We start from the raw sequence: 72,089 nt of genomic DNA, 5'->3' as shown, positions 1-72,089 counted from the left end.
TGTCATTTTTAAGGCTGGTAAAGGGTTTGTTAAATGTACAATTTAGTTAAAACTATTCCTTAAAAAAAAAAATTACAATACATTTCAACAATGTGATGATTCATTTCTGAGAGTCCCAAAAATTACTAGAAAGGCTGAGAGCAAAGAGGCGTGGGCTCTCAAGAGCCAACTAGAAAAGCAAACCAATGGGGCAAGTGTGAAAAAACAGAGTGTGGCTTTTGAGTTGAAGACGGGTGGAGCTGTGGGAGAGAGATACATTTAAGACTGAGATCCCTGAGAATTGAGTCTCCGGATGCAGAGCAGATATGATAAGAGGATGCTCCAGGCGAATTTCACAGAGCTGACTTTTGTGGAGGTCGTGAGGCTTATATTATGTCTCAGAAAGACTGGTTACTCCTTACATTTGCATTTTTAAACTTACACCACCCTGTGCACACAGTTGCCATGGAGCCGCATGATGCTGTTGTTGTATTGGTATTGGTAACCAGGCATGAAGGGAGAGCAGGGCACAAGCTAAATGACTCATACAGAGAGTGACACGCCCATCCTTCTCTTCTACAGCATGAGCTTGTGGCGAGAATCTGCAGATTCTCACCACAAGCTCATGAAATGAGGCTTTCTTCATATTGATAGTCTAACTTCTACTATGTCCCCCAGCTATAGTAACCATAGTGACTGTATCGAGACTTTGTGGTTTCTTTAAAGTATGATGCCTCATGACTTATTTACATAAGGAATTAATTTCGCAATGAATAATCTTGCCGAAAACATTCTAATGTACATCTACCGTACAGGTGACCAAATCACTGGCAAATAACAAATAATCTAAAGGGATTAAAACAATAAATACAACCTAATCACAATCACACAGAAGGCGACTATTATGAAAGACGGACAAAACATAACACACTTGTCGATGTCAGCCGCCACCGCTGAACAGAGTAAACAGAGCCAGATGGCACTGACAACACACTGCATGGGCAGAGACCAGCATGGAGAACACTTAAAAAAAATGGGACGTGACGAGGAAACAGGCACTTAAACACAGAGGTCAACTTGTCACACTGTGTTACTTCTGCTGCAAAGCTGCGTCCGCAAGGCTTCAACACATATCGCTGAGCTCTGCCAGGATGGGTCCACTGTTCCCCCGGGAGTCCGCTCCCTGACAGTGTTCACTAAGGACTAGTCGAAGTGCCACTGGAGGTGAAGGCCATATGGCGCACACACAGATACTCTCTCCTTCACGAGTTTTGTTTTAAGGTCGTGGTGTGCTGAGCCGCAATGTAGGGCAATGTGCTAGGTTACATAAACAGCTCTATGGTGAAAAAAGAAATCTTGTGTCTTCTAGTAAATCACACAGAGAAGGAAATATTTGTTTTGTCTTGCGAAAGGCAGCAGAAATCATTTTCTATGATTACTGACTTTCCTCAAGTATTTACTTGTCGGGGTACTTACACAACTTTGTATCTGCTGCATGTTTGTTTGCAGTTGAATGTCCTATTCCATTTACATCTCTGGAGTAGTTGATTATGTTCTGGCATGGAGAGCCTAGCATGAGATAATATGGGAGGGAGCGTTCTCTGCCCCATTATAGGTACTTTCAAGAAACTGCTGGTTTTGTAAGACCTAGGGAAAATTCAGCATAAGTACACAAAACAAAAAAGTCAAGAGACAAAAGCACAAAGAAAGTCTTCTGTTTGTTGACAGTGCAAGGAGACATGCACGTGATCTACCTCAGTCACTACCGGCTATGGGGTTAGCTGCCTCTGTGCTTGAGTCATTTACTTATTACCCGTCTATTCCTCTGTTCCTAAAAGGAGTAAAACTGCAAGCTCTCTTCCAACCCCTGTGTTTTTCTCAAGCAGACCACAGTAATCCTGTAGTGTGTTTAGTGCTAGACGTTACTCTTGTGTGTTTAAATGCCCATCTGTTCGCAGTCAGACATGCCACACAAAGGCAAAGCCTTGCTCAAGGCCATGCACTTTGACAAGTGTGTCTGTTGCATAACTAATGGTTTCCCAAGAAGCAGTCGCACATTCTTGCTCGTCCTGCTGGAGCAGGTGCATTCCGTTCAGAAAACATCTTTCTGCATAATTGGTAGTTTGTCTGTTCGCTTACCACAAATATAAGGTTGTGTGACAACATGAGCTAATGCACGAAGGAAGAACACAATGTACAGTTGTTTACAATCGCTGAGTGTTTCTTGTCAGGACCATAAACACAATGCAAGTTGGCAACATGAAGGTCAACTGATAAAAACTGAGCCATATCTTCAAAAAGACCTCACCTGACTAACCTTTAATTATGTACTTGTTTTTTTTTTTTAAATGTCAGTTATGATTAGTTAATCAAAAGCACACTTTTTCATGTTGATTCCATGTGTTACCAAAACATGAGCCAAGGGTCAACTGTCAGGTCACTGTGGCCTCACAAATAATGGTTTGGTTTTTCTTGAACATGATATTTTAAGATTTGCTTGAGGGAATGTCCTCAAATTCGGTACAAACATTCACTTGGATTTAGAGATGAACTTGTTAGATTTTGGTGCCTGGAGGTCAAAGGTCAAGGTCACTGTGATCTCACAAACACAATTGTTTGCCTTGTGAATGCAATGTCTCAGGAACTTCTTATGGCAAGAAGACATGCATTTGTATAAATATATCTGTGTGTGTTTTCATATCCCTGTGATCATCCTTGAATTAGATTTCATTGTGTCTTTGTGCGTAACAACAGGCTCAGTATGTGTTCAACTCAGGCAAAATAATCTTTATCTCGTCTTACAGATCTGAGAAGCTTTCAATGTGAGCTGGTTTGACATCATACATTGAATGTAACTATTTTTGTGTTTTGTTTCTGTGTACAGATAATATTGGACTTTCACATCTCAGACAAGTCGGATTGTAAAATGTCAGGCGGTGGGATGAGTCAGGGTAGCGTACAGTACATGTGCGTAAAGGAAGTGTGCTGGAGTCACCCCTAAGCTTGACTCCACATTTGACTTTGCACCTCCATTGAAAAGCGGTGATGTGAAACAGAGCCCAGCTGCTGATGACACACACCCAGGGGAAATAGAAATCATCCTCTGACGACCAGCACTATCAAGTTTCCCAGTGTTTGGATCCACACCTCACTACAGTGTGTGACTGTAAAACGTAACTCATTGTGGGGTTGGGCTATTTTAAGACCAATGACTGAGACAGTGATGAGTCCCTATTTCCTCTAATTTCTCAGCCCTCTTTTAAGCCAACTGTGTTTGTGTTACTCAGCGCCGCGCTTATCTCCATGGTAGCGGTGGTAGAGGAAAACCCATAATTAACGGACAAAATCTGAGTAAGAAATTCCTCCACAGCTCACGACAGTGAAGCAGCAGTATCCAAGAATAGCCGTTACTGAGGCCCCAAGGCTTCGTTTTACTGTTCTCTCATGTAGTGAATTATGAGTGTGAAGAGAGAAAATGGAAGTGTTTAGTTGTCGTATTAACAGCAACAGTTGGCGTGATTCTGTCAAAGCTTTCCCCCCCTTCTCCTAGCCCTTGAACAGAGAGATAAAAAAGAGAGGGAAGTGGGTCACGCCCTGGTCAGTTGTGGAAATCTAACTCGGCACAGATGTGTGTCACCAGGAGTTCTGGCACGGCTTCTTTCAGCAGAAAAGCTGCACAAAGCTCATACACACTCAGTGCCTGGTGGCTATTGTTCAATGTTTGTCTGTTATAAGATCTGAAACCTAATTCTAATTAAGCTCCCTGAAACAAGCAAGATGCATTATCTCTATTACTGTAAAGAAGATATGAGAAATATAACCTGGCTAGCTGGATAAATGCTCAGGTGTCTGTTACGCAAAATAACATGAAAATACAGTGGATTTGTTTAATCTGCATTAACTCTAGACTACAGTAAGAGGCCAGGCTGATGTGTCCAGCTGTCCAAATAGCCAGTGCGGCCCTGAGGCAGTCACAGAGGCCAGTCTCCCTCTGTGTACCACTCCAGGCTAATCCACAAAGCTGCAGTTTGCATGGGAAAGTGAAATGTAACAGTACACAGTGCTGTACATAAACACATCATTTTTTTCCTGCAGAAACTTTCATGGATTATTTGTGCATGAGCCATGAAATCCACTATTAACAATTTACAGGTAATGTGACCTCTTTTGGTTTAATATACAGGACTACTATTCAATCACCTGATCTCAGTGTATGAAATCTAAAAAATAAAATCGCCTTGGGTGTGCAATTGAGATTCACTTTAGTGTCACACAAGTGTCTATCTTAAAAAAAGTAATTACTGTTTTCCTTTACAGTTAACAGTAGAAAGAGATTTGACGTGTCAGTATAAACAAAAACAGTTGTTGCCAGGTATGGGCGTTTATTTTTAGATTAAAATGGCAATCAGTTGAGCACATATATGCACCAGGGTCACCACTGAGTCCCCTTAAATTCTTTCCATTAATCAAGATGTACCAAATTTCCAACACTCTAGCCCCAGAGTGTTTCAGGGGAAGCTAGAGCCAATCCCACCTGATAATGGACGAAAGCCGGGGTACACTCTGGACTAGTTGCCAGCATATTTGTCAACATACAGAGACAACTAACCATTCCCACTCACACCAATGGTCAGTTTAGAGTTTCCAAAGGAAAGGGGTGCAAACATAACCACGAGATAAATATGTGAGAAAAAAGTTTGATTCAAAAGCAGTGAGAGCTACATGAAGTCCAGAGAAAGCTGGATTGGACTGGATGAGGATCACAGACCATCAGGTTTCTACACATGACTGTGCAGTGTGTAATTTACTGTGCTGGTGTCACACTACATGATTTTGGGGTTTAAAGGCCTTACATTTCAAACTCTTAACCTGTCTCTCTTGTTTTGGGCCACCAGCACACAAAGAAACAGCCAGGTCTAAATTTAACCCACAGCGTTTTTCTAAATTACAGATTGCTGCCTTTCTTAAGAGAACATTGATGCCTGTTAGATCAACAAACCAAAGCCTGGGAGGAAGCACAGAGTGCTCACTTCTGCAGGGAATTATGGGATTTCCCTCAGTTTTAGTCCCACAGATGTAACAACAGTGTGGCAGACCTGTGTTGCCTGCTGTGGCACACAGAGCAGAAGTGTTTCGAAAAAGGACTTTTGTTGTGAAAAATATGAACCAAAAATAACACGTCGTCCTGCTGGCGTGTACGTATGAAAAGATCATACAGAGACTGTGTTTCTTCTCTCTTTGTTTAAAGTTGCTGATTGTCTCTCTGCACTCTGACTCTTGAAACCCCAGAGGAGAGACCAGCAAGATCTCTGAATTGTATACTGTGTTTGTTTAGGTTTCACTCATAATAGTTTGAGTATCTCTTACCTTGTAAATGTGAACCTCAAGATGAAATGTTACCGGCAGTCAAATGCTGAGGAAGGTTGTAGTGATGCGATTTAGTTATATTAAGACAGTATTCTAAATAATTTTTGTATGCTTTCAATTCACTTTTTAAGTTTGACATAATTTAGTAACACAAACACAGCAAAATGCAATTACATTGACTAAAACCTGGATTAGATTAGCGATGTAATCTTTACACAAGTCCTGATCAGTATAGCTCTGGCAGTCGTCCCTGTGCCAGGCAGGTTAAGCTCATCCACAGCTGGCAGTTGTGGGGCAAGTTGTTCCTTCAGTGGACAAAGGGTGAACACTAAAGCCCCAACACCACCAGCCTCTGACAGGTACCCCACCAGTGTGGAAACAGCTGGTCGAAAAGACTAATCCTAAATGCTTCAGGAGTAGAAAAAGAGGCCTTGTATAATGGCTAATCAAGGTCATACAAAGTTGTGCAGCCACATTTATAAAGAAAATATTCCTGCCTAAACTGTGAAGAACTATAATATCAGCAAACACAATTGTTTTACACCTGCATTGCTAATAATAATAATCATTGTTAAAATGACTGTTAGTGCTTTAGTCTGTCATCAGCAGTTTCGGCAACAGGCGCTCTTGGCTGCTGACAACTGTTTGTTTTTCTCTCACTCGTTCTGACCAGAATGCCGACAGCATTCCTACAACAGAATCTTATTTGTGGACATTGTGACCAAAGCCAATGCTTTACTTGTTCAATTTCTGGCCTGTTTGTTTGTTTATTTGTTTGTTAAGACAAAGCTGTATTTCACAAATAGTCAGCCACTGACTCATCCTCGCTCACGCAATGGCAGTCTTTAGCCAACATTTGACATTATCAGACAACTTAGCAGTGTGTCCCGATGATGCAGTCGCGAACAAGAGCCTCCACTGTTGTATTGTGAAGGCGCTCCTGCACTGGCAGGGTTCAATAACATGCAAAGTAATTTCCAACAAGGATGACATTCTCTGTCTGTGCGAACTGTGAACACATTTGGTCTGTAGCGTGACAACCTTGCCACAAATACCATCAGCATCTTCGATGTAGGTCACAGGAGAGCAGCTTTTTAATGGGGATTTTTTTTCAACACAGCACTCTCAGTGTAGGATTCCGCATCCCAATTTAGATTTGGCAATTACTTATATGGTGGATAGTAAAAGAGCTGTAAAGTTGATGAGAAATTACACTTTCACTACTGGTTAGATTGAGGCGGCACACAAATCCTTTGCTGTGCATGTGTTGAATTCAAGACCCAGTAAAAAACGCTTTCTGCCAGTTCAGCAGTTGCTTTCATTGACTGGCTTTATAGGTAAATAAATGGGATGCATGTCAGTGTGTTTAAAACTTTAAATCTTTGAAGTTGTTTGACTTAAATCCAGAAGGCATGGCATCATTTTTTAACATCTGTTGTGTTACTCTCTACAACCAACAAAATTATAAATTGAGGCGTAAAACTCCCAAAGCCCTGTATGCCTATTTAAACTATAATGTCCCTCCTTTTCATTATGACATTTGTAAGGCATATTACAAGTCAATTAACTTAAGCAGCCTTCAGGACATTTCATTTACAACAGAACTGCCATCAGGAAATTATTTTAACCTTCTTATTTAACCTTCTTAAACCAAAACGAACAGAATAATAATGTGCAAGGACAAATAATAAACCATATTCATCTGTGTATACATTTATGCTGCAGTGTGCTCCTACTTGGTAACGTTGGAATGTATTAACTCTTGGTGTTAGTGCTGCACAGGACTGGTCCTTCAGCACCATGGGAAAGTATCACAGTTATTTACAAATGAACCTTTTAAAGCTATAAGCACATTACACACAGTCTTAGAAGAAGCAAACTTCACTGTGATCCGCTTTCAAGTTTGGGATCAGATTATTCTGAGAAATACTGTGTGTTGGTAACAAACTCTTACATGACAGCATGTACAACTCATATGAACATATTACTTTGAAGTGATTTGTCTTAAATCCTTATCTAGATCAATGAAAGTCAATATACAAAGTAATGTATTGTAGCAATACAATTTTTATCTTCCATATGTCTGTTGTAGAATGAGTCGTTTGATATAAAGAAACTTCAACCGTGTAATACCCAGGAGATCTGATGCCACGTAGACATGATGTATTCATAGCTGTCTATCATCTGCTTTGACTAAAGAGTGAGAAAACTGTCCAGACATAATACAGTGTTCACATAAAAAGGGATAAGACGAGAAAAGCTGTGTTTCCACTGCAGGAACTAGGAACTTTTGCAGGAACTCCACTAGTTTCCACTGCGGGAACCAGGGTCAAAATTAAATGTTGAGAGAAAATGTTTTCCTTCCCAAAAATCCCTGCTCAGGGCTGGTAGGATTTTACACAATTGCAGGATTCTTTTGGGGTGACGCTTGCAGCGGTGAAGAAGCCTGATTGTTCGAGAATGCCAGCATTTTATTTCAGCTGATCATCCTCTGCAATAACTTGTCAAATCTGTTTCCTAACTTTTGTGTTTTTAATGTGCTTTCACAGTTATTAATGCTTAAACGGCATAGATTCAATAATCACATTTGAAAAACAGTGTTTACTGTTGTTGTAGTGTAGCTCATTACATTTCTTTTAAAGTTGTCTGCATTTTCATTGTCAGATGGACTGAAGTAATTTATTTACATAATAAATTACAGATTATCCATGTTTTAAATTGGCTGGTCTCCACTCTGGAGATATTTCTGAATCAATTCAGCTAAGTAGGAAGCTCTCTAAGTAGCATTTAACTAAACAAATCATTCAACTAATCTACAGAGTCTTTTAAATCTAAAAGTAAATAATAACAGAATGTTGTGTAACTAGATGTAGTTATCAATATTTTATGTAAACACATGAGGCCTAACAATGTATGTGGGCAAGCACCAAATCCAACACTGTTTACTTTTCTACTAAGTTTGACCCGAGCAACGGGATAAAGAACTTGTGCTCGGACACTGGAGCAAGACAAAAAAGTGCAAGTAACACCACCACGACCTTAATCTGTCCATTGTATTCGTGCTGTACAGAAGAAATATACATACCCACACCACCATGCACTGGCGCCCCTCAAACAAGTTTAACCTAATGATGGCCAGCAGGAATGTTCTCTCATCTGTGATCCACATGACTCAAAAACAAACTGAGCCAGAGATTAGTCTGTAGGGTAACATGGAGTACGTGGGTGGATGTAGGTCAGTCGATCCAACACTACAAGACGTCACATGCAGTAACTTTGAGTGGAAGGGTAAAAGTTTATCCCTGGCTCCTGTCTGGCTTCATTGTTTACAGATCTGACACATGTAGTAGCTCACATGTGTCAAGTCACTGCAGCTACAGGAAAACAACAAATCAAACTGGACATTAACCCATACACAAACACTCACATTTTGGGGTTCAGTATCAGGACAGAGAAAAGAACAACGTCTACAGAAAAGTATAAATAGAGCTTCAATGCAACTGTGGTTTTATAATAAATTGGGAAAGCTTGTGGCCTAATTATTAAGGTGGAAGTACAGCACTGAAACATTCACGGTCTGATTCCTGGTAAGGGGCCCACTGGTGAATGTCAAACCAAGCTCCCCCTCCTCCCAATTGTCTAAACCTCTATTGCATGAATGTAGACAGAAATAATAAACCAATTGAAACTAAGGAAGGAAAATAATTGGACAAATAGTTGGAATTGTTGTCATTATTCAATGCTCCATTAATGATACATCTGAAAAACATTAATGTGTACAATAAATTAATAATTCAACATTTAGGCGTTTCAATGAGATCCTGAGGTTATCTAGATGAAACTCAAGCAGCTAAGTCAGTCCTTCCAGAGAAGAGACAGTCCAGCACGCAGCCGCTCATAAAACCTCAACTTTGGTTTCGGGGCAGATTAAACACACAAGATATAGCATGTTAATTGGTGGGCTTAAGAAGTGCTGGTAGGTCAACAGAGCCAGAGGAGCTGTTTCATTCCATTCCAAAGCAAAGCTAAATATCTGCTATCAGTGGTGTGGATCTTTTCATGTATCTCATAGAAAGGAAGTAATGATGGTAAGTAATGATAGTAACAAAAGTCTGTACTGTTCCTTTTAAGGCTATATTAAGAAATGTGAGAGACTCAAAATGAAATGTGAAAAGACCACAAGCTAAAACTTCATGATCCCATGCTGCCTAACAATTCTGGAAAAAGATGAATTCATTGACAAACAATATGTTTCAAACTGGAAATGCATATGGGAAAAGATGTGCTGCACGTGTAGATATTGATCAAAGTATTAATAAGCTCTCACGTGGAATATACAGAATTGGTTATTTCTGAGGTGATGAGTGTGGAAACTGTGCCAACATGAGGGCTTAGCAAAATAAAAGATACCTCTAACAACGCTGCACAACAATATTTGACATTTTGTTTAATATCATTTCTAATGTGATCCTGGCTTATTTTGTTTTTCGACCATGAACTATGAAAGGAAATAGGAATTGGTTTGTTTGAATACAATTGCTGTCACAGAGACTCTATGTTATCTGAGGGGAGATGGTATCACGGTCAGAGACTTGAACAGATACAGGAAATAACTGGGCCCTGAGCCCGACCAGCCCCACCTCCACACTGCACGGGTAGTTAACCCACTCTTCAGTGGCCGGAGCGTTGCTTTGACAGCTGAGAGGAAATGATTCTGAAGTTGGCCAGTGATCCCTTCTGTCCAACTTACAGCCCCACAAACCCCGTGAGAGGAAAGCAGAGAGAGAGAGAAGGCGAGCATGTTTGTGTTGTCGGTGAGCCAGAGCAGCTTTCCCTGAGGAAACTCCTTGAAAACGCACAGTCAAACCTGAACAGTGCTTTGTGAGTCCCACGCTGCCGCTGACGCAGCAGCAGGAAAAGCCAGAAGGATTTCAAATCTTTCCTCAGTTTATTTTCCTCTCCGTAACACATTGAGAGCCTATTGTTAATGGAAAGCTCAGATAGCAGGAAATAACAGGACTACAAAGCAACTAGCTGAAAAGTTGTGGCACACAACGTGTACAGTTTCCCTTTGACTGCAATAAGCCTGCTGATGGAGCTGTTCTATCCAACCCTCTGTAAAGTGCAATAAGACCAAGTCATGCAAAAACCCTTTCCCCCGACCTGTGTGGGCCGCTGAGACAAAGAAGTCAGAAGATTAACATTTCCTTGACCTTGTTTGACTCTGAGCAGACGAACCATGTTCCTTGGAGAACATTAACAGCCATTGTTTTTTTCCATACAACTTTTTTTTTTGCAGCACAGAAAACAACTTCCTCTGTTATTCCTCCCTGACAAACATCAAGAGACCGGTTCTTCTTATTTCTGTTTTCTATGTGAGTCGCTACCTGCGAGTACAGGGATATTATGTTCATGTCCAATCTTTTCACCTATCTCACAATTATTGTAAATGATAAAGAAAAGATACCTCATACTCTGCGGAGGAGTCGTGTCATTGGTTCCTGAAATAGTGGGAATATTCTAAATCGAATTAATATATATAATATATATAGATAAAGATATAATTCTATATCCTAAAGTAAAAATCGTTCTTGTGACCATTGTCATTTGTCATTATTTCCTCTTCATCCAGGTCTCCCATCTTATTTTTCAGCGTAACAATATGTCCAATTTATTTATTTATTCAAACTCTTTATCTGCTTATTCTTTTTACTGACGTCGAGCTGGATCTCATCCCATAGTTCCCTGGGGGAAGCGTTTGAGTTTCAGTATAAATAATGAATTACAAATGTGCAGAATCGAACGGCTTTGCATTCTGTAAGGCGGAAAATGGGTGAGATACCTCTGTTTCATTTCTTACTATACTTATGATCTATGTCACATGCATTAAACTGAAAAAATCAGTTAGAAACACATCGCTGCACAGTTCCCAGGGAATATTCCTAGAATTTGGTCCTATTACCAAGGATAAACTTAGTGCTTTTTGCAAGTTCTCGAGCAAATAAGAGAATTTAGAAAGGAAACACATCTATTATATGTCATATATTCTGTGATTATAATGAGGATATGTAAGATTGTTCTACCTACTTTTTTAGTCTTTTGTAGCTTTTGTGATTTGTGTGATCTTGTTGAGATAAAGTGTGCACAGATCATTAAAATATTTTCCTTCAGAACTGAGAAGAATATTGACATCATTTGCAGGACACCTGCATGTAGAATAACAAAACAAGTGTAAGACAAAACTAGTACATTCCAGAGATATTATTACATCTGCATGCACAGGCCCAGTTCAGTCTGGGAATCATAGCAAACACAGCAGAGTAAGCAGGACTTAATATATACACACTTGGTTGGGGAGTGTTGCGTGTGAAGGTTGTTGAGTCTGCAGAGCGAGACAGTCTCTGCTCAGGCCTCCGTCTGCCTCGGTTATGCAACTCACGCTTGGCCACAACACGCGCTGGCTTCTGATTGGCTTCACGGGACTCGCTGATTTGAATGCCCTCCCCCCACCTCTCAAAACAGTCTCTCTCTCAGAGTTCAGCTGACTAAGAGCAGGAGGGTTTTGAATGAATGACTCCACTTGGGTTTTAGTCAACTTTAGAACATCTATAACTCTGATGGGGAAAAAAAAGAATCTGGGGACATAAAAGACTTAACTCAGTTTTAACTCTGCAGGTAGGGAGTGAACTGTGTGAACTAAAAAACTCAAAAGGAAAAGATAGTTGATGCTAAATCAACAAATGTTATGTCCTCTGGGGAATGGTTTTAGTGGTGTTGTCGAACATGGGAGGGTTCCGCACGTCCAATGCATGACAAGTCGAAAATGAAAATACGGCTTTGCGCAAGAATATGAATTCCACTCATGCCTGCTATGAGACACATGGGGAAGATATTGTTTCTGCTTTTGTTTACGTAAGGTAAGCTTGAGCCCCTAATCCAAAACCTAATATTGAGTGTCAGGACTCTATGTCTTGAGCCTCAGCAAAGTCCTCAAGCACGTAACCTCTCATGTCTTCATGGACAAACAATATGGTTTTAATCAAAAAAGGTTAGACTCATGCACACAGCAAGTGTGTCAGTGGATCCCTTCACCGTGCAGCTCCAGGTGAGTCCACGCTGCTTCTGCTGACCCTCTGTGCCCCTGATGGTCCACATAGCAGCATCAAACTATTACATTAAACAGCCTTGCACGTCATCGGAGGGAGAGGAGGACAATGAATCAGACCAAAACGCTGTCACTTTCCCTTGCCTCTCTGAGGTTCAGAGGTGAAACGCCATCTCAGGCGAACACACCAGATACCGTCGGGGCATCCACCTTCTGCCAAAGAGAACACAGACAGCTGCGGCCTGCCTGGCGTCACTCCCGGTTCAGGTTGACTGCGATAGCGAGGCTACGTTCTAGGAAAAGCTGAAAACTTGCATCATATATTGATTTTTAATGCTAAATGTTCTGGGGTCAGCCAATGTGTTCTGCTCTATTTGATTTAGTTGGTATATCTGTAAATCTGTTTGCTATGTGCAAACATATCCTGGAATGAACTGGGTTATAAATAGGTCATATTGTTGCCTGTCCTTTTAGTTGCATATGAGAGAAAGAGAGAGAGAGAGAGAATTTACAATTATCAGCTGATATATTAAGAAAAATCTAATAAAATCCATACAGAGGGAATTTGTTTCAAAGTACTGGTGATAATGTGTGTGTGTACATTTTATGTTTCTAATTACGGTATTTAGCTATTTCAAAGCTTCACTAGAAATAAATGCATTTCTGTGTACATTTACATTTATTGTGACTTTTCAGCCTTTAAACCTGCTGAATCAGCACCTTCTTAGTCAAAATGTTAGATGATCATGCAGAGAAGCCACTCGTAAACACAAAAGGTCTATGTCCAACTTCTTTGGAACATACAGTGAGTGCTGGAACACGCACACACTCTCGGGCAGTATATGTCAAATCTTATATAGTGTTCTCATACTCAGCTGTCACTTGTTACCCCCGGCCTGAACGGTCTAAGTCATAACTGGGGCCCTCGGTTTTTGCTGTGGTTGTGTTTTTTAAGTGACAAGACAAAGTCACAATCGATCACAACATGTTGTTAAAGAATGCTTGAGTTGACCTGAGGGGACAGGCAGACAGCTAATAGAATCGTCTTGCATGTGTGTTTGTCTGTGTGTGCAGGTTTTTTTTCCCACATTGTGAATGTCTTTACTCAATGTGTTTGCTCAAAATCCGTCTATGTACACATCTCTCTGTGTGTGAATGTGTTTGTATATTATAAGTTTGGTTTGCTCTGAGCAGAGTCTTTCCCCTGGGAAAATAACAAGCTAAATATAGGGAGTGAGGGCAGCCCTGTTTGTCGTCTGTACATTATCACCAACACAATAATGGACATGGCAAGAATTACGGTCGACTGTAACCGACCAGCTGGTTACAACTACAGTAGCTCTGAATGAAAGCAGTCGTGATAATGTACTAATAATATATTTGCATCATTATGTCTGATTCTCTATTAACCTACAGACGTTCTGAGCTTCAGCTCAAGTCAGTTACATAAAGTCAATATTTGACACATTGAGTATGAACTTTAGTTCACGATCTATTTGAAGTCAAAGTCGTGACAACTTGTACTTTAAACAAAGTCTGATGCTTGTATATCACTGTATAAATTGCAATAGATATATTATTATTATTAATAGAATTATGAATAAACAATTAATGATTTGTTATTAATTACAAGGCAGTCTTAAAGAAGGATTTTTTTGTGAATTAAGTTTTGTATAAAATATGTTTCTTTCTGTAGTTTTTACACATGTGAATCGAGTGTACAAGCATTAATTCAGTTTATTATTATTATTATTATTATTATTATCTTTTGTAATATTGATACCCTTGGAGATTGTAAAACCTCTTTCCAATGGCAGATGTGTAACGACTTGACATGTAGATCCTGAGGCTCATATCTTATCAGTTGAAGTGATCTGTCTCTGGAGAAGCAAGCACATGAAGTGCAAGGTGAATATGGAGGTGTTGTTATTCTAGGTTACTGATAACCAATATATCCAACTTACTTAGGAAAAATTACACATACTGTAAAAAATGTAATGAAAAGATCGAAATGACACCGATGTTTGACGCAGCGACGGATAGGAAACAGGAAACCCATTATTATCGACTTAAGCTCCCACCAGCACTTGAGAGCAGATTGACAACAGGTTGCAGCTCCCAGGTGCCTGACATGATGAATGGTTGGTGCGACTGCTTTCTAGCGTGCAAGGCGTGACCGCCACTTGATACATGCGAAACTGTCTGTACTGAATGTGCTGTGACAGACACTATAGAACATACTAGTCGTGGAGTCATCTACCTTCTCGAGGGCAATTTATATTTTTATGTGATCTAAAGATCACATAAATTCTTCGAAGATGAGAAGAATGTGCTGCAGGGAAAATTCACACTCTTTTATGTAGCCCTCACTTCAAGCGTAAATCATCCATATGTGTCAATGTGTGTCTGTCTCTGTCAGCGTGTGTGTGTGTGTGTGTGTGTGTGTGTATGTGTGGGTGCTTGTCGTGTAAGTGAACAGACGGAACCTTTGTTTTTTCCTCTTTTTATTGCAGACTGTACATTAGCTCAAGTTTCAGAAGTGTCTTCCCTGCACTACATCCTGCCACACCTCACCAACGGATGGTGGCTGATGATTACTTCAAGTTTTTTTCTGTACTAGAGGTTACTGGAGGCACATTTAATTTCCTTTGAACTGAACAGGTAGATCCAGCCAATTACCCAGAATCTTTTTTTTGCAAGCTTTGAGTTGAGCGAGTCCCTTTCTGGGGATCTAAATTAAAGGTCAGAAGGTGAAGGCCGCTCAAATGCACTACATGTTGGTGACCTTCCTGCACAAATAACCGCTGCATTCGTCTCAGTGTGTGTGCACAAGAGAATGTGCACCAGCAGAGCTGTGTTTGTTTGTTGGCTCAGCCGTGTTTCATTTCATGTGTGCACTCGAAGAGCTCATGGCAGGACATTTGTGTTGGGGTTGAATGCATGAAGGACAAGAATTTGCAGTTTATTTTGAATGTGTGAATGTGTGAATGGCTGTTACCCGGTTTCATAGAGGTCATGGCACCTTTACCATGTACAGTATTTACAGTGCAAAAGCAGCAGGGTGCCGTCCTAATCCAGGCCGGGATATGTTTCTACTTCTAACCTTGTCGTCTGTAACTGTGACTCTGAGAATGACAAGAATGAGATCGCAATGTTCAGGACCTCTAGAAACTAAGGTTGGACGGTATGGGGTGACCACCACACTGCCTGATTAAGCAATGATAGAAAATAAGGTGAGGGGATGAAACCCGCTGACATTAGTGCTGAAACAGGGATATATCTTGCTGAATCACATACAAACATTCTTCACATAGTCTTCTGGCTGCAAAGAACATTCTGTCTTTAAAATGGCACACTTCCACTTCCACTCCAGCGTGGAGGGATAGCTCAGTGTGAATGAGTTTTTTCGTTTTGCTATGCAGTGATTTGTGCTTTAATTTTTGGAGCGTGTTCAAAGTGTGCTTCTCGCTTGAAGATGAATGTGTTCGACTCAGAAACCTGTCAAACCCATCCTATCCAGTCTATAGGCGGAGCATCTCCAACTCCGGCCAAAACAGTTTGTCTTGCCCTAGTTTGGTTTGTTTCTTCCTCTTCACAATGTCAGTCACCTGAACCCGAGCAGCTGGGAATGCTGTGTTGCTGATGCGCCTCTCCTGCATATCGACACCTTGCAGACTCAAAGCTCACCGACAGCGCCAGGGGACAAATGATTTACTCGTCAAAGAGGCTGTGGACATGCACATTTATGAATGATGAATTACACTTGCTTAAATTACTCAATATGCACTCGGCACATGTTGTGTGCGGCAGCAAAATGTCAGTGTCGTTACACGCAGGTACAGAGTGAATACAGAGTCAAAGTGTTACAAGTGTGTTAACACTTTGCGTTGCCGTTCTGAATGTGTACAAATGTGTCGATTTTTTTAAAACTGGCAATAAAACATGTTATGTAATAAACATGATGTGTGAACTGCTCTGCTAAAACATATTCATCTTACCTGAGCATTTACCAAATCTATGGTGAATTCCTTGTATTGCATGCTCATACTTTAATGTCTTTCCATTTATCAGTAATGGGGCTGTTAATTGATGTGTGTTTATCACTATGACTGAATAAAATTCCAATACAGAATAATCAGAAATAAAGCAACGACACTAACCTCAAGTCATGCATTCATTTGATGCTTATTCCAGTTTATACACATTTTTTGCATTTATATAAACTACAAACAGAGACACAATTCTACTAAAATACACATTATCTATAATGAATTGAATTTTATATGCACACACAATTACTAACATAAACACATAATCACAAATCCCTCATCTCATGCTGCACATATTGAATTTCATATTGTATCACTAAAAGAAGTTTGGTTCAGTTCATTGATTATGAACAGTCAATGTCAATTTATGAGTATGAATGCAAAAGCGCAAATCCTAAAAACAAAAACATTTTAATGAATACAATGTGCAAGCGCAATTTTCATTTAATTAAAGTTTATGAATCATAATTTACTTCTGAGGGCATAAGTGACTTATTCTCCTACTGTACAAGTTATTATGTTTAGTTCTATAAATGTTTTGTGGCAAACATAAACATTTTAAAGATAATATAGTAACCTGAATCAAGCCGATAAAACCTATTCTCTATTTTACAAATAGCAGTAACAAGATAAATCAGCATTAAGTTATGAATTGGTACATTTGCACATGTCAATTACACATTTATTGTGATTGAAGTGTAAACTCCACTCAAATTGAAGATCATCACTGGCCCTGAAATAAAACAAAAAAAACAGAACAATATATTTTGATACTATTTTATGTGAGGGTATGAAAACTTGTGAGCTGCAGCTGAAGACACAGCATCTGTGGTGAATAATGCTGGAATGCAACAGCAGTGTTAAGCACAAGAAGAATAAAAAAAGCAGAAGTCGCCCAACTTGTAATTTAAAAAAAACATAACCATCAACCGCCGGTATGGGAACAAAACAGAGCTGGCCCACTATCAATCTTCTCTGATCCACAATAGCTCAACACAGCTGGGGACAGGTTGAGCGGCTGTAAAGCTGATCTCAAAGTTCACAACCCTGGAAAACCGCGGTGAGGCTACGAAGCATCAGAGCACAGGCTGTTCTACCATCCAAGAGGAAGGACAGTCTCGGAGGAGGCGCCCCTGCAACATGCCAGTAGGACAGGACAGGTGTGAAATGCTGTCCAAAAAATTTTGAAAGCTATAATAGTCCTTCAGAATAATTATATACAAAATAAATAGACGGGAAATGTAAACAAAAGAGGATAAAGTCATATAAAAACGAGACTGGCAATCAGAAGACCATACCTCTTGGCCAACACCCAATAGTTCTCTTAAAAAGTGAATAAACGGGTTTTTAATGGTTTCCTGCCTGACCCACACAACATGTTACAACCAAGGTTTGTGGTAATCAATCCAGTAGCTTTTCCTGTGAAACTAACAATCAAACAAATGCAGATGAAAACGTTAACTTCTTGGTGGGGTAGTAATAATAGCGGTACTCATGACCTGAAACCAGTTCAAACTGGAGGATTATGTAAAGTCAGTTTAATCCATAATGAAAAGGTGTCTGACTCAACATTGTGCAACATGTTTGGCTCTGGCTCACTTTTGGGACGTCAACCTGTCAGACACACCTGAGGGAAGACTGGAACGAAGAAAGTGACAATTATTTTTTACATAAGGAATGACATGGTTATCGGTTAAAGGTCATTTTGACATTCTTATTTGAGCATCATGAGTTAAGAAGTTGAAAAGCACTGTTTCTTCTTACTTCTACATTTTCCGTGTGCATTTCTTAGAAATCGATGTGGAAACTGTAAACACTCACAGGACTGTAATCTGACAGGACTCTCGCCAACACAATGTGGCCGTGAGAAAGAGGGAGTCTACAGCTGGTCAGATGACACACTGGGTACGTCTCTCAAAGCTGTTTTCTTATTAACGTAAGAAAAAAATATCACTGTCTTAGACACACAGTGTTTTGTTTTCCTCATGCCGTGTGAATTCCACAAATGTTTTTACAGCCAACAAGGATAGTGTGACTGTGACAAAGACTAATAACAATAATACTCCTACTCCGACCTGTGTCAAATCGCACAATGGTTTATTGTGTTTCTGAAAAACACAGGGCCTGAGATAAACTATTTTTCCAGACGTTGAGTAAACATATATAAGACCTAATCAAACTGAAACTAATTCTGTTTAACTATGAAGCAACACGGTTTTTTATTTCTTATTCTGGTCATTATTGTTCTGTATGTAAGGAAGAGCCATTTTTTAAATGTCAGACCTCCCTTGTAATTAAGTTTCCTTCTTTTTTACAGACGATATTTGACGTGCCATAACAGGTGTAATTAAGAACATCACAAAGGACTTGGTTACTTTCGGTGATCCGGTTTCATGGGCCCTGGTGTTTGTGCATAGTTCACTGACACTTTCATGGACAGGAGCCACTGTTGGTGTTCTTGCTGACGCCTGTTGTTTTCCTGCTATAACACGTCAAACAATTAGTGTTGACTGTTCCAGTGTTTTAGAAGGATCCTGAGCATCTATTCTCCATCCTTTTATTTAGAAAAGCTAGTGCTCTGTAGGCCTGCATGTTTCCCAATTTGTAGCTTTCTAACATTGTTACAAGAAACAAGCACTATTTTGTATAAACACCTGTTTCCTTGGCAAGCTAACGGCACTTAAGTGCACTTTTATGAAGATTGTGTAGGGGGGGATGAAATTGGTCCACAACAACAACAAAAATATTGTCTTTATCGCTCTCTTTAATTGAACATTTCTAAGAAGTGTTTTTGCAAGCAATAATTTGCAAAAGAGAAACATATCCCCACCTGAAATATGTTTGAGCAAATGAACCAGTTGCAAGACTGCAGGTGATAAACTACAGTTGACCTACATAACAGCATCATCTGCTCTGCTGACTAGTTTTACATTGTCTGTGTTTCCTTCCTTGTATCGGCCCTGCTTGGCATCTCAGAACAAAGGCAGCTTTAATGTCTTCCTGACGGCACCAGACGGTGAACAGAGGCTTTTTGTTTTCAGGTTGTTTGTCCATACGTAAGTCTCAACTCAAAGATGACCTGATTCGATTTTGGTGCCTTGAGGTCAAAGGTCAAGCTCACATTGACCTTATCCTCCTGTAAATGTGGTTTATCAGGATGGCCCCTTGGGATGTCATTACATCACAGGTCACTGTGGCCTCAAAAAATATGTTTTTGGCCTCTTGACTGATATCTCAAGTCTGCCTTTAATGAATTCCTTCAACTTTCGATCAGTTGTCACTTGGGCTCAAAGATGAAGTAAATTACATTTCAGTTTTTAAAGGTAATGGTCACCTTATATGGATCTGGAAAAATAAAAAATATTCAGATAGAAACTGCAGTGATTGGTGGAGAAATATGATCGCAGTGTGGTAGTTTCTGCTCTATATTTTCATAAATATGAATAATTTGTTTTCATGTTGGATAGAGATGCCTTGTTCCTGACACGACTTGCTGCTGCAGCTGCTCAGCCCAACTCACTGCACTCAATGAAAAGAGACTAAACCTCAATGTGGAAACCGTGTGATGATGTCAACAAGTTCCAAAGGCTCGAACATGAGGGAAGAGATCCCACTTTATTCTGGTCTGGTATCAAATTACTTAATTGATGCCTTCATATTTTTATAACTCCAAATATCATGTTTGTGTTTTCAACCTCTTCACATGCAACACATATTATTCAAAGTTTTTTCACATGTTGCCAATGAACTAAACAGTTGTTGATTATTTTGTGTACGATGGGGCCTATAAGGAATATAAACACAGACCTGTTCCCAAGGTTGTGTGGAGTTCTGTTTACATTGAACCTGACTTCCTGCAGCTTGCTGTACAGCACAGAACAGAGGTTAGAGAATGTGCACCACACAAAAGACGCACACACATTTATGTAATGCAGGAGGGAAAATTGCATATCCTTCACAAACTCTACCAGATAATTCTTAAACTCGCTTTTGTGGTAGAAAGAAATTTGACCATAAATTGTTGCTTAAACTGAACAGTGTAAAGTTCCTTTCTGCCTTTCTACAAATTTAATTTAGTTTCATGAACCGCCCTTGTTTTTTATGTGTTGCCACAAAAAACCTCAAGATCCATGCTCAGTGACATTCTTATAGCTAGTGTCAGATATACAAGAGGTTGAATACAGATTAAAGACTGAATTCTGAATTACAGCTGCATTGCACATTACGACAAAGCTCTTCTGTAATTTTTTAATTAACTTTTCTTGAATCTAGTGAATCTCTTGAAGAATGTGTGTACATAGTGTTTCACTCCGTACCCATGAAATAAAACTTGCTTGAAATTCTATTGGTTTTCAGTTTAGCTGCCCTGATATCTAACATTTGTATGTTTACATGTTTTTAAAAGTAGAAAATCCTGTTGTGATTTGTTTAATGTTTTTGATCATTGTGGATAGATTTTCTTTACATCTTAAGTTCATGTATCACAACCGTCTTGTGATCATCGATCACTGCAGGCTACATTTTCTGCATTGTGCAGGTTATGCAACCAACTCCCTTTTGACCCAACATGTGTCACATGTTAGGATGGGGGTCTGCGGGGGCTTTAAATTATGTGAGGGCTCTTGCTGTGCAGTGGTGCCATGAGGGGTATGAGACCGTAAATCCGAAACCAGTGGCTGACCTGACCTTTTGTCCTTATGAATAAGATGTCCTGAGTTGGCCACATTCCCAAAGAGGCTTTGATCCGTTGGGCTACAAACACAGCTGACACCTCCTCGAATCAAAACAAGAGCTTTTCCACTGATCCACTCACAACAGCCATGAAATGTAAGCCACCAAAATGCAAAATGTATTTTTTTTGATTTTGTTGTCTTTTTTATATATGCTTTACCTGAAAAAGAAAACCCCTGTATATATTTATACTTAGATAAAGTTTGAGGCCGCTGGTGAACTTTATATATTTTAGAGCTTCTTCCTACAATCAGGACAAACCCAGAGACTCCCTTGTGTACGCTTAAAATACATCGGTGTCATCTTCAAAAATAGCATTAGTAATGCTGCTTATAATAAAGTTCTGCACTAATGACCTTTCAAACCCAAAACAAATATTTTGACTGACGTTTTAGCATGCAAGTTCAATAACGCTATCTACAACCTATCGCAGGGAGACTGTTGTGTCACAGGTGGATTTTGCAAACCCCCTTTTTCAACCAGTGTGACAGAAAAGAGTCACAACCTTTGGTGAGAGCAACACTACCTACATGTCAACTGTCTGACCTCATTTCTAATGTCAAAGATAAGTAAAATATTGTTTGTCCATCATGTCAAATGTAGGCAAAAATAGAATCTGGTGTGTATGAGGACAAACATGGCCGCAGCAGATATACAAAAGCTTAGTGGAGGATTAACTTGATTATGTGTGATTCAAGGCAGTACCAGTCACCGGGATCCGACTGTGGTGCAACATCTCAGTGTGTGTGTGACTCAACTTTAAACATTGACAAAGATCCAAAGGCAACAACTGTGTCCACTCAGCGTCTTGTGAGTGACAAAAAAACCTCATAACCAATTACCAGAAATCATTAAATCTGACCAGGTAACATGTGGGCTAACCATGCACATACAAATAAACACTCATAAAATAAGTAAAACACAAGTTGTAAGACAGCAGACATTAACAAAGTCGTATTTTAAATTGTGCAATGTCTTTGTGTCCCTGGAGCTATAATGGTAATGCTTATGTATAATAATGGCCTATTTACATTGCATAACTGTTTGTCAGCAACTCTTTGGATTCTCTTTTTTTGGGGAAGAAAAAAGATAACAGTGTCTCCTTGTCCGTGCTACACGAGACATGCCGTGCATGATGCTGCATAACCGTGTGCCATAAAGATAAAACCTTTTTCTTTGTTGACATGATGAATGTGCTGAGGTACAGACGACACACGTTGTTTTGTCTGCATGAGAAGCAGGCAGACAGAATCCCTGCCCCTGCATGCGAAACCAAACCGCACCGTGGCTGCAGCGCCGGCTTATTCCAGCTCCATCCGTGAATTTCCATCTGAAACAGATGTTCTTTTTTTTTTTTTACAATGCATAACACCAGTAATCCAACACAAACTCTTCTTCTGCTCTTCCTGGATTCAAGCAATCCTCATAATAAAGTTTTTAATTCCACCACCCAAGGCCCCTCCCGCACCTGTAATAATTAACTGTACTTTTACGGAAAAAGGACGATGAGTCACCGATGCTTTGACTCAAGTCTTTACTCATTAACGAATAAAGGAATGTGAACACGTCATGAACATAGTGATCTTTTTAACCGGAGGTGAGATCAATGTTTGACAGATGATGTCCACAAAGAGAACATGCTGAAAATCAAGTTGTGTATTCTTGAACTTCCCGTTTAGAAGAATGTTTTACATTCACTCATGTCACATTGATTTAAGAATCACATCTGCAATGGAGCATCTTCACATTTTAGTTTAGGGGCAGATAAGACTAGAACAATATAAATACAGTCCATTTATCATTTCCCTGTCTTCAGTGTTACCTGGAGGGAACAAATAAACAAAAAGGCCAATGAAGAAGCCTCCACAGAAAACACGAGGCTGGCAAAGACACATAAATGTCCACAGAAGTATTTTCCTCATGTGGCTTCTGTTGTGAACTGGAGATTTATAGCAAATCAGTTCCTAATTAAAAAAGCCACATGCACTAACCCTAACCCTTTCTATAACTATTCTTAAAATAGAAAGATACTTTTAAAAGAAATTGTAAATACTGAATCAAGCCAGATTCCTTATTGTTTTCAGGCTTTTTGTGACTTTCTGGAGTCCTTGGTTTGCTGCTGCCAGATGGATTTTCCACAGTTTGAGGCCGCATTAGCACAGATATGATTAAACTGCAGCAGCTGACCCGGCGGCCTGTTTCCATCGACATGCAAGAGGTAGTACAAGGTATGTGGACAGGAAGCATAAAGACCGTCTCTAATTATCTTGTGCAAAAAGAGCCAATAAACACCTGTCCCTCTGCTCTCTGCCACATTAAACAGACGTCCTCTTCAGTCGATGCACTGCGCATCCTGCCTTCGGGCTAATTGAATGCACAGAGCATTTCAGAGAAGCCGCATCGATCGGGTTTCACACACAGAATCGGCTGCTTTGACACAGAAACCACCAGGGGAGTGAGGCCGCAGTGTCATGTGTGAAAGAGAGTAATGGGGGAGACGCTGTGTTTACTCTGGTGCCATTTGATCTGTGATGGTTGTTCTGAGCTGGAGCTGAGTCTCTCTCTCTCTCCCTCTCTTTCCCTCTCTCCTCTCTGAGAGATTCATGTGAGGCTGCTCTCCGCACCGGGGAAGCCAGCACATATCTGGTTACACACAAGCTGCACTGACTGGCTGCCAATCCGTCTGAGGGGAAACGTTCCGAGGACAAACAGTTTTTTCCCCTCTGGTAGATTCCAGTCCACTTGCAAGCAGCTATTATTACCTCACTATCATTAGTGGTCACCCTGTTTTTGACTTAGAGGGAAAAAGTTGTTTACCTGCTAATAAACATTTATTTTTCTCTTAGAAGACAATAAGATTCTTCTTTCTGAGGAGCCATCGTGCTAAATTGAAAATACCTCTCTCTGACTTTCGGGGCCTTGTGGTTCGCTGCGGCTGTCTGCCGAGATTCACAGATCACATGCTCGTCATGCTGACTTTGTAAACACAAACAAAGGCTCACAGAAGTAAGAGGAATCAGCATGCAGGCAAACAAGTCGTGGTGGAGTTGAATAAACTTGTAACAGCAAGGAGGTTACTTCAAGGAACGCATTATATGTTTTCTCTGAGAATAAAAAGAAGCAGTAAATGAAATCATCCTGGGTGTAGTCGCAGACGCCTCATCGGTCTTCCCTGCCTGGGTTTCCACTGAATACATGTCTCCATTGCATAGTATATAACCTTTAATAAGACTTGCATCAGAGGGAAAAAACCAGTCTGATGTGCTCTCGTGACTCTGGTTCGCCCATTTGACTGCAGTGTGTAGACATCAGACATCACATGAGTTTGTTAAGGAGAACTCAAAAGCTTAAAACAGTCCTAAAAATAAATATAAATCCAATCCCATTATCTGTTGTTGAACTGAATCAAACTGTGGATTCATTGTTTACTTCAGCTCTTATCATACCCAGACACTTTAGTTTCAAGTTACTGTAAAAATGACATGTTTGTTTTCTTTCCTGTTCTGTTTCTCTGAAGGATAACCCATCAGTGTCATACTTTCAATTCTGAACCTCTTGTTTGGATCAAAGTCCTGATCCAGTATTGGTTTGTGTCATGCATGCTGTGAACAAAACAAAGTATGTCAAAGTATTGCGTCATGTAAACACAAGGTTTATTGCAAAATGTGCAGCTGTATCCAAACACGTCAGTGAGCAACCATTTCTCCAGGATACTGTACAGCAACAACACCATTATCTTTACAAAACACATAGACACTTTAGCACTAGCTACGAACACAACTTCTCCCTGTGAAGTTTCACACGTGGTCCTGGTTTTTCTGTTGTTCAGAAACAAACAAACAGGCAAAAGTCTTTGGTAGCTAGTAAAACAACGACAGCAGAGTTCGAATCCTCCCTCACTACAGACAGGCACTGTTGTGATGCCATCGTTTTCAAGTCGGCATCTGAGCAAAGTTTTAAAAATGGACCAGATACTGGACGATGCTAAAAAACAAAAACAAAAAAATGCAGGAGTGCATCTTCAGCGAGGAAAGCTGTGGTTCGCTTCCTCGCCTTCTCCACTACGTTTAAACCTCATGAGGTTTCGACCTTATGTACAATGTAGTTTTCCTTTTACTTTTAAGAGCGAGGCAAACAGGGCGAGCAGATATGCCTGTCGCGCCCTACTTTATACATCTATTTATATATATATATATATTTATTTATTTATATATAACATCTTTTTAAGACCACTGTACAATGCTCCTATTTTACAACAACTGAGTTTTGTTTCGAATCACAAACAAAAACAGCAGAGATAGCAGGATTAACTTCCCCCATAAGCAGCAAGCCCCAACTGCAGACAGTACGAGATTACACGTTGTGAATCATGACAGCACACGGAGCAGTCCACGGCAGCTCCGACCGGCAGCTCCGACCGGCAGCTCCGACCGGCAGCTCCGACCGGCAGCTCCGACCGGCAGCTCCGACCGGCAGCTTCTACTGCCGGGCCTCCGCGACAGCTCATCCTGGTGATTATTCTTTTTTAGGCATGAATAAAACGCACATGAACAAATGAGCAACACATTGCATGTACAGGAGAAAGTCCGAAAAGTGATGTGGCTGAAATGTTGTGGCAGGGAGAGTCCTTTGAAACTTGTATGTTTCGTGACTGGACAGATCTGCATGAAGGAGCTCTCTTCTTCTTCTTCTTCTTCCTGGAGACTTGGAGGAACGTCTCACACACGGGTCTCCTTTCTGCGAGCAGGGAATCAACTTTCCCTCTCGCACACAACTTGGCACCTGCAGGGCCAGCCCACTCAACACCCTCCTCCTCCTTTCCCTTCTCTCTAGTGCATAAGGGTGATGGCTGGAAGGGTTCGGCCAGGCAGGGGAATGCCCCCCCCCCCACACTCTCCCTCTGTCTGTCTCAAAGCAAGCGCTCAGCGGCGACTAAGTCAGACCACTCTCTATTTCTCAGCGCTTTTGTCTACAAAAAGAGAGACTGACGACAAAGAGCTGGACGGAATCAGAAGACGGGCCTGGCAGCGCGTCCCGGGTCAGAGCGTCCCACCCAGGTTCTGTTTTGTGCTCGTCAGTGTCGGCAGTTCTCTTGTGTCCCATCGGTCATTTACAGCCCCGGTGCTTCTCCTTCACTGTGAGAAGGGCTCTCAGCAGGCGAATTTGTAACACTTTCATTCAAAATGGAGGTCCATTACTGTAAAGAGACAGTGGCCCTGCCCGCCCCAAGGCAGAGCCACTTATACAGCAGAGCCAGCGATGTAGCTGCAGGTGTGCGGCTGCTGGTGGGGGTGCTCCGCAGTCACCTGGGCGCTCTGGTTGTCCAGCGGTAGCAGCACATCGGCCGGAATGCGGGACTGGAACTTCTCCATCTGCTCCGGACTGGCCAGGTTCTTCAGCAGGCAGTTCTCCCTCTCCAGCTGGTTGTTCTTCTCCGCCAGCTCCTTGATCTGCTCCTTGAGGATCTCCACTTCCTCGCGCACCGCGTACATCAGGTGGTTCTTGACCAGATCCTGTTCGGACACAGAAGAAGAAGAGACGGATCAGTTTGGATACAAAAAACAGATAAATCAGCTTGGTTGCAAATTAGATGCCAAAACAAAGAGGAGCGTTACAAGGAAACTTTGCTTTGGGAACGCATCCATGATTTGCTCTGTTTACTCGCATCGATCTCTTTTTACATAATGTCAACATCAAAGTACACGGTTTTACTTCCTGCCCCCCCCGACTCCCACACGTTCTGCTCTTCATCACATGAACAAAGCGGACCACCTGTGCTGCCTTCACATGACTTTGGCTTCCCTGTGCATGCACACAGAGCTGGTTGTGTGCAGAATGCATCAGTCAGTGGGTTGTGATCGCTCCATAGGTGCTGATGCACAACATCTGGAGCCCAAACTAACAGGCCACCTAATAAGCTCACACGTTATTGCACCATTTATACTAGTTGTGTTGAATCTATATGACTAGAACCATTAGCTCACTGCTAAATGCTAATTACTGACACTGAGACAATCACTGTTTTCTGTACCATAGGGTCCGACCCATTCTTGTATCTGTAATATGTTGTCCCTATGTTTCTGTGATTTATGTATGTCAGTGAGGTGTATAAATGTATAAGCTACTGGATGACCTAAATTTCCCACGGGATTAATAAAGTATTCATCTATCTATCTATCTAATTGTGCATCGTACATGTCATTCAAATGGGCCTCGAACACACTGGTTACGAAGACATGCATGGACAGTGTCTTGGAACCACAACTCACGTGTTTGTCTGGTGATTTTGTGTGTGTGTGTGTGTGTGTGTGTGATCTCAACTCACCATTGCCTGTTCGATCTTGTTGTCAATGGCCACAACGCTAGCGCCAGAGGCACTGCAGGAAACAGAGAAGAAAACAGAACATGAATGAAGAGTTCAATGATACAACTAATGTTTAGTTCGAGTCCAACAACTTATTACCACACTACCAGGGTTTCCTGGAATCACTGCTCTACAACACACAGTGAAACTGAAAGGAAACTATCCAGCAGTTATCTTCTTAATTATTGCTATTATTATTATAACTATTGTTATTGTTGTTGTGGTTGAGTCAGCTGCATGTTGACCATTGGACCGTTATGCTGTTACTCGGGTTTCAGTGCAGCACACTCAGTGAGTCTCCACAGTGCAGCTACACGTTCAAAGTCCAAACAAACCGCAACACAAAGACGCACGGAGACTTCGCAGGGAAGACACACAACACAAACACCACCACGCACCGTGCATGAGTATTCTAACCGGTTCCCGTGCAGGACAAAGAACACGGGCCCGTGTTGGGTTCGAGTTTAAATGAAGGAAACCTTTTGTTTGTTTTAAATCGCGCAGCCCTGGTCCCTTGTTTACCTGTTGTCTAGTTTGACCGACACGACGTCTCCTCCGACCAGCGAGGAGAAGAAGGAGATGGAGAAGTTGTGCAGCTGGTACACGGCCACCTCCATCGGGCTCTTCGCGAACATCTCCGTGCTCATGTTGAGGATCACGCTCGCTTGGATCACGCTTCTCGCCAGGGTTGCGGCGGGGTGTTGTCCTCGCTGTGTATCCGGGGTTACTGGTTTCAGGTTTCGAGTGGGAGCGATGCACTGGGAGCCGCTGCTGGGACCAGTGCTGAGTCTGGGGAGTCTGTGGGAAGCTTCGCCGGTGTGAACGAGCGACTGTCTGCAGCCGCTTCCTGCCTCGGGCTGCTATAAGAGCCGCTGCCTCCGTGACGTCATCTGACGCGAGCCCACTTTAGCGCAACGGGAGCGGGCGGTGCTGCCTTCCCGTGCCGGAGGGAAAAATCGGATTTTATGCCATTGACGCGCGTTCCACGTTTACATAATAAAGCCAGAGGGAGGTATAATAAGGGACACGCGGTCACGAACCAATGGTCAAGTATGAAGGGAGCGCAAATGTTTCTGTTTTATGACAATTTGATACAAATCTCACTGCTCACGGGGATGTTTGCTTATTCTTTGTCAGATTCACATTTGAATAAGAATCCAGTTGCAACCCAAAGAGCATGTGTTAGTTATAACATCAAAATAAACTCACCACTGCACAAACACAGTTTATAGATACAAAAGTGATGTAAGATGGTCTTGCATTGTAGTGTTTATTCTGCAATCCAGTACAAACTACACATCTCAATTCAGTCCATTTGTAAACATTTTATATTGGATTCCACTCTTTATTTTTTGTAAACAAGAGCGCTCCTCGAAATAACGAGCTTTAGAGGATCACCTGAACGCAGCACTGCACATGCCCCGCTTCTGAACTTTTCTTCTTTCTCTGCATTTTACCCACAGACCAAAAGTGTGCAGAACTCATGGCAATAAACAACAACATCATAACCAACAGAACAAGTTTAACCTGCGAAGCTTTGTACAAATAACTCACTTGTGTTGCTGTAAAAATGTTGCATATCACAAGGTTATGTCACATCTGATTTGTAACTAAACCATGATTTTCAAGTATGTTTCTGTCTCTTAAAGGTGTCTGTAATTTCCAACTGAAAACTGAATTATTTGTCTAACTGCCTTTGATTATTTTGCTACTCTTATTCTAATGATGACAACATGTTATTGTCCCCATGCTTGTTGTGCAGATGTGTCACAGAACATGCTTCAACGGAATGTCCTGCACGGTGCACATGTGCACAGAGGTGAACATCTGTCTCTGCACAGGTACTTTTCCATCTACTTTCACTGTAAGTTTCCCCTGTAGTATATATCTGAACTCTATCGGTCTCTAGTGGTGAAACAGTAGAACACACCGCAGCCCCTGCAGTGGACACTGTTCAGCTGTGTTCCTGGACTCATGTGTTTACTAAGTAATTTTCCATAAACCTTTTTTTCCCTGCTCCATGAGTTCACAGTTCCGGAAAAATACAGGTTGTTTATCTTTCTTGGAAAACATTTGGAAATTTCTCAAGGGGCACTCAATGAGATTTAGTTATGTATTTAGTAATTTATTTATTTATATATTTACTTATACAATGCTGTTCTTATCACTGACTCCCTACTTTCTTTACTTTAGTTTCCATTGTACTGCAGTTCACCCTCATTTGAAAGCCACAACATAGTCAAGGGTACTTTAGACAGGTATTTGTTGTGTATACCACCACAGTTGGGCTTTATTTAGTATAACTATCCATAACTGGCATTCAGGACTCTGCCTTGCTCATAAACCCAGGCACTGTTCCCCGCCGTGTGACCTCTGGCACTTCAGATAGTCTTTTGAACATGCATGTTGCTGCATGTGACGGGTGTACACTGATACCTCATGCAAAATGTAATAAACAATTTGTGGTGTAAGGCCGACCACAGAAGAGGCTGACAGAGAAAAACATACCTGCTGTCATCGCTCTTTTCTCCCTATCTCTCTCTCTACAGCATTTTCCACCACACACTGACATTGGCTGTTATTGAGCAATACACCTTGTTTTCACCGAGGCGTCCGTGCAGGTTTTAATAGCTGTAATGTCATCGCCCATCATGTCTCAGCTGTCACATTATGTTCCCTTTTGTTGTTACAATTATCTGATTTGATACTGATAATAGGCCACTTAAATCTCTGTTAGGGAGCCACTGGTGCAACATCGTTTTTCTTCCAAATCACCAGCGATTTGTAGAACATTATCAGCTCATCGAAAAAAGAAAATTAATGGAACCTCCTTCTGAGTGCAAGGACCTCACATCAAGCACTAGTGTTCAAGCATAATTTGGTTTGTTCATAGTTCATAAAATCCACGCTTCTTCAGTTTTATCCTATGAAGAACAATAGCTCTGTCTTCCTATAAAAACACAATAAATTAGTATTCTGGAGTCCACACATTTTAACTGACAATATAGTGGGAAATGAGTTTCCCATGCAAATTTTCTGTGAGACAGCAAGATCGGAAAGATGGAAACGCATTTCAAATTGCAATAAATGACCCAAGGCCCTTTCTGTTTTCTGTTCTACTGAATCAGAAGTCTTACCTGCATGGGCAAGGTCTTCTGGTGAAAAAGGAGTTGTTTTTCGTGACAAAATATTCAGAGTGGAAGGGCTGACTTTTGGTAGGCCTAACAAGGATAAGCAAAAAGCAGATTGACTGGGTATTAGGTTCCGCAGTGGCTGACGTCTGTCATCCCGTGCTGTGGCGGTATAGCCGGCAGGTTTAATATCAGGCCGTGTTCTGGTGAGAAGGGGCTGAGTTACCTTGCCCCGCTGTGATAGTCCCATTTAGGAGGGACGAGTCACAACAATTACCTGTGGCTCAGCTGAGACATATAACTGCAGACAGTGGGGAGCCGTCATGTTCCTTTCCACTGAAGCACACCAGATGAGCCACAGGCACCAAGATGAGGACGGTCATAACCTTCCTGCTTTCTGCACGTCTACAACTGCGTCAATACAAATCCTAACAAGTAAAAGATGTTTACACACAGCACTTTGTTTAAAGATATTGACCTCTGCTACCTTTCCAAGGTACAGCACCCCTCATATTTCTGTGGAACACTTAGTACCTGACCATGTTTGGCATGTGGCAAACCCAGTGAGTCACTGTAAAGCTAGACCACGGTTTGCATCAGATGTCCCACGGCACAAGAGCCAACCGCATTATATAAAAATGTGATTCATCTGCACCAAAAGCTGAAGACAAACGAGGCTGAGACACGCCGCCGGCTGCCCAGCTTTTGTTTAGCAAGGCTTTTGAGGTTTTCGAGACACCAGATATAAAATGTAAACAATACAGCCCCATGAGAAAGACTGATGAACAATTCCAACAAGATTAAAAACCCTTCTATTGGATTAAGATTGCTTAGTTTTGCGGTGTACAGCCCATCTGCACACTCACAATTAGGAATGCAGGGTGTGTATGGGAGTGTGGCCATTGGCTGCAGCCAGAGAGCGGCTCAGAGGAAGCTGTACACGAGGGCAACCAGACCGATTACAGCCAATGAATACTGAACGCTCTCCATACATCAGGACAGCCGAGGCAGCAGTCATTGAGGCAATCGTCTCATCAGCGCAGCAAGCACATACCTAACACTGAGAGATAGATATTGAAAATGGCATCCATGGCATTCCAAACACTAGATTTACATTAGGGAAATGGAGACGAGTCAGTCATACGGAGAACAGGTTGCAGCTGCACTTGCTGCTGCCAAGTAATGTTATGTAAACAGTCTTTGGCTTGAAATGACTCATAATATGACCATCCACTCTGAGTGGAGCTGCAGGACGAGCCATATATCATGACAAATACAGCACCCACAGCTCTTTATCATCTAGACACTGTCACACAGCTGTTACCGTCCATCCTCTCCTGAATTGTCTTTAATGTGCACATATGTCACTGTCACGAGTCCCTGTCACGCCCCAACACCCACTTGCACACAAGACAAACTCTCCTGGCTGCTACCCTCTGTTGCCCCCACTTACCGCCGATCGAGCCTCTTGAACAGATTTGGGGAATTAAGAGGCGAGTAGCTTATGGCTCTCTCCGGGAAGCTGAAGTGCTGGTGGTGGCAGCATATTCTGTGGGGGGGCTCGGCCAGCCGGAGGGCGCATATCGTCCTGGGAGACGGCAGCCGAGGCTCGACAGAGACTGCATGAGCGAGACGTGTCTGAGAGTGTCCCATGTTGGCTTCCGAATGGACGCTTGTTTGCCGAGGCAGGACTCCTATGACTGCTCGTCCACTGTCCTACTGTTGTTTGTTCTCTAGCAATGTGTTCTCAGAGCACAAAGGAACAATTGAGCTCTGGCGATACCTCTGGATATACAGCCATAACTGTGAGTGCCATGCTCAGACTGGCACTCGTATTATGTGCCACCAATTCAGTGGAACACAATGGCCTCAGAGTCACAATACAAATGACTGTTTCCTGAAATGCTTCATGTCCACATTGCAGTAGTGTCAGACAGACAAGGCAAACAATCTTTCACACCTTTAAGTCTGATCCATGGTCCGAACCAGGGTTCATGTCTCTGGTACATTGTTTACACTTGATCCAGTAATTTTTGGTTACATATTGCAATTTAGGGAGCGTGCAATTCGACTTTTGTATGTCATACAATATCCTGTTGTCATCACCTACGTGTCCTGTGTCTAACTCTGTTTGATTGCAGACAGGCCTGCATCTGAAATTTGCATGTTGTCAAGTTGGCTATTGTATTTGCTAACTATTTTGAATAAAGTCCATAGAAGAGTCTAGTGTTTCTCTTTGAGTGGAGAAAATGATTGAACCGTTTAACTTAGTTAATTGTGTTGCCACTGTACTATCATCATATTACACCAGAATTCAAACACTGTATCAGCAGACATGAGGACTACAAGCGATCCTGCGAGCAACCTCAGCTGTCCAAAAAAGGGTTTTAAACATCTAAATCATGCTTCAGTTTAACCCAGACCTAGACCACCTCTTTAGGTCGGACTAAACTTTGATTCATAGGTCCAGACCGGGGTCTGTGGCACCTTTCACTTCTGTTATTGCAGAATCAACTGAAAAATCTGTTGTGGAAGCGTCTTTACTTGGCCTGAAATCAAGTGATAATTTGCCAATTTCTGGGTAAACTATAAATACGCAAGAGTAGTCTTTCCTGTCACTGTTTATAACACACAACGTTTATCCTTCGCTGGACGGGCTGAAAAAGACAAATTAAGCGTATACACACTTCTCCGGGCACCACTACAACACCTTGTTTAATCTGTGATAATGTGGGTAGTAAATCATAGTTGGTTCATGATGTAAAACAAACTTGTCCTCCTTATAATGACCTTGTCTTGCAGCAGACTTTCCAAAACACTAGAGCAAATATAATATTCATCGCTCAGTTATACAACCACCTGCTACACAACATGGAGATACTGTTTCACAACAACTTGTGATTCGTAACTTTGAGTCAGTTAAGCAGATGAATTAGCTCAGTGGTTTCTTTTGTAATGCTTCAGATTACGTGTGTGGCACGCACAATCCCCAAAACACTTTGGAGATTCTGATTAAGTGGGTTTGCCCCTTTCGGAAAGCCTCTTTGTCATCATGGCTTTAATTAATGTTCTACTGATTTGGAGACCTATCGGTGCAGGTAAAGGTGTAACAGAGACACGTAAGCTGTTCTTGTCACGATTACTTACATGCGGCTTTCTGGTTTGCTTCACATCTCTGTCTCCATTAATCCATTTTGCTGGCAAGTGGAGGGTTCAGTTATTTGACACGGTACACAGAATGTGATGCACAACAGAGTTTCCAGTTACAGATAAAACCAGTTTCTGCATGTTGCCGTTGGCTTGTACTAATTGTATTTTCTTACTTTTCACCACATAGGTAATTCTGTTGCAACTGATTGTCACCTCCACCCAGGAGGCTCTGTTTTCTTTGCCGTCTGTCTGTCTGCATGGTGCATGACCCAAGGAAGAGTCCAGTCATTCCAGATCCAGAGAAATGGGCGTATTCCCCAGCTTTCCTTAACATGGCGAGATGGGGCGTTGGCCTTGGTGGTGTTATTCGCTCTTTGAGTGCCCTTCTTGTTTGTTTATGACTTAAGTTTAGCATGATGGGACAAATGTGATGTGCGTAGTGCGTGCAAGTAGGGAGCGTCAAGCCCATCCGTCAACACCATCAAAGAGAAAGCTTCATTCAGTGTCTGTCTGAAATGTAAGTTTGTTGTTTAGACTTATAAATGTTAGTGGAGCAAATTAAAACGATCTATCATTTGATAGGTGTCATTTGGTTAAGTGATTTCCCATACCCCACTTTCACTAAATCAATAAACTAGCTGTGGGATTTCGGTTTCACTTATCAATCACTGATCACAATGTTCTCACGCAGCATCATCAGAGGAAAGAGATGACTTGTACTAGGCATGTTTACACCTATCATGTCTGGAGCAATTCCTTGGAAAAATTTAAACGAGAGGATTAAGACATTTGATCCTTTTGTATATATCTTTGCCAGTCAAATTGAATTGATCGGTTGTTCTTAAGGTTTTGTTTTTTTATACCATCTTAAATTTCAGGACTTGTCATGTTAAAAGACAAGCCATCTTTTTCTGTAATGTATAGTTAATTTTTCTTTATGTAGTATCTGATTTTTAATACCTAGATGTGTACCTGAACATGTATTTTCACAAGGTTTCTGCCTCCAGCTAGTAACATTGACACGAGCTGAAACTTTCCCCTCTGCTGAAACCACTGGGTGACATCACGGCCACTATATATCCTAGTTTCTTTGCAAACCACTTGTTTTTTGTTTTTCTAGTGGTGCCATGTAATTACATGTTCTCTGACAATGATGTCCTCACACACATGACCAACACTGTCTGTACAAATATAGTAACAGTAAGAGTACATTACAAGATGATTATCCATCTTATCGTGTCGTTTTAAGTAACAGCAAATCAGTTCTGTGATTACCAGAATCAAATCAATTAGGGATAAAGACAAAAATAAAACTCACTTGTCATCAGGACTAAGTCTGCTGTGTGAAAGCGTTTAACTTGTTTTCAGACATGCACTGAAGTCTGGATGTTTTCTAGAAATCTTTCGGAGGGGCTGCGTGAGTCATTGTTACAGAAGGAGTGACCCCACGTGAATAAATTTACAGTGAGCGATTTGATATGTTGATGACGTTTCTAACATGCAATGGATGCAAATTGAAAAAAACTACAATAATATAAAAATGTCAGGTTGAAAAAGAGAAAATGTAGAAAACGAATGACTTCAAGATGTCAACTTGGGAAGACAAAACCATTTATGAGCTTTTGATGAAATTCCCTACCTCCTGCTTGTAACACCAAGGCACCACAGCTTGCCTGAATGTCTCAGACATGACCCTGTGGCTGTGAACGTGTCTGACTCTGAGTATGTCCTGCTGCGTTCTTCATATGTGAACAGCAAACTGCCTGGACCCAATTTTCAGAAGCTCATGTCTGAAAACTGCTTTAATTTGACATACAGGCCCCTATAGAGCCACGCTTACATAGGTCGCTCTTAGCTGCAGAAATGTTTTAATTGTGATTTTCATGGTAGGAAACATGGCGCCACTTCTTCTTTTCTAATTGAAGCTGAAATCAGAAGCCATCACAAGCAGGTGTACATGTGTGTTTGCTCACATCTCTGCCTTTCATTATCTGTGGAGGATTGTATATTATGGATAAGTCCCTTGATATAGGAGCTCCTTTGCTGTGAAACATCTGCCTGGGTGACATCCAACTCTTTGATCATTACTACTAAGAAGTTAAGATGGGGACTTGCTTGCCTTGAATCAATTTCCTGAGATAACACGACGGCCCACGTTCATGCTTTGATTACCAGAAATTACCACACTTAATGTCAGTAAACATAAAATGACGTACAGTGCATTTACAGTAGCCTTCACCGGAACTAATGGCAATTTGCATCAGATGAGATGCGCTGGAGCAAATGGTAATGCACCATGTTTGGCCATTAACAAGCTCGGGGTCTCCGCAGCATCTGGCACCGGCCTGTGATTCAGCAGAAGTCAGACAGCTTCAGGCCATAATGTATAGATGTAGCTTGTGTTCTAACAGGGGAATGTCCTGGCTGAACCTAAAAACTGAAATAGAGCCAGGTCCCTTGAGGAAGCATTGCAGTATATCCGGCCTTATTCGTACCCCCAACCCTACATTCCCCCCAAAAGAAGTCACGGTATGTTCTAGTCCATACCCCATAGGATTGCCATCTGTGTTTTAGTGCAAACATGTGTACACACACATATAAAAAAAACTGTCTGCACTGGAAGAGCAGTGATTTAACTCTCAGTTAAGTGATCTCGCTAGTAATCCTATGCGGCTCTGCGACAGGTCAAAGGCTGTGAACCCAATTGACCAGGCAGTGATAAACAGCGGTGATCATTGTTATTAGATGTGTCGAAGCCCTTTGACCCGTCACGGGTCGCGTGGCTCACCACAAACCGTTATGAGAGCAGTTGGGGCGGTTCATTATTGTTTCTGTACTGCTGTATTTTAAATTAACGCCACACAGGTTTGAATTCTAAAATATCTCTTTATATTTCTGAAAAAAAAACAAGGTACTCCACCTTAATGTAACACAAAGCAAGAACAGCGATGTTCAAAGCGATGATTACTATATGACCCCGAGTGGCAATGGCTGCCACTTTGCATGACAACTGTGATATACGTCTGTTGGATGGATCATACCCCCGGACAAAAGGTTACAGAGGTCAGTGCCATCTGTCTGTGTTCATCTGCCGATGTTCCTCCAGTGCAAAGTGTACCTCAGCTGTCTGAGTCGTGTGCTGCTGACATCGGGCTATAGGACACATGCTGCTCCGATACTCCATCATAAGACTGTCATGATGCTCAAGTGGAAATCTATAGTCATGTGCTGCGAAACTGATTGATCCTGCAGGAAAATCCATGGGCTCGACACTATCAGCTCGAAGTTTCACTTTTTACTGAAAACTGTTGGGCCGAAATGTGCTGCATATGGAGTTTAAACATTGACATGTTATTTGAAAAATTGTTTTGGCACCGCACATTTATCATAAGCAAAGAGTGCTATCACTGGGAAGACTGGTGACGATGACAACTGAGAATCGAAGCAGCTTCAGACATGAACACTGAATTGCCTCATGCGTTTTTAAAGAGGACAAAAGACAATCCAAAACAATCAAAAAAGAGACAGAGAAAAATTTGTATTGGATTGAGGGATGACGAGAAGTAATTGTGAGTAGTTTTACTGATGTTTCTGGAAAATAAAGTGTAAAATATGTGGTGTCGCCTTTTGTTCAAATTGAACAGCACAAGGATTAAGCTCTCCTTATTTAGCTGCATATAAAATATATTTTCTCGGTTAAAGCATCCATCACTGTAATTGCATCTAACTTTATTCTTTCAATCCAGTCCTCCATGTCATCTCTCCCTCTTTGCATCTCCCCACTTTTCCCATCATGTTCCCATCCAGCGGACCTTGCAGCTGCGTGACCTGAGTCACCATCAACTGGGACAACACGGAGGGAGCTGGGCCCTCGATGAGCCGTCCCCCGGGGTGTGTTTGTGTGTTTGCGCGTGTTTTTGTTTGCCCGCGTGTGTATGCCGATGTGTGCGGTCGGCCAGACGCTTGCACACGTTCGCAGGCTCATGCACGTCTGGCCTTGTCAACAGGGTCTGGATTTAAGTGGATGATAGGCACCCTGCTATCCGGCGCTGTCAGTGTCGTCCGCACACTGAATCGTTCCCACAGACTCCAGCAGGCTTCTCTGCTGAGAATTCAAGCGAATCCTTTGTCACCTGCGAGATCACGAAGGGGCAATGATTCAGTTCCCAGGGAGAACTTGAGACAAGTCATTGGCGGTCATTGCTGAAGGAAAGTGCGTACTCAAATCTATCAGCAGAAGCATTAATCCTATTTACAATAGCTATTGTTTGAATTTTTTGCCTCCATGTAATAGATATCAGTGACCACAGCAGCATTTTTTTACTAAGTTACTCATATTAGCCTGAGGAAGTTTCATCAGCCTGAATTAATCTGATCTTTTCAAGCCAAGAAAATCAAATCATTCTCCTGCAACAAGACCACAGGAATGACTCCGATCATAATTCACCTCCCCCGTTTACACAAAGCTTGCTCTGACTCAAACAAGAAATAAAGACACATCAATGATAACAGACATAACATCCAATTGATCTTCTGCAGGTATATGTATTACATTAAATGTAGATGTATTACATTAGGAAAACTGGATTGGCACTTGGAGACATACCTCCGCCAAGGCCCAACAGTCCCATTATGTAACCACATTTAAATTCACTAGATCCAGATTTTTTTATGTATTCACACCAGATTGAACAATCTCATAAATTTCAGTCCCCTAAACTTGCTGGATTTTTTTAATGTGTTATATATTCTGAAATCAGTTTATTAGTTATTGCATAATCCTGCTGACAAACAAACAGACCAACTAACAAACAAATAAACAGACAGGGGCAAGACAGTGTTACACCCTCAAAAGGAGCATTGCTTTTGAATTGTATAACTTTGTTTTTGTACGTTACATAACTTCAATCAAACTGGGAGCTATATACATTCTGTACAGTCGGACATCTATAGGACAGGGACCACTTCTCCATATGAATGTACTCTTCATCTCTCTAGTCCAGGGATCTTACCCCCTGCTCCCGTTTGAACTTGAGGCAGCACTATTGAAACCTTGGATTGATCGCCACAGACACAGCATCTGTGCAGTCGGCCATTAAGCTGCACTGTGTTCATATGTAAATATGCACATAAATTCTGCCGAGGCATACAGTTGCTTTAAAGCCATTCATATGGCACTTTTACTCTCGCTCTGGGGGGGGGGGGACGTGATATAACTCAGAGTGCAGCTGTGAAGTGGTGCAACTGGGGAACTCATGTTTATTCAGAACCTTGTGTAACTCTCCCCACTAAATAACGTCACCTATCAAAACCATTCAACTTTGGAGTCTGTAAAAAGCAGAAGGGCGATAGGTCTGTGCCGTCCCACCGAGGTACAGTGTGAGAACAGAGAGGAGGGCTGAAGCCGGAGAGAACATCGTGTACACAATGTGTCTCCTCAGCCTGTCTGCATGGTGAGGAAGAGACAGAGGAAGAGGAGGCCAGATGCGTGGGCACCGTTCAACTGCGTCTTAAAAGGAAACATGTTGCGGTTTAATAAAAGGAAGCCTCAAGAAACGCTAATGAGAAAGTGCAATTATAAGGCGGCTCCATCTCCTTCAAGAGAAACACTGAAGTGTACATCCAGATGTCGGCCACCCGCATGAAAATTGTAAAACTAATATGTTCTGGCTGTAAACGCACACGTTACATCATCATTCTCGTTGCTAAATTCAGTAAAGTTAATGAAAAAATGCGTGTTAATCGTAATGCAGTTTAAAGAAGAATAAAGTGAGAGCAGTAAATGCAGCCTTGAAGATGCTTAACCTTATTTTGTTAAATCCCAGATATGGTCTTAAATATGCAAAGAATGAAATAAATCACCAAGTTCCCTATAATCTCCTTATAGTTGTGCTAAAATGTATTATTACACGTTTCTGAAGTAGTAACCACTGCTGTACATCCATGTATGTACTTTCTTAACTTCAGCAATGTTCTATTCTGCTGCCCTTTCCTCACATGTTATGTGTGAGTGGTATGTAACAGTATATCTCCCACTGTACACATAGACAAATACAAGTCTGATTCCATTGTGGAGATGCCTGTGTGGTTATAGATTAACTCAGAATCCCTCTCTCTCCTCCTCTTTGCTGTTCTGTTGAGCTGTGGCTGTAACAGGTATGACTTGTACAAGCTCAGCCTGTCTCCGAAAGGTCAAAACTTGTAAATCAAGCTGTATATATTCATTAGGGTTACGTTAGTCACAGTTGTGTCTTAAAACAAGTTTTGTAATAAGTATGGTTAAAATCTGCATCAACTATCGTCTTGTGTTGTTTCTCGTGATTGATATCAGTCCTGCAGGATTTATACTGTAACACAAGCTTCCCATTTCAGGATGTGACTCAGCCAAGGGAAGGATCAGTATCAAAAGCCGCTGTGCGATCCAAATAAACTGGGAACAGAGTGATATCCAGCCCTGGGAGTTGACAGGAACCCCAGCCTATCCTGCCTTCAAAAAGGCCAAAATGCCTCGACCAGAGATGTAAGTCGTAAAAGCTTCCCTGATTGGTCATTTGAGAGTTGTTTGTTGTTTTTGTTTTGTCACTGTTCATTTGCAGACGTGCGTCAGGGTCGAGAAGGAAGGAACAGAGACTTGACTTCAGGATATTTGCTGACAAATGCATTACATAGACAATTACACAATGAGTATAAGCCATCGAACTTGTAACTTGCATTTAGCATTGACTTCAAACATTTCCATTAAATTTGAGGCTTTTACAGCAGATGATAGTCTGACAGCAAAGTTGAGGTTCAAGCTCTCCACCCAGAAACAAACAGAAAAACCTTCCACTCAAAGGGACTTGAACTTGAGCCTGGTCTGAGTACACGAGGCAAACTTGCTATTCGGAGATGTAATTTTCCCGGTCTCGAAGCAGCACCGCCACATGTTATCTGCCGTACCAGTCATTGTATAAAAGCCAGGGTAAACAATGCAGTTTGCATTGGCCGGCTTCCAGCGTGTCCTCAAGAGGTCCAAAGTTCACCGATGAAACCAAAGAGCTCTCTCGTATCTGCCTGGCATCCAAGCGACAGGTACACAATTGCACTCGTCACGCAAGTAAAGGTAAAGTGGGGACAACACCGTGGATGCAAAAACGACAAACACGCATCAAGGCACGTAGGCACAGATTCGCAGAAATTGTCATGCATATACAGCATGCAATCAATTTTAGAAGCCACTAACGTATGCAGAAAACCTCAAACACACACACAGACACACACAAATGCCTCCCAGCAAGCACGCACAAGCAGTACACACTGTGTTTCTGTCCCTGTCTGGACGTGTAGAATTACAGTGTTTGGCAGGCGACTGCTCACATTCTTACGACACTGAAATAGAGAGATTATTTATCAACTTTACACCTTTGGTAGGACTGGAGTTTTTTCCATACTGGATTAAAGACACTTCAGACAGAAATGTTCGAACAGATTTGAAGATTGCGCCTGTGATAAAGTCAAGTCTAAAATGCCATTCAGTGGCATCAGTCAAAATAAAAACTATTTAAAAAGTGCAAGACAATAGAGCAAGTCGATAAGGATTGCTTGGTTTGAGATCTGATGGAAAGAAATCTGAGGCTGACGTAAAAATGATAATCAGATCTGACTTCTGAGCCCTGTGGTGTTTTCAAGATGGACTGATTGTCCATGAAAGCATCGTTTGGGAGCCAGTTAGCCAATCACCTTTTTCTCGTGCCCTAATCACACCAGTTCCTGCCTTGATGGAAGAGGTTCTCACTGGCATTGTCATGTCTCGGCTTATCAGCACAGCAATGTGCTGAGGGAGGAATGTCGGGGAGTTTATGATGTGACTACTTGTTAGTTACTAACACAGTACTCAAAAGTGTTCCCTGGATAGCAATCGCAACTAATCAGAGAGGACTAGGAGAAGTCAGGGAGGTGGAACACTCAGGCGTGATCCAGGATTGTCTTTGGCCTGGATACTGTAAGAACACAAGAGCAGGCTGCAGCGCATCATGAAACAGGAGAAATATGCCGGCTTAGCTTTATTGTTCCTGAATGAAGAGCAAGAATGTGGAATGATGTTTATCAGACACATCTAGGTGCTCTGTGCTACATCTATCCTTCAGTCCAGCCAACTGTATTGTTTCAATACGCACAGATAAGTTTCAGTCTCCCTGAAGTCCAAATTACAAAACACAATAGCGGTGAAGGTTCGTGCTAAGGTTTGCCAAATGTGTGTGATGTCTGATGTGCACGTTTTTTTGGAATAGTTGTGTTGTTTTATTTGCCATTGTGCTTTGAGCTTTGTCATTGTTTTTGTGATTTGAACTCCTGGGCCACCGCAAGAAGTGGCTCATTGAATTCACATTTCTGGGAAGACCACTGACCATGTCAAGTAAATACAGTTCAGATCCTATGTCTTTTCATTATATGGGTTCAGTGTAAGATTTCCATCTATCTCAGCATATTCTCATGATGTGTAAACGGTATCATGTAAGCATGTGGTCTCCATTGTTATTACGGTAAATTAGCATATGAATTGTAAAATGAAACTAATGTCTGTTCAGCTGAGCAGTTTTGAGGAACTATTCCAGGATTTGCAGAACTGAAATCAAATTGTTTCAAGTTTCCCACACCCAGTGGATAACTCCTGACCTCCATGCACTCATGCACACACCCAGCAGACTGCACGCGATAAGTCAAAAATGCCAAGTCATTGTATTTGTGTTCTGTGTGACTTCTTCAGACCAGTTTAATGACTGTGCTGTTCTTCCTTGGTAAAACTATAATTATAGTCCAACCACAAAGGCAGGAGTGTGGCGCCTGCGAGGCAGCTGCCAGTGTTTACTACAAGGATCCCCCCCCATAAAACCATAACAGCAATAGTATGAGTAGTATATGCCCCTTGTTTTTTTTCTTGTGTACATTTCATTGATATAATGGCTGATTTGGCTGTGCAACTTCTGTGTCTTGCCTGCCACCTTGTGCACAGTCACTTGTCTGCTCTCTGTGTCATCCGGGGTCTTATGTTTGTGCTGTCTTGGTTTGCTCCCCCCCCCTCTTCCTCTTCTTCTACTCCTTCGTCTTCTCTTATCATGCTTGTACGCCTCCTCCTCAACCAGCTATATTTTTCTTCCAGTTTTTTATTTTTTTATTCACAGTGTCTCTGAGCAGTAAATCATCTCTGACTGACAGGCTTTGGAACTGCCTAACCCAGGATGCTTCCCTCGAGGCAAATCATCCTGTCTCTGACCTGCCTCACATTCCTTCTTGTCTGGCACGCGCTCGCTTATTTTCGGCTCAGGTGTTGCCATTGTGGCATACATTTTCCTGTGATGAGGCGTGCACGAGGGAGTGAGACTGCGCTCGGTGTATGTAATCGTGAACTGTATCTAAATGCCAGGTGGGAGGAGTCACAGCGAAAACAACAGCCTTGTGCACAGTGAGTGGTCCCATGTCTGGGCTGTGTTCTGAGTAAAGGTGAACTCCCAGTGATGCCGTCATGTACCTTACTCCATGTTGTAAAACATCATAAAGCAAAGAAATAGGAACAAAGTGTCTTATTATCTGCTGCAGTGCTGCAAGTGTAAATTAGGCTGAATTATAGGTGTCTGCTTTTGTGAGACATGACCCACACTTATACACATATAAATACCCATAAGCTTATTTATGATATATTATCTGCGTTCAGGCTCGTTTGGAAGTTAAGGAAGTGTCGTAAGATTATTTCCTTTCACATTGAAATACAGCTAACCACATTTTGAGGTAATATTCCTGCTGTTCAAGCTAAAAGGACGCTGTGTAGTTACCCCCACATATTTCCTACAATGTCTTGATTTCCAACATAAAAAGTCTCCGAGCCATCAAAGCCCAAATGATCACAATAACAAGAATCTGTGGTATCTGCTTTCATCGGAGCGCAGTTCACCGGATACTCTGTGTCTGCGCTCGCCGGCCCCGAGCACAGCCCCTCGCTTTGTATCAAAGACTGAGCGGAGAGCTCACGCCAAAACAGGAAAATGCAAAAATGAGGAAGAGAAAGGAAGAGGAGGAGGAGAGAGATAGAGAGAGGGGGAGTGGAGGGCTTTCACAGCTGTTGTTAGGCAGTGTTTCCTCTGATAGGAGGTGTTGGCTGTACTCCCAGTACTTTAAGTGAACCGTCAAAAAAACTTGGTTACCTTGAGACACAAGGGGAGGAGCTTATTGTTGAGACAAAGGGTACAATAGAGTCTTAAATGACAATGACGTGAAAATCTAAATGTTGTTTATGGATCATTACCTGTCGTGGATTAGAAAAATGCTGCTGCGTGTTATCTGATCAAACTAAATACAACTTTCAAAGTGAATATTATTATCTCTAGGAACAATATCAAGGACATAAATGACACTATCCTGAAGTATTTGTGTTATACCCTTTAAAAGATAAATTATAGATATACCAGGTGAAACCCCCACCTGTTTCTAAGATGACACATCCTGAAACTTGCTCATTCGGATGTTTTGCAGGAGTAACAATGCTGACATCTGCAAAACGTATTAGCCACTTATCACGGGATCAAGGTCATGAGCAGAGTCTGAGTCTGTAATCTGTCCTGCTGCACGTCTCATAGTGTCTGTGACAGCAGGTGGTTAGGCTGGGTTAGACTGTCAAGTGGAAATATGAATCAAAAATATGAATTTAACAAACAAAGATTCCACAGAGAAAATGTGAAAACAGGAGAATTACCAGTATAGTAATAAACTAGAAAAGCAAAATGCTATTGCTAAGTGTTTTATTGCTTCAAAGTTGACCTGTTGCCATGTTTAGATGATTCAAACTCTGGCTTCATTACATCCTCAACAATAGTTCACTGAATGCATTTTTCTTTTTTAATTGCCTGTACAACAGATTTGACCTGGTAGTAATTATGGATTTTTATGAAGAAATAAGTGAATACAAATTGCAGCAAAACAAGACTAAGCAATTAAATCCTTAAATAATTGTATAACACTGTATTCAAATTATGTTTCTTGCCAAGGAATCGTATTGATCTGATCCAAACTGTAGAACAAGGTGTCTGTTCTCTTTTCATCATAAGCTATAAAACAGATGCATTTGTATATTGTTGTATGGTTATAGATGCACAATAAGTTACTTATCAAATAAATCAGTGTATTGATAATTTGTGCTTTTTCAGTATATGTTAATGACTTAGGATGTAAAACCTTTTCATAGTAGGAGGGTGAAAAGAAAAGTACACCAATCATGACTGTAATAAGTTAATTAATAACCTGAAGATACTATTTCTGCACAAAATTTAGGAGGTGCTCATTTCATAATATTCAATCCAAAAAGATACACAACTGAAAACGCTTGCAACAAGTTGTCCATCCACATTTAACTATGGTGGTTCCATAAATGCAAATGTCGGTTAGGATGCTGAAATGAGAGTGAACACAAGTCCTGGGAGAGGTGCTAAGCGACACTGTTTTCAACACAATGATACAGATGTTATTGTGGCTTAATATTGCATCAGGGGACGAGTACTTTAATGTCTGACTCTCTTCTGGAAAGCTGATTTGAATATGAAAAGGAGGAAGTATCCTGCTGGTCTTCAGTTTTTTTCTCTCTCTTTTATATCAACGCTCAACAATGGGTGACTTTTTTGTTTGTGTTTTCTTGAATCAGGGTGTTTCTCTGAATTTCCCAAGAAAATCACCCTTTCCTTCCAGCGGGCATTTTGGAGGTGGCCCATGGATAAAAAGTGCACAAGAAATACAGCAAACGACTTCCTCTAACCACTGACTGGAACACATGACAACACATCCCTGAAAAGGCATTTACTGATCACCAGTGTTTTTCTAACTTGTTGGGTCAGTTTGTTATGTAACATCTGGTGAGAACAGGCCTTTGTCTTAGAATCTGGATGAAACCTACAGATCACTCATAACTGGAGTGTTGCAACCTTTGACGTATCTGTTGCCCATACGCTGCAAACTGGGTTGTTCGATGGTATTGTGGTTTGTTCCATTTTCAGCTTATATGGTTGTCAAATTGCCCCACATATGTTGTAGATTAGCTTTACTGGAGAGATATGTCCTTCCTGCTGCCACTGTTTGCTAAATAAGAACCAACAGAAGAAAAACAAACCAAGCATGCTGTTTCGTAACAGCTTTATTGTGTATGTGCACCGTTTTCCTTCCAACACAACTTGACCCTGCATACGACTGCGGCCTACAGCGGAGCCAGGCGTAAACTATGCTAAACAAGCCCGAGGCTGATGGATCGGTAAACACGTTAGGGTTGAGCAGTGCAAGGGTGCGTGGAAAAGGCAGATGGAAATGTGAAGAGAGGAAAAGAGTCATGCAGCACACAGATGATTATGATTTCCTGTTAAATTCCTGTAAATGTGAGCCTCCACTTATGGAAGCAAGGAAAAAGGATCTAAAATGCGAGTTGCTCCTTCAAACACACTCCTGATTAACAAGGTGGTCTCATTTAAAAAAAATAATTTCTTGTTTCTTTCTATGTGTCTTTTTCATTTGGAATTGATTTGCTTAGAAACTTTCTCCTCTTCAGTTGCTCGGTTTGACCATTGCTGAGCACAGAGCTGTTAAGAATAGGTCAACCACAAGGTCAACTATCAGTCTCCCAGCTGAGCTCGAGCTCTTAGCAGAAGATGAACCTACTGACGCCAAAAAATTCATTCTTGAACCCGACTGACCTTTTCACTGGCGGCTCACAAGCACTGAAGGGGTTGAGACTTGGAGAGTTACATACATTTCCTCTCTGTCCTCTCTCCCTCTGCCCAAATACTGCAGGCTCCACTTCCACTTTATAACACCTTACATTCAAGCCAGTAAGAAATCGGTCTTTGTTTGCAGCTCCCTGACAAACTCGTGTCCGAGTTGTTGATGGTAGTTTGGATGGAATTAGGTTGTTGGGTTTTCTTGGTACTCGATTTTGGAAGAACAAATGAGCAAAGGGAGGGAGAGGACATTTTCAGCATTTGTCAACATTCCTCCCGGGCTCGTACACTTTCTTGGCAGTGACCTCGCTGCTTCCTCAGCATCGGCGCTGCATGTGTTTCTTTGCTGCAAAAGCATCTATGTTATTTCGGGTGGCTGTTGTTTAGCTCAATCCCAGACTGTGTAAACACACCACAGCATGCGAACATAACGACGTGTCTGTGAGTCACTCTGCTCCATGACAGCATACTGGAAGGAATGCAGACGGAGGTCATTTAATTTCACTGGTGCTAATTGCGATGGCACAGTGAGATGGCTGGGCAGAGAGAGGCATAATGCCCCCATCAGACTCGACCACCGCAGGCTGCCCCATTGGTACGACTGCCTCTCATAAACACAGTGACACAAAGGCACAAGTTAGGCCTTGGACAGGACACATCTTGTTATTTTTGCTCATTTGCTAGAGCCGCCCACTGTCTCTCAGCTGGGCAACGACCAGGAACAATCACAGACTCACTGAAACTTAGCACAGGCATTTATTTTTCCTCTTGCAGGCTCTCGTCTGCCATAAAGTTATCCAGGGAAAAAGAGCCTGGCAGGACAGATGCACGTTTTCCTTCCACCGCTGCTGTTGCCTGCCAGTGGAACCAATCTGGTCCTCAGCCCTGCAAGCTTCTGCTTTTGGTTTCGTAGAACTGTTCGCATAATAAAACGCTGATATGATCAGCATTATCTTTTCATGAACCTTGACTCTATTGTTATCAAGGAGGAACTATTTGCATTTTGAGGTTTTCTTCTTCTTTGCTGGTCCCTTAGGATCCGCTTGTCCGTGCTGAGGTTGCGTAAGTAGCCGACCAAGTGGGGTATCCCTGGGTCGTCCCTCTCCCCAGTCACCCCCCCAATAGAATCATTCCAGTGAATTCTGGGTCTACCTCAGTCCTGGCTGTGTGAGCCCAGTAAACCTTCAGTGGAATGATTCCTGGAGGCCTCCTGAATAGATGCATGAACCACCTAAAATGTTCCCTTTCTACTGGAAGGAGCAGCAGGTCTACCCTGGGCTCTGTGTGTCTGAACTGCTCACCCTCTCTTCCTTTATCTCTTAGGCTGATCCCAGCAACCTGACGGAGAAAACTTAATTTGTCTGATTGACCGTGCGCCCATAGGTGAGGGTTGAAACACAATCATCCAGTAAATCAAGAGTCAAGCAGAACGGTTCTATCTTTCAGCTTCCTCCTTTTTTCTTTCTCATTCTCTGCTTTTCTGTTTTTTTCACACAGAGCCTGCCTCCATTACTGCAGGGACACTTAAAGCCAATGAGAGTTTGGAAACTTGGAAGCCCCAGTAACAAACAGGAAACCGTGCAGTCAAAGTTTGATTATAGTTCATGGGGATTTGCCAGTCATTTAGCCTTTTCAGAGAATGTATACCGTAAACGTTAACTCAGGATGGCAGCTAGATGACATTCAGTTTTTTGCCAACCTCTGCTTTTGCCTTACGGGGGGAAAAAAGGCTTTCTTCATTTAGCAATGAAATTTATTGCATACCACAATTCATCTGGTGCAACAAACGCGTTGCACCAAAGCAAGAGCAGGTTGCCCAACACGTCTCCCACTCAGTTTCCCAGCTTGAACGTAGAAGTCTCTCGCTCGCTTGTTTTTTCTCATCCTGTCAATGTTGTGCAAAGGACCGATTTAATGATGCAATTACAGATGACAGCACAACACAAAGGTTCCCGGAGTTGGGGTAGGTGTTGTAAGGGTGTCTTTCAAGATTATGCAAATTAGTCTTTAACTGACCTTAATGTTAAATGCCACTCAGATACTGTGGAGTAACTTACCAGTGTGATTGTGTTATGGGGAAGTAGATGCAACTGACTCCAGTATTAATCTATTTATACGTTTATTGATGGTGCTTAACTGTATTTGACATGAACTCTCTGACCCAAACTGTTTCCTATTAACAGTTTAATACCATTTGTCCAGTCGCATGGCAAGAGAGTCACGCTCAGAAAACGCTGAAACTCAACAATCCCACATCCATCCCAAATAGTTCAAACTTGTTTAATAGTGAGTAAGAAAAGTTAAATCAGAAAAAGTGTTGTGTCAGACTGCAGATGACCACTAAATTCAACAACAGTTCATGTGACTGGTCGCGGTGCTTTCCTGTGTTCTCCAAAGCGTGATCCCATGACCTCCAGGAGTTCTGAGAACTAACTGTGTTCTTTCCCAGTGACTCTTTTTCATTTCTCAGTAATGGGCTGTGACAAAATCCGTTGCTAAAGTGTTTTCTAATACTGATCATCATGTCGTGCAGAGTACAAAACATCTTGAGAGTGTTTGTGTAAGAGCCTTCGTGTGTGTGTGTGTGTGTTCTTTGGATGAATGCTTGTGGACACATTTGCATGTGATTTGAGCTGAGGCAAGGTGAGGTCTGAAGTGCATCCTAATTTCCCTGCTTTATAGTTTTCTTACTCTTCCTTGTGTGTGTGTTTGTGTGGGTGTATGTGTTCACGTACACTTTAGGTACATGATGTACCCAACCTGTGTGTGGTTAATGCCCAGGCTAATGATAGGCTTGGCTGAAACCCACTCCACAAAAGCAGTGTCTGGCTGTGTTGTGCTTCAGACTATTGTGGTAAGAAAGAAAAAAAAAAAGATTCAGTGTGGGATAACTGCGCTCGGATTATGAAACAGTCGTCCAGGGAGTAACAGATGGAAAAAGCCTCGGACTAAATTTGAAATGAATCGCGGGTATGCCAGTTCTTTTAGAGGATGCTGCCAGTCAAAGAATAGTTACATATCCAACAGAATTCCAGTTTTTTTTATTCAATTTGGACACAAAATCACAGTCAAGCTTTGACACAGTCAGTTGCTAAATTTACTTTAATCCCCATGGATCTGCAGAAAGATACAGTTCAGAAAAGATTTTCTATCTCAGCCAAACTTGCACTTGGCCTTCAGTCGCAGGCGGAGTTACCACACTCTCACTCATCATGCAGTCAGAGAAGGAGCGGGGATCCCGAGGTAATGAAAAAAGGACTGGATGAAATTTGTATTGCTCTCCAGCCGGCAGCTCGTACCGCTCAGCCTGGGTGGTGCAAGTCTAATCACGGCATCATTCCAGCCTCCCTTCATCCAGACCATGAACTCTATACAACACACATACTTTCCATTATCGGACTAACACTGTAGTACAGCATGTTGTTGTGTGCAAACTGCAGTCTGGTGGAAATAGCCAGCTAACCTACATCCACCCAAATATAATAATAATATAATATCAGGGGTCATGCAAGTGGTATTACTGTCTAATGTGTATTTAAAGAGTGTAATTGTAATACATAGACTTTTTGATATTTAATTACTCACAGTCACATCCAGGGACTGTGAGTAATTGACAGTCTGTTGACAGGGTGAGGGTTAGTGTTGACAGGCTGCCTTATTATCTAGATAGGCGCCATAGCCATGGTCCAAACAGATAAGGCAGTGAGGGTGAGCCTTGGTCAGTCCAACCCCCCTTATATAAGTCCAAGTGCTGCCAACTAGAGCAAGTGAGGTGAAGAGATGGAGAAAGAGAGAATGAAGAAAGAGAGGGAATAAAAAACGAGGATAAAGAAAAGGGGAGATAGATGTTGCGAATATACGAGGAAAGGTCAAAGAGACTTGCACAAACAAGAAGCATGAAAGGATTTTAATGGATGGGTGGTGCTACTTCTCTCTTTTGAAGTATTTGTTGAATCATTTTTGTAAGAACGCTTCCTTCCTTTTGTTGTTTGAATATTTCCCAATTTGTACGTTCCACACCCTTCTTACAGATGTCTGTGTTATTATGTAATTATTTTTGATTTTATATTTATTCTTCTCATTTATTCTTGTTTGATTTAGGACAGTTTCAATGTTTCAAATTGGTGTTTAGAGGCTGAAGCCTGCAGGCCTTAGTACTCTAGTACTCTGTAAACATTTTTCTACGTGATGACAGCACTAAATTATGATTTAGAGCCATAGCAAAGCAATCCTCCCATAGTTATAAAGCAATTAGGGAATTGCCCACAAAGGGCAGATTTCATTTTCACTTTCAGTTAATTACTTTAGTCTTTTCTTTACTACCAAATAATTCAAATTTCAAAGTCTGTTATGTGTATTTTACGAGAAAAAAACTCAACAGAATATTATGAAAATTCTTGTTAAATTACTACTTTTTTTCTCATATATAATAATTCTTTTTTTTTTCATAGAAATAGTTATCAATTACATCTTTGTGACTTTTCTTCCAATTACAAGTAATGCTGTAAAGTTGAATACATATTCCTCTTTCATGTTAATCTAACATTTTTGTGTTCAAAATAAGGGAGTGACATTTTATATGAATTAAAATTAATTAGAGAAGCTGGGCGTGGTCAATCCCGTCTTATGTCTCACAAAGACTTTTTCCGGCACACTCTGATCTCGAGGATTTGATTCAGATGACAACCTTGACATGTTTCTTAAACGTGTCTAATCCACCTCTGGAACATACTGTATCGCCACTGTCTGTCACACAGGACAAAAGAGCTTAGCTGGATTCAGCTGTGGTGATGTGTCAACAACAACATAATGCTGTGGGTCACCTTTACCTCACCTAGTGTGCGTGTCTTCATGTTTGTGCGTGAGTGTTTGTGTTGCCAAGGGGCGTGTGTCTTGTCTACCAGACAGACACTCAGACGATTTACTTATCCCAGGGCCTTGTGGCTTTTATTAGATAAGATAGCCTGATTAAAAGATTATGAGAATTATTTCAAACAAAATAAATGCAAATAGATTTGCTAGTAAGGTTGTGATGGAGTCTTTCCAGCTAAACCTTATACAACGATACTTTTGTAAAAAAAAATCACCATACCAACAATTCCCATTAAAAGCCCAAAAATGAGGATCATTCAGTCCATCTTTTATATGCAGACTATAAGACTCTTTGTTGAAAATATATACTGTTCTTTTACATGTGTGTTACATATGCTTTCTTACCAAATAAGATGAAAATGCCCCAAAACATAAAAAGGCTAAAATAATGTCAAGGTCACAAAGTTTTGAAGATTAAATAGTGAATTTTGAGGGTGTATTTCTAGTTATATGCTGCAAATGACTATTTTCTGTCATCAGGTATATATGATCATCTTTAAATAAAGAAGTGACTGTGTTCTTTATAATGTCAAAGGTGTACTTCACTGCATGGTATGTTTGTCATGAAGTTGTTGGACGAGTGAACTTGTAACCACACTGTGATGATAAAGAGTGAACACAGGTAATTGTATCAGCTGCGGTACAGGGTGTGTCTGTAGACTTCTGTCTGCTGGAGTCTGTGGAAATAATGGCATTCATTGTGTGCGTCTGTGTGTGTGAGTTTGTTAGTGAAATGTGTATTATTGGGAGCTAAAAGTATGCATCCACCTATTAGACAGCAGAGACGGTTGAGCCAATAGAAGAGCTCTAAAAGGGACCACATACAGTGACTTTCAGGTCCATCTACACACACATGTGGCACTTGCACACAGACCATTCAAATGAGTCTCCAGGCAATCTTCGGGCACAGCACCAAGGGCAACCCATTCACACGGTGACAACACAACAAGTCAGTAACTCAAGAGGTCCACTAAGAAGCCATTATTGTCCATCCCTCTTTAAATTGGTCCCACAGTGATGAGAATCAGGCACAGGACTCATTCGTGGTGCAAAGTCACCAAATGGTCACCAGCACACGTTAGAAAAACCAATGTTTTTTCAACACTGTTAATTAATCTCTCGCTCTCCAACTGTCTCTATTCAACACTGAAGTGGTCGAAGTCTGGCTGTTGAGGAAACTCATAAAAACAGCCGTAAAACAAACTCTTTTCAGGGCTTTTTACATCCTCCCACAGTCAAAGAATCACTTCCTTTAGCCGCACATAGACAACTGCCGTCCACCTATATCCTAGAGTGTCAACACCGCACTTTTTTTGTCATTGTCTATGTTTTGTCATTGCGCCAGCCTCCTGTCTGGCTGTTTGTCTACCTCGGACTCTCTCTCTCCCTCTCTCTGGCGTGACATTGCTCAGACCTCGCCTCCGTGGCCTTTGTTTGTCAGGGATTGGCCCGGTAAGACTCGCCCGGCCATGGATCTGTTCCTCCGACACGACATCCTTCCCCTCGCCTTCTCCCAACTAATCCCCCGACTTTTGTTTACATCCGTCCTCCCCCTGCCACCTGCAACCCGTGTTGTTATGTAACTCTCCTCATACCTCTCTGGGACACGTAGTATTTTCTTTTGACTAGAGACACGCAAATACACTGTTTATTTCAGCTGCGGGAAGAAAAAAAAAATGGATGAAAAAAATGTAATTTGATACGGGTTCTGTCGTCGGCAGGGATGTGTCTGACATTTTCAAAGCTTTCATGTGGGGCAGACAACTGGGAGAGACCACCACAGCAAAAGTTTCAAATTCAGCATGTGTGTTTCACCTCATAATGTGTTGTATATATGCAGGACTCAAAATCGCACTTTTCTCTCCTGGGAATTTCTTTGTAGCAGTGGAAGGGATAAGACATTTGAATTTCAGCATTAGTCAGATTCACTCTGATCCCAATGCATGCTACAGCCTGTAGCAGCATTCGTATAAAAACACAGACACAATACTGCTTTAATTGTGCTGTATGTTTGTGGTATGCTGTTTTTTTTTCCCATTCTTTAGAATTGGTCCGGAAAATCTTACAGAAGTTGAAGAATACAGAGGAAACAGTGTTTAGTTGACTTTATCCTACATCTTTACATTCCCGACTGATTTATCTGCTTCTATTGTGACGCAATGTGATCTGTAGTCAGTATACACCCAGGGTTGGTGGTGGGAGGAACAGCCAGATGTTATTTACCCACAGTTCTTGCATGTCCAGATGTGATTCAGCACCTTTGTTTCTCCTCTCTCACTCCCACGTGTTTTTTTACAGTCACTTTTCAACAGAAAAATCTCGAAAGCATTTAAACACAACAAAACATCCAGAGGCAGGGTGCAGTATTCTCTCTGAGTGAGTCCTCCCTGTGTGTTTGTTGCCTTTGTGATGAGTATGCTATGCAAATCACAAGCCGACCAGTGTCTGGGCAGGTAGGACTGCTCTGCTTTGACTGATAGATCATGTTATCAGGTGCATCAGACATGTAAATTAACTTAACCGGCCAATCTCCAGGAATATTCAATGTATTTTATTATATTTTATTCTTCTGTGCTGCAGATAATTCGTCCACTGTCATGTACTGAAACTTACACTGACTTTTTTTTAGAGCCGACACAACGGAGAAGTTTGAAATGACGCCGCAGACACTTGCTTATTGGGTCTTTTCAGTCTTTGTTGATTTATCAGGTGCTGATGACCTCCCCCAGAAGAAAACACTGATAGGCCAACCAACATGGATAATCAATTACAGGCATACTGCTGACCCTGTTGTTTTTGCTGATTATACAACTGCTCATATGTGTAGGAAACAAGCTAAATCATTGCAGCAATCTTCGATAGATCCCATGTAATGCAACGTCTTCAGCCCTACATTGGGTGAACGTGAGTGGTCAAGTGATGTGCATTTACAGGTGTGGTAGTATAGACAGGGATTAATACTGATACAGAGCCTAAATGCTTGTGTGGACAGAGGTCGTGTTAGTTTGAAAGGAAAACACTTAGTAGTGTGGATGTCGGTCTAATCTGACATTGAATCCTTCCCTGAGTTAGAAAAAAACTCCATTGATAGTCACAGTTTTAAGGATTATTAAATATACATTTGTATGGATATCCGGATGTTGTAAATGATCTGTATTTATATTGAGTTTTTTAGTCTTGATGACAACTCAAAACCCTTTTTCTATAAGACGCAATTCGATGTTCAGTATTCAACCCAAGGACATTTTGTACACATGGCAGAGACACTTTCCATAACCTTTCCACACTGGATCACTGAACATAGGTCTCCACTCAGAAAAAACATGGATATATAGTGGCAAAGCTACTTTGCGGTTTACATTTGGATCACAAAGTGGAGCTTTAGGAAAACCAGTGGGGTCTCTGACACAGCTAGAGTCTGTCTCCACTCAATCTTGGGAGGGCCGAGGTCATGCTCAGTAGTTAACTGGGCCATAGCCAAAGGCCAGTGGTCATCCCATTCCAAAGTCCGACCTTTAACATTGTTATGACGCCCATGGTTGCCAGAGCAGAAGTGTCAGAAGGACAAACATTCAGGTCGGAGCAGAAAGGGAATCTTCGTCTGAGAGCAGATTTTTCTTTGGAAGTGAATGACTGTAGCTTTTAACAGAAAGGCAAAGTAAAAAGCTTCCCAACGTTTTTTCGATCGCCAACAACTCTAAAAATATAAATGTTTCGCTCGTTCAGGACATGTCTCCTTTTCTTTTTTATTATTCCAACTCCTCATGCTTTTTAACACATTGAGCTTTTTCTAAATTTTGGGAATTTTATAATTGGTGTCTACGGGATGCTTCGATAGTGGTAACATCATACGAGGACCTGGTGACATCATCACATGCATTGGATATTGGCAGTGTGTCAACATCACTTCTTGAATTTGACCAACTCAGCATTCACAGCGTATGTTCAGCAGGGATCGCATTATCTGGTATTGGCACTTTAATAGATGGGTCGTTATGGTCTTATCTATTAAATTGGAGTTCTCTCAGATGAAGAGTGCAAACTCCTGCTCAGCTCTGTCACGTCTTTGACACTTTGTTACATCTTCTTGGCCTTTATGTTCTTTCTCTTTTGTGTTTTGACTGACCGACTGGTCGCGGACATGAAGTCTTGTGATACATTTTGATGTGTCATCACTGCAGGCTTTTCTCCCCTCTTGACCATATGCCATGTGACGGAGTTGAGTAGCTGCTAAGAGCTGAGTGGCTGCCTGGGGTGAAGGTGTGTCACAGCCTCTCTCATTCCAGCCAAGTGTCGCCTCTCTAAGCCTCACAGGAAATCAGCACATTTCCCTCTGGTCTTATCCTGTGGAAATCACAGATCCCATCCCTCTCGGCTCCCTGGCTCTACCTCAACGGGACAAATTCTGCTCTCAGCAGATTTCTGTGACCTTTAATCATTTACATAACAAGCCACTGCTTCATACTGATGTTCAACCAGTCTGAGTTTTATAACTCGGGCAATGCTAAACACTTTATTCTGTTAACAAGTGTCAAATGAGAGCGATGGCTTCTGGGTAGAATGACCACCCATGTTGAGGTCACAGTAAATAAGTTCGGCAGGGCTTTCATCAGAAGCTGGGCCCTTCTGAAGTGAGCACTTGAAAAATGCATGAACTTCTGCAATCCTCAGCTCAGCAAGGCAGCTTTCTCGTCCCAACTGCCAGGATTAGACTTTGAGTACATGTTTGAATGAATGAGTGCATTTGTGTTTCTGTTGGAAAAAAACACATGGGTACACAAATCAATGTTTTAATCCTGCGAGAAAGCCCCTGCATGGAAGCCACATGATCGCTGTGTGTGACTCCCCCTCTGAAGAAGGGAAGGTTCAGGAACAAAGTGTTCTGGCTAAAGATTTTGGTTGTCAGGCAAACAGTTGGCACAGACAGGTGCACGGCAACTCCGGCCAATGGCATGAGTGAGCACATTGACTCTGAGCCAGAAACGGCATAAATATTGGCACTTATAACATTATTTCCCTCAACCCTGTGACATCTGAGCTCTGTGACTAATTAAATCATCTACATTGGAGATAGTTTTTCACATAAACAGACAAGATGAAACTTTGAACATTGACTTGTTTGCTAATAAAAGCATTATAAGAATATTCTACAAAACTGTATAACCATTAAACCCTTGGTTAGTGAAGAAGAACTGAATCAGAGCAGTTCAGAAAAGCCTCCAGCAAAGCCCTGCCAGCGGTCATTAATAAAGGTAGGACACTGTAATCACTGAATGCAGGGAATAATAAATCATCTTAGCACATCCAATAAGTTTGAGAACAATTCATATGCACTAAAAGAAAAGTTTTGTGTGAGCAGCTCTGTTTGTTCAGAGGTCGTGCCAGTTGGAGCTGGCAGTCCTGAACTCAGAGTTTCTTCACCTGTTGTTCTTCATCCAACAGAATCATAAAGACACGCCCTCACTATCATAAATAAATCAGGAACAGATTGTTCCTTTGTTGAATAATGCAGCTCCGATCAGCAAGAAAAATATCAGCTGAAACGGTGTCGAATTAATGAGCATTGAAACAGCTGTTGTGTAACTTCAACAGGCGGAAAAATAAAGAGAGTGTGTGGACGTTCTGCAAATATCTCATGCCGTTTGTCAGGTGTTAAAACAATTTTTTAAAAAACTGTTACTCTTTCCATCCGTCTGAGTATTTGGCACTGATTCACTTTTTCCAGACAAAAGCCATCAAATCAAGGTTAACCATCACTCGCTGTGCACCATAAATGTGTTTACTCCTATTGACTGTAGTCAAGCAGAAACAATCAATACCTCGGGCGATAAGAAGAGTCTTAAAGAGCCTGTAGCACATAACAAGTTAAAACGGGTTAAAATTTAACTTACTTGGTAATTCTTAGGCAGCCTGAGCGTGATAACATGCTGATAACACGTCTTAGCCAGAGAACATTATGATATGATATCATCAGCAAATAACTGAATCCTTGATAACAAACGCCATATACATGTTTACTACAGGTACACTTTATCAGGGTAGACGAGGAGGGAAAGTAGTTTTACGTGCGATGTGTTAATTCATGTCACTCAGAATAAAAAATATTCTCAAGTATCTGTACCAGGGGGGGACTTGTGTTGGAAAGTTTTTAGGATTTTAAGTTGATATACTTTCATTCAATTATTTTACATTATTCGAACATAGTTTCCTGATATTCTCTTTTTTTCATTATTTTACTTGAAATATAATGACAAGAACTTAATTGTACAGCTTCATACAGAGTCAGTGTGGGTATAGACACCAGTCAGTCGATTTGAATGTACAGTGACTTCAAGGAAACAGCCTGTTGACAAGAAAGCAATGTACGTTTGAGGCCAAAGGTACATTTTTATCCAGATTCCTTTTGTACACCATAAAAAACCTTTATTACCTGATTATCAGACCAATGTTATCCTACATGTCATATGTACAGTATGTCTGACATATATGTTATGATCCTTTAACACATATCTCTCTTTTATGGACTCAAGTGACTACAGCTCCAGAATATATGACATTCAGGTGGCCACAATAACAGTTTTGTGTTGTTTCAGGGCTATCTGCTGTTTTCCCGGTACATCTCCACATTTTACTGCTCCGATAACCACACACACACCATGTGTAATGACAGCTTCTCCGCTGGCTCGGGTTCAGGAGTTCAGCGATGGTCAAAAACTGTTGCCGACTGCAAGGAGGGTAACTGTTCATTTGAGGGCTGAAGTCATTTGATGGCAGCTGCCAAACAAACCATCACGGTGCCAACAGCTTTGTAGCAGGATATTCTCCTCCTTGCAAAACAGTGCGAAGTGAGCTGCCAAACACCAATTTAGAAACACTGTTTGGTGGAGGCTGAGAGGGAGTTACGCCAGTTTTAATTGACCTCTAACAATAAAAGTTATTTTTAATTGAATCAATATGACAAGAACCTGTTGTTTTCGATTAAGGTTCGCTCTTGTTTACCTCTGTTCTCTGGCATGTTTTTCTAATATTGTGTTGTTTTGAAGTAAAGACCCTTTGATAATGTTTCACTTCTACTTTGAGACTGAATTTAGGAACAACATGTCCTTCTTAGAGTTAAAAATACGTCTTGCAGCTATTAGTCATCCTTGAAGTGATTGGTCTCGCTCAAAGGAAAACACTTTATAATGTTAATACAGTTCCACACATGGACATATCACGTTATGTCGGGTTATGTAACGTGTGTAAGATGCTGCGTGACGGACATGGATGTTGGAGACACTGTGAGCAGCATAAACGTTTGTGCATTGAGGTTTGTTTTGGATGCTCATTCCAACTACTTTTTATTTGAAATATTAGTAAGAAAAACACAAAGTTAACCTGAGTAAATTAAACAAAACCTGAGCCGATCTATGTTTACATCAAATGGTGTGTAGAAGTTATAGATGTGCTTTTACACAGTTATATCGGTAAGCCTCTTTCTGGCCTCTACTGAATCCATATCAGTAAAAACTTATGTCAGCCTTTTGAGATGAAGGGCTAATCCCAGAAACCAGAGTACTCACCGAAACCGTCTGCTTCATTGAAGCAAAATATCAGCAAGACGATGCTTAATATGTGTATTTCCATAAGAGGTGAGGTGGATTTGGAACTGAATTTACCAAACAGAAGTGAAGACTAACTTGCACCTGAAGAATACTAAAAACAGACCTTTTAAATTGAGTTGTTGCCTTATCAGATAAGCCTGTACCCATCGGATAAGAGAACACCAGACGTACCTGTGAAAGAAGAGCAGTATGGACAACATGGTCTGGTCAATGTTGCTGTTGCAGATGCCCTCGTTGAAAAGGAAGCATGGGTCCCTAACCACCGACTCCAGGGAGTCCTGCCTCATGATGTTGTTCAGCTTGTCTGTGTTCAGGTTCTGGTACACCAGCTGGTTGCGGAGCTGGCGGAAGTGGGTGACACTGGGACTTGTTGGGCTTCCAGGCAGGGCCCCCCTGGTGCCCTGGAGGCCCTGAGCCGGACCCCCGGACATGGAGTCATCATAGCCGTTGGCCAGGTCCAGGCAGCAACTGCAGCAGTCCAGGCCAATGGGCGAGAGGCAGTCATCCTCTGACATCTTGGAGGACAGGTGGATGGAAGGGAAGGACGTCCAGGTGAAGGAAGGCTAGACGCTGGATGACACAGACTGAGGTGTATGTGGAAAAACAAAGTGAAAGTCACTGTCAGTATCGGGCTGTGCTCTTCAGCTCGGGCGAAGAGGCTGGCAGGCAGCCTGGACCGGTAAACAGAGCTCTGTCCTTTCCTCACTTCACGGCCTGGAGGGCTAAATGCAGGTTGAGCTCCTCCCTGAGATGTGCAGTCACGCTGGGCCACTCCGCCTGCTTCTATCCCTGAGTTTCCCCTCCTGTGGCTCTGCTGCGTTTAGCCTTTTGTCCTGGGCTGACGCTGCTGCAAGTGTTGCTACTGTGGCAGGAGAAAAAGTGAACGCCCCACGCACACACACACACACACACACACACTCACTCACACACACACTCACTCACACCGATTCAGCAGGAGTGTGCTTGAAAGCAAAACCCAGAAGCTGCTAGCTGCTTATCACTTTTTTTTCCCCCTGCACTTTTTTTTCTTTGGTTGGCGTGCATAGAGACGGAGGGAGGGAGTAAACAGGGTGAGGGACAGAGGGAGGGAGCTCAGGGTGGGGAAACCATGTGATTGGTAAGAAAGCATTGTTGGCTCACGTACCGGGCCCTCCTCTTTCGCTTTTCAGCTAAGCAGTGCAGGCATTAGAGGGAGGGAAACACAGAGGGAGGGAGAGAAGCGGCCGAGCATGCTTAAAACATGTGTACTTCTGTCAGCTCCACCCTGCCGGCCTGACAGCACAAGGAGTGGCCGAGTGAGGGCGGCTGCTGCGACACACACGAAGCAACCATGTCTGTCCAGATGATTTGAGAAGAGACGAAAATGAAAACAATATTTCCAGGAGATGTTCAAGTTCAAGGAAAACAGTTTTTAGTCTATTTTCTCCTGCCGTTATTTAATGAGGAAGCAGCAGAGTAGCAGTTGTCACATATATTTCAAGCCTAGAAATGGATTGTGAATCGGTGTAAAGACCAACCAAAGACGTTGTGTTTTCACCAGGAGAATTCCAAGGACCTTTGGGGGCCCAAGGGGAAAAGGGACAGGGACGGGCCCCTCATTGAAGCAAAACAACCCCCAGTCCCTCCCAAAACAGAAAGACATACCAAACATCATTCAATTTCAATTTATAAATCTTAACAACTATCTTAATTATAGTAACATTTTAAAGTTTAGCCGCAAAAAAACACTACCACCTCAACATCGCAACGGCACTGGTTTTCACCCATTCCACCGAACTTGGTGAAGGGATGTGACCAGTCGGGTTGGGGAGGAACACATACACAGTAAGGGGTATATCCAGGAGTTTGTTTTAATCAAGTTGTCTTTAACTATGTATGAACACAAATACTTAATGAAGGTTATCAGAGCGCATCTTTCTTTCTTTTATATTTTTACTATAAGATCTAGACAATTGTGTCTTGGTAGAGGTTTGAGTTCGACTGAGTGTTATTGTAGTTATTGGTGCGTGGTTAAGCACAGCAGCTTTATGGTTGGAAAGTCAAAAGTGGGATTTTACTGTCTGATCCTTTCTGTACGTTGTTTGCATGGATTTTCACTGGTGTTCTTGTTTCCTTCAATAGTACAAATGTGTATTACATTGAAAAAGAAACTGTAAAAGACCCTTGTGTCAGAGAAGGCTGCGAATGCAAATGGTCTCTATGTCCAGTGATAGACAGACGGCCTGTCCTCACCTCACCACTGGGGTGCTCTCCAGCCACAGTTAAGCCTATTAGAATATAATAAAAAGGCATAAATGGGTCAGGCAGAGCAAAAATATTGTTTTAATTTACCACATGATGGTAACGACGTCCATTAAAATAAATAATGCAGTGGTGGCATTAGTTTCCAATCTGCATGTGGGAGTAATAACCACTACAGGTTACTTGCATAGTAAACATAAACATACTTATCTTGTTATCTAAGTATGTTGAAACCTGAGTTGTTTGTCTCGGGCTGTTGTTGGGAGTCCCCTGTGGCCACGTCGTCTGCCAGACATATCTTATCAGGCCTCCCCCTGTGTGCTGGTTTACGATTTTGTCAGTTTGTACCCAGACAGTTTGTGATTGGGCAAGAGCGTCCTTCGCTATTTGTCTTGGAGACGTGTGTTTCACAAGCGCTGGTGGGATAATGTCACGATAGACGTATACAAAAGGCTCCGGGAGGAACGAGCTGCTGATGTTCTGACCTCGGCCGCTGACCAACAAGTGTACAGCACGGTGTCTGCAGATGGTCGGTCACACAAGAGCACAACAACAAGATGATTACAAATAGCATGTCTCACTCTGAGGCGTGCTGCTGTGTCTGCTGCAGTAAAAAAATGTCACACCACGCATTGTTGGGCAGCAGTGGGATCAATTAAGCAGAGAAAATGACTGACTATTGCTTTATTGAGTGTGTAATGATGTCCTCGGGCAACCGGGCTGTTACACTGTGGCTGTTGGAGGGATGGGACTGAGGAATGTGTCGGGTGGAGGCTGCCCTCTAGTGGGAAACTGTTGTTATAGTCATTTATACAACAAGTAACAATGTAGTAAACTCCTCGAACTCCACACTTTAAATACTTGCTTAGGCCTAAACTGATTATATGTGTAATAATATATCTGTGGTTCAGATTTTTCTCTTGTAGATTCACCAGGTTTAAGGCTGTAGATTATTACTGACTGCATTCACATGATCAGAATTCAAGAACTTTATCCAGCTGGGATCTTATTATTGTGCGGGATTAATGTTCATGTGAAACTATAAAAACTATTTTGGACCATTTGTGATAGGGATACAAATTAGATGCATGAAATAATAGTTAGATCATATAAATTAAATAATGCAATGGCACCTGAATTATTAAAGTTTAATTACAATCAAATTAATTTAATTGACACGTATGCAAGAGAGAATCGTATCACTGCGCAGTGATACGATTGATGCACTCTCTCTTGCACTGAATGCATATAAAGATGAATGACATGACAGCTCCCAAAAGTGAAGCCACCTTGATTGTCTCCCGGTGACTGGCTGCAGTATAGGTCATAAACCCCACCTTCATATATTGGATGGTACACTTAATGCTATAAAAATTGGGTGTAACGTTATAATTGGTGACAAGATCACACCCCCATCCCTGTGTTATAAGGCAGCAGCTATTTCATTTAGTTTAGCATAACTAAGCAGTGTAAAAAGCTTATTTGATAAACATTGGCTGAATTCCATTTAGCTGCTTTCTGTTTTAGGGTTCTGGTTTTATTCATGTTGAGACTCTTGTACTGAACATAATGTTGTCAGTCAAGCTTTTCTCTATAATATAACATATTGAAATATCTCCTGTGAAAACCCGGTAGGATCCTTGTGTTAAGCAGAGACTCGACCTGATGCCAGCTGCAGCACAGCTCTTTGTTCTCTGCTGGCTCAGATTTGGGTGTAAAATGTGGTTTCCAAAACGATAGACAGTGCTGCGCTAAATGATGCAAACAGCGCATATCAATGATTGATTGGGGGAGATTTGCCTTTTACAGACCGACTCCCACAGCTGTTAAAAGTAGGTCAGTGAAACTAGGATAGTGGAAGCTCATCGCTATCAGTGGCACATTCCCAAAATCTGTCCAAATAACACTGATAGGTTCGACCAGGCCGCGAGGCACATGGCCAGGTTCTGTTCTCACAAAAGGAAGAACAACTTAATGGAAATTCTGAAGACAGTTTTCACAAAATATTGAGCTTTTATTTTATTTATATGTTTTGATGTATTTAAATACATTTTATTTTCCTCTTCCTATCTGATATAATCTAATAACTCGCTGGGGGAGGCGAGTAAGGAGCTATTTAATATAAATTCCTATTTATAATTTATTTGTAACCTGCTTCTAACTACTGTAAAATAGAAAAAAAGCATAAAAAAAAAAAAAAGAAAAACAGTCACAAAAAAACAATCACAAAAAAATCACTTCAGCCTAAAGTAAAAAATCTATTTAAAAAACTACAATTTCTTTAGTTTGTAATAGCAGAGGCTCTGATATACTGAATTCTAAGTGAAACACAAGGTAAACATGGACATTGAACATTATGTCAGGTACTTTTATTAACAGTTAACTATCATATCAGTTTGAAAATCAAGAAGAATTAGTTTTAAGTAAACAAAATTTAATTAAGATAATGCTTTTATGAAGAAAAAAAAAGGCAAAAAATAAATTTAAATCCAGAACCTAAAGAGACGGAAAACATGAACTCTGAAACATAAATTTAGTATAATATGCTGTTCAAATTTACAGATCATTACCTGTTCAGTAATTCTGAGTACTTGCTATGTTAAAGTCCGTTTACGCTGCCACACCAAACATTAAAGAAGTTACAGGATCCCCTGTTGCCAAAGTGGTTAGTGAGTGTGTAATGAGTTGGCACCAAAGCCATATACGAGTCCACTCACACTTTCAGTCTTCAGCAGTGGGACACAGTTGAATTTGGTTCATTTCCCAATGCTCAATAACTTATGAGACGTGGAATTATTGATGGCTTGTTTATTGGATTACATTGTTAAAGGCTGCCAAGTCTGGCATCAGGCTGAGTCGAAGCAAATTGGATTTCTGTCCGTCCCTATAATGTTATAAGGCTGGATGTAATTGATGCTGCTGTACCTTTGTACTCTTTAGTTTTTTCTGCTTGTAAACTGACATGTGCTGTAAAACATTAAATAGGATAATATACAGTAGTGATCCATACTTCAGAGTTTTAAGACTTTCCTGGGATTACACCTGCGACTGTTCAGATGTCAAGACAAAAGCAATGGCTCAGTTCAGGGGCCGTATCCTTCAGCAGCTGTGACTCAGGAGCTGTGTCAGCCGTGTGTGATTGATGTGTGAAGGAGAAAGTGCTTCACATAGATGTACTGTATGAATGTGTGTGAATGTGTGAATGGCAAAAGCTGTACTATAAACTGCTTTGAGTGCTCATTAAGACTAGAAAGTTACTGTATAAATAGACTATTTACCAACAAGTTTGTCCTTCCATCCTAGAGCAAATAAGGGTCCGACAGGTGGATGCTTCTTGGGCCAACCTAGGACTCATTGTGATCCTGCTGAAGAAGCTAACAAGCTATATATGTGGATGGTCTGCTGTAAGAAGGACCCTGCATTGGGACACAGCAAGAGATTTTGTGTTTGTAACCTAGAGGAAGAGAAGTTTGAATCCGCAAAAAGGATTCCAACAGAGCTCAAAAGTTGATTCTTTACATTACATTACATTTCATTTAGCTGATGCTTTTATCCAAAGCGACTTACAATAAGTCCATTCAACCATGAGGGTACAAACCCAGAACAGCAAGAATCATGTCAGTACACTTAAAAAAAGCCAAACTACAAAGTGCTACATGTAAGTGCAATATTTAAGTGCAACTAATTTGACGATGGTTATTAGACATCATTTTCTTAATCAAGGTGTAGTCTGAAAATATGTGTTTTTAGCTTGCGGTGAAAGATTTGTTGACTTTCCTCCAGCATCTTATATATATATTCATTTAACATTTTTGTTGACACAATTTTCTTTTTCAGGGCAGTTAATGTGTCTAGGTTTGATATGACGTCACCATTTCATAATGTCTCATTCACCTGTCGATCTTACTGAGAGCTGGTTTGCAGGCCCACAGAGACGTCAGTGTTCAGCTGCAGCGTGAAAAGAGAGAACCCAGCACTGTTACGAAATGCGACTGACCAAAGGAACGGACTGCAGGTCATCGGGTCTATCGGCAGATACATGTTAACACTGCTGTGTACACAGCTCAAATACTTTCACATTGTTGTGACAAGGTTGTGTGAATTGATCACATGTATGTGTCTATGAGAGAACACTTGAATGATGAAGATGTGTCAACAGAAGCAGGTGGGAAAGTCCAACCGCTAACTGGGTCATCTGCCCCATAAAAAGAATATTAAAAACCAAAGAATTTCACATCATTATATATCATTGGGGTCATTCACTCACTTTTGCAGCCAAAGAAAGGCTGTGCAAGAAGTAAGTAGAAGTAAACATTTGAGTTTAATGTTCATCCCTATGCCTAAAACATTCTCTTTTTTCTCTGTCTTGCATTTGAGACCTTATTGTTGTTGGTGCACCTCAGGGGTTTCTTTCTTTTCAAGAAACTATTTCAAGACAAGTGCTCTTTTAAGAAGGACCTCTCTGCAAACCAGTGGAAAATGTGAACAGCTTGAAATCAGAAACCTGACCTAGTTACTGGGTGCGTCCATCGAGTACACTCAATAAAATAACACAAACTTTGATTTGCTGTGTTTGCATTATCTTATCTGAGGCATTACAAGCCAACTGAGGGATTCAATTCGACTGTGAATTGATTTTGATTGCACCTTGATCTTCAACACAAAGTTCCAACATCACGCTTATAGTGCCCCCCTTTGGCAAGCCAGTGAAACAACATCAATCATCCCTATGGGGAGACATCGTGGTTATGTATGTCAGACTGCTACAGTGCAACAGAGATAAACATAAATATTGTTGCATGGAGTTAATGGAAGGAGAATGGGGCTGCCATATTCAGTGCAAAGGGACACATCACACAATATTCATAACACTACAGAAACTAGATTTATTATATATATATGCATGCACACTGTGAAAAACAACTGGGTCATAATCTGGTATTCTGTATAGGAACAACATACAGCTAACGAAATTCATAATAACGTGATGATAATTCATGTTCAGTGGCTTTTTGTCCTGTTAAAGTAACACCACTGCTTTGCCACTAGAGGGCAGTGAATACAAACAGAAGATACACCCTGCCTAGAAGTAGCAGTGATTACTTATGTTTGTACCATATGATAATGTGTTTGTAGGGAAAGAAAGGATGAGGTGCTGCAGCTTGTTTATGATTTTTTATTTTAAAAGTATATTGCTTTTCTACTGCAAGTCCCCTTGTAACGGCAGGACCATCATCATCGTGCTTAACAAAGAGACTTCTGGTTATTTTGATGCACTCTGCTGCAAATAAGAGTGAGAAAGGAGAGAAGAGACGTGTAGGTTTATATTAGAATATGGAGATGCGCTTTATATTTAATATATTCGGTCTTTCGAGTTTGAGAACAAGGCTAACAGATTGCCTCTATGAGTTCCTCGAGAGCACTGACTTGGTGGACATGAATATTTTGGAGAAGTAAATCCATAAAGGCACAACTATTACAGGCACAAATATTTGATAAATAATAAAACTGACCGCTTTTACAAGTTTAACAGGTGTTTGTACAACTACATAAAGTAAAAGTGATGGTTCTTTAAATGAAAGGAAAATGGGGGAATGAATTTCAATTCAGTGCTCTTTGGTTAAAGAGCCACTCCTTCACGCTGCAGCTATCACTGTGCATCACTTCTTCACTGCTGCTTTCCTTCCAGGAGCATTTGATCCTCTGCCCCAGGCCATGATTGGCCAAGACTTCAGGGCCAGACAGTCTGAAATCCTCTCATTGGCTGGCGAGATATGGCACATAATCCTAAACTCCTCTCACCCACCGAGGATTAAATTTGCTGTCCAGTCATCTTCGGAGAAAAAGAAAGTGTGCCCCACTGGTTGGACTTGGAAACTCTTTACAGGCAATCTCTCATCACAGGAACATGCAGCTGCAAACCCAAGTGGTGCAGCATTAGCTGGCTGTGGAAGAGGTTCAGGCCAGGAGTTTAAGCCAGGGAGGTAATTAGCGTTGTCAGGAAACTGAGGTCGAAACTCTCCCCTCCGACTGTCAAAGCTCAGTTCCTCTTATCTTTCCTGCTATTGGACTTTAATTGTGTGCTTTCACCATTATATATCTTTTGTTCAGCATTAACATATCGTCCTCTCTGTCCGTGCTCCTGGCTAGAGGAAACCTGCACTGACTCCGTGTCAGTAACTACCACTGTTTGTCTTCAGCTCTGCTTCAGCCTTCCTTTTATCAGGCTTTACTTCTACATTATTATTATTTGCCCTCAGTGGTAAGACTCGTCTGTCGCTTCTGCTTTCGTTCAGAGGACCTGCCCGAGAGAAACTTAATCTGCTGCTGTCCCCTAATTGGACGCAGAGTAATTCATAATAATAACTCCACATCTTTTCATGATACTTTTTGACAAGCTCTCTGTGACTGATGCCTGGAGGAACCCTTGAGCGCAGGCTGAATATATATGATTAGGTCTGAGCCATGATCTCCATTAATCCATGTGGCAGATGTCTTTTATATCAAGACCTCAGGATGAAGGAGATATTGCTCTAACTTTAAAGACAAGTATTTAAGTGTTCAAATTTAAGATTCACTAGATAGTGCTGTCGATGTTTGAAGTGCTGCTGCTTTGATTTATTTGCTTGATCTCTTCATTACGTTTGTCTGCAGCTTATTTGAAGTTCAAATGTGCTCAACAGTCTCTTAGTGAAGTATGGTCTTACTGTCTTTAGGGAAACAACGACTAAATCGGAAGTCATGTTGCAGCCCACACAATGGTAATCGGTACGAGGTACATACGTCAGAGTATTAGGTCAATGTTGACCAAAACAAAGTTGTAATATTATCAGAAACATTTTGTTATTGGGAGGAAACTTGTGATATTATGAGAATAAAGTTGTAATTTTATGAGAATTACAAAAATACTAATTTAGTAAATATGCAGCAAGAAGAATTTTACCTCACAGGATTTTCACTCCTGGATCCAAAATCGTGAACCAATATTGTTAAACAATGTTGGCCCTTTAAATATAAGGAGCTGTAACCAACACTATACAGTTGCCCCATACCAAATATTTCCTACTCCACAAAATACGTAATTTCCTCTGTGTCGCTCTATCTTTGGAGTAGACACAGGTTATGGTACAATCTTTTCAAAGTCCTGATACTAATAATAAGGTAGAGCTAATGAGCCAAAAGATTCAGTATTTTGCTATTTGTTCCCTCTCTAACATGACACGTAGCCAAAGAATTATGACTTTATTCTCATAAAATTAGAAACTTGATTCTAATTATATTTGTATGTGTAGTATAATGTTTGAGAGGAAATTACCAAAGCCTAACTTTGCTGCTGCTGATGAATCTGTATTCCTGTGGAGATTAATAAAGTCAGACCTGCACACACCCTCCTTATCCCTATAAATATCACCAGCGGTATTTAAAACTGCCCACAATTCTAATTATGAAAGTTTTACGACTAAGCATTAAAGCACGGCGAGGCCCCGTGGCGTGATCGTAAAGGGCTTTAGACGTTTCTGGAAATAAAAATCTCAGGTATTGATTAATGTGAAAACAGTTTAACCGTATTCTTACTGACATATGCGCATAATTGACCAGCTGTGCCTCTGCTCCATGGTGGTTTGCAGGAACATCCCAGGGCATGGAGCGAAATGGTAATGGCGATCAATAGCAAGTATTGATTATCTTTAACGGAAGGAGAATAAATGAAACAGTCGGGGATAAGAAGCATGCAATAAAACATGTGCCACATTTTAAAATAGTCTCATGTCCCACAGTGTAGAGAGACCTGACCCTAGTCTTATTGTCTGGTGCTTACCCACGCATGGAGGCCTATACACACAAGACATGTGACCTCTATACAGACACATCCACTGAAATTACACTGAAATTCAAAGTATCTTCTGAAATACAGGTGCATAAACTAATAAAAGTAACTGTGATGAATGTCTATTCAATGTTTAAGGTGATGAATTAAATAATGAATTCAATAAGCCTCAGTTGTCCTTACTTAGTTATATGATATATACTTTATTACAACATGGATCTGTTAACAGAGAAGATTCCTGGTCTAACGCACATGCTGACAGCTAAACCAAAAAGCCTAAAGTACAATAGAAGCATTTCAGTATTATATCAAATAAGGGGGGGGGGGGGGGGGCAGATAGCGGTGTGCGTCACCATGAGTTATAACAAGATGCCTATTATGCTCAGAAGATAAAGACTCTCAAGGTTCACCTTATCACAACACCAGAGACAGGATGACAATTCCAAACACAAAACATAAAACATCTCATCTGAGGCATTCCTGCAGAGGACGTCAGACCTCTCAGGTCAACCATCTGTGGAACAGAATGCAGGTCAGGCACAATATAAGTCATTCACAATTTTTAAAGGCATTAGAGCGTGTAACAAATTCATTGACCTGGACAAAAGCATGAATTAGAAATGCCGTTTCTGCATGTGTTGATGGATGGAAGAGAATATGGGTTAGCTTTCCGTGGCTAAATCATTGTTTATGGTTAAATCATTTAGAAGCTTACAGAAAAGCTGGGGAATTGAGGACAATTGCAACTCGTCCAGCATCCAATCCGTCCTTTTAAGGTTGGACTGCATTTAACCTAGAAATGGCAGGAGCACTCTCCCTGATTGATCCCCACTGGATTGTGTTTAAGAGGAGGCCTCTGTTGTCACGTCACCATTGATTGGCCTTGTCTGGCTTTTAAAGTCCAACTCTTCAGGGCTAATTAAAACACTGCTTTCATCAGAGCATTAGAACAATGGATATGTTTATTTACAACTTTCCAATTTCATTTGTTTTGCACGTGAGTGATGAGAGAGATTTGGGTAAAAATGGATTTGAAAACAATCCGGACAAGGGTGAAACGGCCGCTCGTGGGTCTGAAAGCTGCCGTGTTGTGACGTGCACTGACTGATTGATGCTGCTGGTGAATGCATGTTTGTTTGCGTCTGAGTCTAGTTGAGGCGCTCAGTGTTTGTTTGGCCGGTCAGAGAGGATGTGTGTCCTCGGAGGCAGAGGTGGATGGGGAACCAGCCAGTAATCTGCCATGGTTTACAGTGTAGCCCAAACAACAAGTCTACTTTTTGTGTCATGGAGATGGAGATGGAGAGGCATCGACATTAGAGAGTTAGGAGGTATTTGGTGTCACTGAGCCTTGAGGAAGCTCAAGTCCAAGGATATACTTGGTGTACCAGAACTATATGTATCTACCCTCATCTAAGTTAGGTTTGATTCCTGTAAATAAAAGACATAGCAACAGTGGAGGTGAGTGTAATGTTACTTCTTAGATCACAGGGAGAACACCAACACCATTGTAGAGGCTATGTGATGCCCTTAAATCAGTGATGTCGTGTCAATGGAGAGTTTGTTTCTCTTGTTCAGCCAATGTGAGAAAATAACAAAGAGAAACACGGCAAATTATCTTTAAATGTCTGAGAGCACATTAAATGATTTCCTATGTCGAATCAACCCGCCTATTATGCAACACAACTCAAACAGTGAGCCAGTAAGAACAGCAGAGCTCGCTAGCAGTGCCTACCAAGCCACTTCAGCAAACTGCCTATTGGCCTCTTCAAATACTGCCCCTACTGTTCATATGTATATTGCTTCTTGTAGATACGTAGCAGGAATTTCAGAGTACTGGCACAAGTGACGTACATAACAGACGCAGGATATATTAGGCAGCCAGAAGTATGTGCGGATTAAAAGCAATACCTCCAGCCTAATTCAGAGTTAGAAGCAATGTCTCCTGGGACATTCTCACAGAGTTCTGTCTGGAGTAATTCCCTTAAGCTAAAAACTAAAATGAATAATCCTGCTCTCAGCAGCAGTGTCGCTCTAGAAACTTAAGCAAAAGAATTAGGGGAAAAAAAAGCTGAATAAAACAACGCTGTGTTTACCTGAACGTGTCACTCACTGTTAATTAAATCCCACAAGTGTTTCCACGGAGAGGTTTTTATCTTTTTTTGGACAAACATCATTAGATGAAGAAACACGGGCAGCAGGCGGCCCGAAGTCCTTCCACTTCTGCAGTCGCACCGTACTGAAGGGAATCATCACTTTTTGTCTGAAATGAATTCCCAGGTCACTGAGGGAGGAGAAAAAAACCTGCAGCGCTTTGCAATTATTTTTAGTTTCTCTTCCTTTTTAAAGAAATACTAGGACGATTCCTTCAATTATGCTGTAGCCTATGTACTTTCAATGAAATTGGAATTGTAAATGTGATTTCATGTGTTTTGTACAGTGTGTGTGTTTGTGAATGCGTGTCTGAAGTTAACTTTGAAGTAAACAGTCAGTTACTGGAAAGGCTCCTGTGGTGAAACCTGTGGAACAGTTTGTGTGTTCTCTTGTGTGAATACTGTGAGCCTCTCTGGAGTCTGATTATTAAATTGATTGTCTTTTCTAATTAAATCCTGCTCCATATAATTCAATTTGTGATTCACTCAGTGAATTTGGAGAAAAATGAAGTGATAGGAAAGATCTGTTGTAACATGCAATCTGTTATAATTGAGTTTGTATAGTTGCTATTGGTTTCCATGTCTCAAGTGCAGCAAACACTTAAAATGTCTCAGAATTAGATTATCAGTGAATCCTTGAACAATATCATGGTATGATATGCATCTTGATGGGTGTAAGAAACATCTTGTGGGTGTAGCTACGACTCTCAATGTTTTTTAAAACACATGTGCCAACTTAGTTCTTTCTATTCCTGCCATGAAACATAATTTGTGTTTGTGCATCTCCACA

At 41.4% G+C, this 72,089-nt stretch overlaps 1 protein-coding gene across 2 annotated transcripts; it reads right to left on the bottom strand.

Moving 5' to 3' along the window:
- Nucleotides 1-24,862: 24,862 nt before the first annotated feature.
- On the bottom strand, nucleotides 24,863-60,027 carry tsc22d3 (TSC22 domain family, member 3). Of its 2 annotated transcripts, none has more exons than XM_061079356.1 (3): nucleotides 59,252-60,027; nucleotides 27,557-27,608; nucleotides 24,863-26,744 (listed from the first exon to the last, which is right to left on the bottom strand). In XM_061079356.1, the coding sequence occupies exons 1-3, from the start codon at nucleotides 59,593-59,595 to the stop codon at nucleotides 26,472-26,474; spliced, it is 669 nt and encodes a 222-aa protein (XP_060935339.1). In that variant the 5' UTR covers nucleotides 59,596-60,027; the 3' UTR covers nucleotides 24,863-26,471. The 2 variants fall into 2 exon arrangements, with proteins under 2 accessions (XP_060935339.1, XP_060935340.1); XM_061079357.1 differs by lacking the exon at nucleotides 59,252-60,027 and adding an exon at nucleotides 28,118-28,445.
- Between the last annotated feature and the right edge of the window lie 12,062 nt (nucleotides 60,028-72,089).

The sequence above is a fragment of the Limanda limanda genome, chromosome 10 (genome assembly GCF_963576545.1).
Source record: "Limanda limanda chromosome 10, fLimLim1.1, whole genome shotgun sequence".
Taxonomy (NCBI): Eukaryota; Metazoa; Chordata; class Actinopteri; order Pleuronectiformes; family Pleuronectidae; genus Limanda; species Limanda limanda.
This window is presented reverse-complemented; position numbering and strand designations above follow the sequence as displayed.

Bases quoted from the DNA above. Each gene is read 5' to 3' on its own strand.
- tsc22d3 (XM_061079356.1), bottom strand. From the start codon at position 59,595: ATGTCAGAGGATGACTGCCTCTCGCCCATTGGCCTGGACTGCTGCAGT. The intron at 27,609-59,251 runs GTACGTCTGGTG...TGTTTCCTGCAG, and splicing joins ATACTGCTCTTCTTTCACAG to TGCCTCTGGCGCTAGCGTTG. The intron at 26,745-27,556 runs GTGAGTTGAGAT...GTGTCCGAACAG, and splicing joins ACAAGATCGAACAGGCAATG to GATCTGGTCAAGAACCACCT.